Source organism: Cyclopterus lumpus, chromosome 5 (genome assembly GCF_009769545.1).
Source record: "Cyclopterus lumpus isolate fCycLum1 chromosome 5, fCycLum1.pri, whole genome shotgun sequence".
NCBI classification, from domain to species: domain Eukaryota; kingdom Metazoa; phylum Chordata; class Actinopteri; order Perciformes; family Cyclopteridae; genus Cyclopterus; species Cyclopterus lumpus.
Genome location: NC_046970.1, coordinates 8,931,272 through 8,985,195, shown reverse-complemented (window position 1 = coordinate 8,985,195; position 53,924 = coordinate 8,931,272). Strand labels below are relative to the sequence as shown.

Here is a 53,924-nt window from a genome sequence, read left to right as displayed (position 1 = left end):
AATTCAAGAATGTCTTTAAAGACATAAAAACATGGATGACCTAAAAACAAACAAAACTGAAGTTATTTTACTTGGCCATGAACACCTCAGAGATCAATTATCTGGTGATGTGGTTTCTGTAGATGGCATTGTCCTGGCATCCAACACCACTGTAAAGAATCTTGGCGTTATCTTTGACCAAGATTTGTCCTTTAACTCCTACATGAAGCAAATCTCAAGGACTGCATTTTATCATACGTAACATTTCAAAAATCAGGCACATCTTGTCCCAAAAAGATGCAGAAAAGCTGGATCACGCATTTGTTACTTCTAGACTAAATTACTGCAACAAATCAGGCTGTTCTAATAAGTCTCTTAAGTCCCTCCAGTTAATCCAGAATGCTGCAGCTCGTGTACTCACAAAAACTAAGAAAAGAGATCACATTACTCCTGTATTAGCTGCTCTGCACTGGCTCCCTGTAAAATCAAGAATCACATTTAAACACAAACACCTCAAAACCGAACAAGCTGTGTTAACATGTTTATTTTGTGTGTCTGTAATTATTGTAATTCTAATTTCCTTATTTCTGCGATTTTGGTATTCAATAGACCACAATGTGTCCAATTAGCATAATTCCCAGTGAGCTGCTATTGTGACCTCGAGACTTTTAGTCAGCTCAACACATGTGAAGTTTGTCGACAAGCTAGCTCACAATTTAGCATAAAGGAGACAAAAGTTTCCATTAATGAATGAATAATGAGTGAATATTTACGGTGAAGCAGTATTTTCAAGAGAATTACCAAATTACAATTTAATTTCCAGGCAACTTCAAAGCATATTTTTAGATTTGTAACTGTTACCCAAAAAGTGTCCCTAAATAATATACAATATGTGAAAATAGACACTGCCAAAGTACCCACATATATTATTATATAACACTATATGTATACATTTGTGATAAATACAGTTGAAAGTACAACAATAAGTACTTTTTCTTTTATTTAACGTGAGAATGAACTGGACCTTGGACTCGGCAGGCTTTACCGGCGCTTCAAGGATATTTCTCCATTACTGAAAGAGTCAGACAGGATTTTGGAATCTGTAAATCACAAGGGACCAATATTCTTCAAGAAAGGTCTTTTGAATTTTGATAAAAAACATTTATGGACACAAAAGAAAAAGAACTATTCCTGTTGCTATAACTAAAATGTGCTTTATGTTATGTTGTATTTCTATGATATTCTACCTTTATTTTGTTTAAATAGCATAAAGGTATACAGTTTCTGATACTTGGTGCTATGGAAACATGTCATTTAAATGCCAAACAAAGAGCCACTGCCTCATGCCCATCAGGAAGTGGACAGTAATGACTGGACCAGATATCTTTATTAATGTCCAAAACTCTGGTTTATCTCTACTGATCTACAGATTGAACCACCGTGGAATGAAATACAAAAGTTTCCAACATCAGCAGCCGTCCCTCAGACGCAGGCTGTGGGCTGCAGGCAGTGTGAAGAGCCTCTCCTCAGGTTCCACCTGGGCGCTGTGGACCACCCGGCACCTGAACTCGGAGCTCTCCGGTCGTCCTCCTTGGGCCGTGAATTTGAGAAAACTGAACATCGAGTAGAGGACCGTTAATGTTCAGGCTCGAGGGAGTGTTGAAGACGCCCGAGAGAACTGTCTCTCCATCTTTAGTCCAGTCACTGACACGTCCTCGGGACAGAAGTCTCTGATGCACAGGTGCAACGTACACTCTTCATTCAACAGAGGACACAGCGGCTCGCAGTCGATGAACATCACATCCGGAGCAGTTCCTGTTCAACATGGCAGGAAACAAAGTTGTCACATTCGATGTACAGTGCCTTGCAGATGAGTTTTTCTTTTGTTGGATTAAGTGGTGCGTGCATATATATTCTACTCCTTTCTTATGAAGCCCCTCAATAAGATCTAGATCCACCAATTACCCTCAGAAGTCACATATTCGAGTTAAATAAAGTCCAAATGTGTGCACTGATCTAACGGAGCACAATTAAATCCATCATTACAAACCACAACAAACCTGCCAAGAGAGGACCAACCCTCACGGACCAGACAAGGAGGACATTAACCAGAGAGGCCACAAAAGATAGAGTGGCCAAAAAAAAAGACATCCCTTCAAGAAAATAATAAATGAGACAAAACCCAGATTGCCCCTCATGCCTTTTGGCGATCTCTAAAAGTGTTTGTCCTATCTTTTTTCTTTCCACATTCGGTGTGGCTACCTTGGGTGTTGATGTGGTACAGGACGTCTTTGTATCCCGGAGCAGGGAAGCTGGGAGTGGTAAATCCGGCAGGTGTAGACGGCCCTCTCGTCCTCTCTGGCCATGCGCAGATGAATCTCACTCCACACGCTGTAGAGGCGGTTGTGGTCGGAGAAAGGTCCGAAGTGCGTGGCGGTGCGGACCTGCTCCCCGTCACTCCTGGACCACTCCAGGTCGATGTCCCGGGGGTAGAAGTTCTCCACCCGACAGCAGAGAACTAGAAGCCACTCCACCTTGGGGATCTGGGGGATGCTGGAGATCTGCAGGAAAGACGGCTCCACTGGATGTGTGGTGTGTGTGTGTGTGTGTGTGTGTGTGGTGTGTGTGTGTGTGTGTGTGTGTGTGTGTGTGTGTGTGTGTGTGTGTGTGTGTGTGTGTGTATGTGTGTGTTGTGTGTGTATGAGGAGAGACAGAGACAGTCGTGTTAAATCATAAAAGATGCTGAAAATATCTCTTTATTCTTCCTTGCAGAAGATGCAGAAAATAGAACTAGTGTAATGTAAAGATAATGTATCTGGTAAAATGACACAGACTTTTCCGTCAATTTCAAATATAATCTCATTATTTTTGATAAATTATTATCATGTCAGGTCAGTGAGCTTGAACTTTATGCAAGAAGAAAAGCTTCTTTGAATTTGCATAAACACTGATAAGTGTTACGCTGACATTATCTAAACTAAGTAAACTTGTCTCGCTAATATATCTTTGCATTATGTATTGACGTATGATCATAACTGTCCTATGGTGTCCAGACAATCAATCAACACTTTTATAATAACAATACGTCAAGTGACAACGTGAAAACAATGTGACAACGTGCAAGGGTTTTGCTTGTAGAGGCGACGGGGCAAGTGGGGTAAATAAAAGTGTGGTTTTTAGTAGCCCTCAGTAATTTAGAAATTATTATAATACTGGATAAAATGCATGCCATAAACATCCTCATGTTCGTATTCATCATTATTCTACAATTGAAGTTCAGTGACCGGAAAGAATAGTTTTTAATATGGTGTTTAACTGAGCATGGCTCGAGAGGCCCACTAAGTTGGGATAGCCCCACACTCACAATGTGAAGAGTATTTGATGAACTATTTGACAATAACTAGTTGGCAGAAGATAGTAAGATAGTAACTGTGAACAATGTGGATTCTCTTCTGCACCACATTTACAAGCCTTTGAAGAGGAACACCTCGGTTACCACCAGCTGCGAGATATAGTTAGAAACCAAACCTCTGGTAAAAAGAACAATATTTAACATTAAGTTTTTCTCCAGTAAAGAAATGTCTAACTGCTAGCTTGTCAGAGAAAATTCCCTTTTTGTTTCCCATGTGTGGTATGGTACCTGATCAAGAACAGGATTTCAGGATCTCCAACATCATTTTGAAGGAATTACCAAACATCAAACCAGCAGGACAACAATAATTGGACTTTCTCTTCAGAGTAAACATAGCTACCCAAACTCAACAGGTTAACAGCAAGTTGAGGGGAGCAGGAATGTGCTCAGTCAGAATGTCACCTAAGTTAAATGGGGCATCATGTCAAATTTTAAAATTGCGCAATTTAATTTGTGCAAACCAGTGGCACTGGTTGCTCTGAAGCCAAATCATCCAACAGAGGACGCAGTGTTCACTACCACAATACTGAAAAGGACAAAAACATCAAGGTCAGGGAGTCAAATATGACACACTACATCATATTATTGAACAGGTCAACATCAAGTGATCTCTCCTGATTGTTTCGGTGAACATAATAGAGTGATGTGAATACAGGATGCTCTTGGCGCTACAGTTTCCCACCTTTTACCCGGACTGTGGTCTTCCTGCTGAAGCTCTTGCCTCTGCACAGCACCATACACTGGTATTCGGTCCGGTCTTCATCGACGGTCAGACACACAGTCAGGACAGATGTGTGGCGTGCGCCGTCCGACTGGAGACAAGCCCGTTCGCTCACATCCTCACCGACCAACAGAGAAACAGATTCGGACTGCAACGCTGAGTCGGTGCCGCTTCTTAATTTAAACCACTTCACCTTGACCTCCCGCTCTCTGGCTCCTCGGACGGTGCATGTAAGGTCGGTCGGCAACTGAGCATATACAATGCTGGGCTGGCTGATTTCAGAAACACTTGGTGTAGCTGTGAAGAGATAATTTCTTCATAATTATTTATGATGATTCAAACTTGATTTATACAAATATTATGACAAATTCAAGGCCTTCACAGACAACAGATCTTAACCCAACTTTGTTAAGTTTGGAGTTCAGTAAATAAAGAACAAATTAATCTTTGAAGAATGTCGTCAGACCTGTCGTGCTGAACAAATATACAGTGAATATGTTAATCTGCATCTATTACATCTCATCTGCTCACTTCAAACTCTGTTAGTTAGTCTCACTGTAAGTATTACAAAAATAGTTTCAATAAAAAATAATGCACTTTGTTCACTTTACAGACATACCTTGACAAAAATAGGTGTAGAGAAGCAAAGCGCCTCCAACAACAGAGATGACCAGCAGCAGACTGATGACACTGGTGACAGCTATCAGTGTGGCAGCACTGTAAAGGGCTGTGACGGAGCTGCAGGGGGGAACGGATACGAGAGAACCAGATTACATTTGGGAAATACATCCTTCCTTATGGATAATGACTTTAATTCAGAGTTTAAAGAATGACAGACGGAATGGAATCCCACCCTGAACAGTCAGCGTAACAGATCTGTTGTACGGCCAGCTGAAGGTCTGGTGCTCCACCTGGCAGATGATGCGCATCTCTCCCATCCTTCACGGCCGAGGAGTGCAGCGTGATGCCACTGCGGATACTGTAGGTGCCATCTGGATTGCGAGTGGGTCATTTCGGTGCAGACGCGCGCGAGAAGGCTGGCGCCCGCGTGGACGGTATGGGAGCCATTTTGGACGTGCCATGTCACCGCCCAGTTTCTCTGGATAGAAACCTGCAATGTCACACTGTACCATCTTCTCCTCCCCCTTGGTCACCTCAGCCGTTTCCGGGAGCGACACCAAAGGCCGAGCTGAGGGAGAGGTTGAAAAACAAGACCTTAAAGGCTGCATGTTTTTGGTAGCGGTATCACACCTCGATTCCTCACAGCTCTTTATGGAGTCAAACGGAAGTCCTTTCATTCTTAAGAGACCCTTTGTAATCTTTGATGTCTTTTGCCTCAACTTCGTTGAAAATGTTAAACTTTTGCAGGCACATTTGTACACATCGTTTACACTGTGTGACACAAAAGTTTAATGCTAACTTCCTGGGAATTAGCGAGTAAATGACTGAATGATGAACACAATACAGCTCTATTTATAACTGTTTTTTTCCCAAGTTAAAGGTTTTGAAAAGCATAGTTATCCAGCTTTTGTGATATATTTTGTTAACCACCCACTATGCATTGCACTATATTTGTTACACAGCTCTCATGCTACCACTGCTAGCCAAATATGCCATAAGATTTTCCACTTAGAATTTTCTTTTAATCAAAATGACTAGGCTGGGCAGCAAAAAAGAGACAAAAAAGGAACTGTTCTCCCATATCTGTGGTGGTGTTTTATATCCATTCGTTAATAGATGCATTTCTTTGTGTTAAACCTTGTGGGTCGTACTCTGTAAACTGTATGGGATTAAGGGATGCAAATCAGATAAATGAGTCAGTGGTTTGGTGGAGGCCAACACAGAGCTAAAAGAGGAGTGGGCATTTAGAAACACAACTACGATGATGTACAAGCAACGGTTTGCTTGTATGTTTGCCTTCACAACTTTATACAGTGATGATTGTCAATATTGTGCTTCAAATTGTCCTGTATGGGAAATATGAAGCCACAAGCCAACAGCCGGTTAGTTTTAGCTTAGCATAAAGACTGGCAATAGGGGAAACTTTGAAAGCGTTAGAGGAATTGCTGTGTATTGACCGAGCCAGACTAGCCTTGTTGCCAGTCTATGTGCTAGGGCTAAGCTAATGAGCTGATAACTGTAGCTTCATGTTGACATCTGTTGGAAGGCCCGTAATTGAATGTGAATTTATCCTAGACAAAGGCGATTAATGCTTTTCCTTAGGTACGGGTGTAATAAAAGAGTTCTTCTGTTAAGGGGGAAAGGAGCAATGAAGTCTTTGGTTCGAAGCTGCCTGTGTCCACCTGGTTTATTGCAAGAGGGGGGAGGCTGATGACCCCGCTTCTCGGGTAACTCTAGGACTTCGGAGTCCAGGGGGCACAGGTCATACTAGTACTGATAAGACATAAGGTTTGTATGGGCTGTGCGGCTCTCAGTCCCGGTAAAACAACAGAGGGGTTGTGGGTCTGGTATGTGTGGAACTTCAGGGAACTAGTCAGGGTCTCTCTCCTTCGTCCAGAGGGGTCAGTTTCTTATTTTAATTTGACCCAGAGACCAGGGGTTTGCTTTTCTTTGACCTCAGAAAGGAATGCAGTACCATTTGGCCAGGGCACAGGAGGGACAGAGCTGGATGGATAAGTCGGGTCAGGTCAAGGTGTAGGAGGGGGTTTCCTGTCCAGTATGGGTTCTAACGAAGTTCCCCTCTTAATCGACTAAACCATACAGATAACATCGGCTGACCAGTCGATGACCGTCAGCCGATACACATTCCAGGGCAGTAGGAACAAAGAAGTGTCTTTATGTCTACCAATCTCCACTGTAGCAATGATCCACCTCTGAATCAGGATATTTAATTTTTTATATTGGAGCACTCAGGGATTAAGGTGTTCTTACGCTGCAGATCGCAGCTAATTGGTAGTAGAGTCACTATATAGTGTGTGCACTCTAGAATGTAATCTATGTGTGATGTATGTATTTGATATATTTTGTACCAAAATGTAATTTTCTTTTTCTTTAATTGCTTTATCATAAAGTATTGTATTGATTGTGTACTATTGAGAGGTCACTGTGGGTGTATTATTGATTGTCTTAAGTTATATGAGCAGGTGTGTCTGTGAAAATTGATATCAAACAAATTCTAGTCACCAGTTACAGAGCTCTCCCCAAAGGAGCCCGGGGTCACTGCAGCGTGTGATGGGGGAGAAGGCAGCCCAGCTGACCCCCCCCAAAATAAAAGTAAAATAAACTAGTCCAATTCTTTTCCCCTCCCGGTGTTTGCGAGTACGTTTAACACATCAATCTTCTTACTTTCTTCGCAATCAAATTAAATAAGCTAATTTCCCTATATAAACTACTCCTTTCATTTATCGATATGGAAGAAGAAAAATGTTTTATATGATATGCAACTACAATGACTGCCAGGGTTCTTTGACATTAGGAGGAACATTGGCAGTCTTGTGCTATTAAAAGAATATGACTTTTGTCTAACTTTTCTCAGTGATTAATAAGATGTCTATGATATATCATTTGTATTGTCCTGGCTGTTTAGGAAAAATTCTAACCAAACAATGTTTCCGAATCAGTAGCATGCGTTGAGCGGGAGTATGTGACACAGATGAGAAGTGGTAAAAACCGCCAGGGGCAATACCCAGCACTTCCAGCGAAGTGGTCTCCGGTGTAGACCACAGGTGTGATGATTCTGCAGGTGTACAGCCCTCCATCCCCCACGGTCACATTACGAAGCTGCAGAGACGCATCACCATCGAGCAACTGCATTCGTCCACCACAGAGCCATCTCTGTTTCACGTGCGCCCATGCCGTCCTCGAAAAGTGTACACAACGCTCTTCTCCGCATGCTTATCCACCACGTTCCACTCGATGGTGAGAGCGCTCCACTCCGCCAGCTTGGGCAGTTTTGTCGAAAGGCAGCTGAGGGTCACCTCTGCATCCACCAAGACACTGATCCTCCTGGTCGTTTCAGCTGAGGAACCTGAAAAACACAGAAGGGATTATTAAAGTAGGATGGGATCCAGAGCCTCCAGCGCTAAAGCTACTCTACTGCTTCATTTTCAGCCCGGGGGACAGACACAGTCACCACATTTAAGGCTTAAGACTTTTAGTTAGGGCTTCATAGTTAGGGGTGGCTCAGGTTCATAGTTGGGGATGGCTCAGGTTTATAGTTAAGGCTGGCTTAGGTTCATATTAGGGCTGGCTCAGGTTTAGTTAGAGCTGACACAGATTTGCCCTGGTCCGGGCCCAAGGAATGATATAGGCCTAGAATGCCTAGGATACACTGAGCTCCTTACTCCTCTCCTCCTCTCTATCTGTGAATTAATGCGCCATTAATGCACATTACTGAATGATAAATGGACCTGCCGCTTTTCTAGTCTTCCGACCACTCAAAGCGCTACTTTTCATCATTCACCCATTCACAACCTTTCATACACTGATGGGAGGAGCTAAGGTTCCACCTGTCCAACAGGAGTAACTAACATGGAGTAACTAACATTCACACACGGTTCATACACGTTCATACACACAGTAGGTTTAGCTACGGGAGCAATTTGGGGTTAAGTGTCTTGTCCAGGACACATCAACATGGGCTAGCGGAGCCAGGGATCGAACAGCCGATCCTCTGATTGAAGTACGACCCTGCTCACCACTGAGCTACAGTCGCCACCATTACTATAGCCTTGTCATTGTGCTTCCTCTCCTCACAGGTTTACATGGATCGTGGTTATTATCTGGACTCTGGCCCTGCCTGACACCTACTGCTATTATCATTTAATATTATTATTAGCCACATACTGTTACTGTTACCGATATTATTACTGGTTTTATTATCAATTACTATTTTCTATATCCACTGCTCCTGTTATTTGAGTCGTATTTTTTTCCATCATTATTCTGCTTACTTCTCTCATTATACTAATAATTTCTATCATATGACAAAAAAACTGTGTTGCAACTCTGTTATGTTGTTCATTCTGTACAGATCACATCTATTGTACATCTGTCAATACTGTTGCTCTTCCTAAGGTCTCTCTCCCTTTTCCTCTACTGATGTGAGGTCCCGGGACAGAGGATGTTGTATGTGCACAGATTGTAAAGCCGTCTGAGGCAAATTTGTGATTTTGGGCGATACAAAAATTAATTGAACTACCTGGGTGCCTGAGAGCAGAGACAAGTTTGCAAAAAAAAACAATAACAATACATTGTGCAAAAGACAAACACTGAGCTTTCCCTTTACAACTTCACACTGGAAACGAGAAAAAATTCACGACACTTACCTCTACAGTGCAAAACAATAACTATGACTTTAATCATAATTGTTATGTTCCGTAGGTGCTCCATTTGGATTGAGATGTCCTGTCGTCAGTACATAGCAAAGCAACTACGGAAGCAAACTTTGGCGCCCCAGTTTCGTCCGAGCGTGTTCAAAGACTTCAAAGAGATTCCCTGGACTGAGGGTCACCTGGTGCTTGTGCCATGTAGTGTTGGGGCTGGGCACCGTAAACATTCACCTGGTTGCTCAGTGCTTTTTGTCTCAAACGCACCTCCTCCTGGACTCTGACCTGTGGCTGACAACTTGTCCATGCACCCTTCATAAATACTGTTAGTGGGACACATTTACTCCCAGTAGCAGATGTGAAATTATGAGTACTTGTGAGCCAATAATCTGACGAAAAAGTAACTAAGATGAAAGATGTATAGGTGTTGAATACTATGAACGTCACACAGCCAAATGAGAATCAAATGGTCTTCCATTTATGGCCTACACCTACTCACTAGCAAAGCACTTTATGGCTATCCATTGTTTCCGAGAGTTCATAGATGGTTCAATCAGAAAGAGTGTGATTTTGCTCTTGCATTCAGTATATGATAACACAAGAGACAGAATGTCAGGGTCATAGTGATATTTTATGCTCATTTGGACACTATCACTGAGATAAAGATGAATTAGTTCAGTGTCAATGGAAAAAATATATTATAATAATATATATATTAATGCAAGAATAGAAAGATGTCGATAGTTATTTCTTGTATTTCGAATTCGCTTGTTTCACACTCTCGCTCACTGGAGACAGTTTCATTTGCCTCAAGTAAAGCTAAATGTAAGCAGGTAACAATCGTTAACAACTACCGACAGCCACATTATGTAACTACCTAGACTTACAAGTTCACTCTGTGCATCATTTATTTTGAGCTCACCTCATTGGCTGTAATCCTGGCTGTCGTTGACGAGAGACCTTACATGGCAGAGTGAGAAAGTCAGCGCAGCAGCCTCCCCAAGGTCCTAGTGCCCGGGGAGTAATCGTTAAGTATGATGATGGGCTATTGGATTGTGTTTTTGAAGGGGGAGAAAACATACAAACCAGAACGCCACGCACATATGTAGTATGGTAGAGTTATAAATAACGTGTCCACGTGAGAAACAATAGTTTAATTTAATGACATCATAAAAAAACTTTAAAATCTAATAATGCAACTTCAAAAAACAACCAAGCGCTCCCGCACGGTTGTTTTCGGTACGCGTATATATAGGCATTACGGTAAGAACTGACTGAATAAGTTCCAGTGAACGTGAAAGACAGTCAATACGTCTGTAAATACATACATGAATACATTAAACTAAATGAATGAGTGAAAACGTATACATTTTGTGAATGATAACTTAAACAATTACCACATGCAAACTGTATTTCAAGGTAAAATATAATTTTGGTTTGAATACAATATCAGGACATTCTGATGTTGAATTTCAAAATGAAAAGCCCTTCAAAATATCATCCATGAGCTAACTTAAAAATTATAGATTCATTAATTCATATCTGGCTTCATTCTGTTTGTTATATTCTCACACTATTCTGTTGTATTACAATGACACATAATGACTATGATATTGAATATGGCATCACATTGAAACCCCTCATCTAAATGTCCTGGTATTGGTATTAGTTTGTGTCAATAGGCTGTTTCCTTTTTATTATAATCTGAGTTTAGAGGTAAATTAGCTTATGATTGCAATTTTAAAGGTCTGTTTTTTTATCATTCATAAATGTATAATTGTTCACTCATTCATTTAGTTTAATTTATTAATGTATCCGTTTTTAACAGACTTATTTACTATAACGTTCAGCGGACCTTTGCTCGTATGTTGCAGTCAGTTCTTACACGCTCTTACCACAATGCCTAGTATCAGAAACCGCACGGGCAGCCTGAACTGTGTTTCTTGCAGGCTGGCTTGGCTGCAGTGGTCACACATGTAGGTTGGACCAGCCACAGAATCTTTGGATGTTTTTATAGCATACTATACCAGATCCTCCTCAAATGTACATAAATTAACCTTGCACTGCTTTCATTTTTACATTTCCTTCATTATTATTATTAAAAGATGTCTTAAATGTAAATGTAATATGTCCTGCCCTGCTATTTATTTTTATTGTATTGTATATATGTAAACATGTTTGCTGCTGCTTCACTACATTTCCCCCTGGGGATGAATAAAGTAATATCCGATCATATACATGACATTTGAATGGCACTATAATACTATGCTATTTTAGTATATGTGCATGACATGTTTTATGGCATATTACTATGATACTTTGTAATGACATTTCTATGGCAGAGTATATTATGACACTTTTAATGTAGTGTCTTTATGTCTGACAATACTATGACAAGTTATTACATTATTTGGGCATAATATAGCATAGTTTTATGACATTTCAATGGCATGCTTTATATATATATGATAGTTTTATGACATTTTCATAACACAATATAAGATGATCATTTTCAAGCTTTTATCACAGGATACAATGACATTCTTCATCCCATTTTTAGAGCATGCTATAATGTCATACTTTAAGATAGATTTTGCATACTATACAAGGACATTTTTTATTGCCATTTTTGTCATATAACTGATAGTTATTGATGTATTTATGTCATACTAGACAAATACACCGTTACAAAATGTACATAGTCCATAGTCCATATTTGTATTATATCGGCCTTCCATGAGAAGAAAAAACTTGTATTACACTCTTTATTTCAAAATAACTTTGTTATTACAGAATTTCCAAAGAGGCTTGTGCCTAAACACAGCACGGATCATCATCCCAGCATCGATCTCTTCCTCCCTCTCAACCGGACCTCATCCAGCTTTTTAATGACCTCCGAGGACTTCTTAGACGCGGCCGTTTGTAGCTCTTCAGCAGCCTTGCAAACAGAGCTTCTGTGTTCGGGTGGGTGCTGAGGAAGGCCTTCTCGAGCACGTACAAGTCCACCCCCTTATCCTCCGTCAGGGCAGAGATGTAGCTCAGGCCGAAGTCGATGAGGAACAGCTCGGATTCCCCGTCCTCCAGGCTGCGGTCTCCAGCAGCATATTGGAGGTAGTCAGGTCCCCGTGGATGACGTCCTCGTCGTGCATTTTGGCCAGGATCTTGCCCACCCTCTCAGCCAGCCACCCAGCTCCTTGCTACAATCAGACTGCCGAGTGGCAGCGATGTGGTCGCGCACAGTCGAGGAACCCACGATTTCCTCCAAGAAAATACAGTGGTAAGTGTAGTCCACAAGTAGACTAAAGGGGCAGATATGCCTGAGGAGGAAGACAAGTTGAAGGAGAGTTGTATGTTGGGCTATGAAGATACAAAACCTGCATTATCTGGTATCAAATGATGAGGATGACAATATTCTAGAGCAACCAATTTTATGAAGAGAAAAACCAAACCGCGTGTTGGTGTTCCTCTAAATACTTTCCAACTCCTCCCCTGTCTGTGGCTCTCAGGCCCAAGACCACATCATTAAAACAAAATGATATAGTCAATTGATTGGATTAGACTGACAAAGTGTAATCAAACATTTGTAAATCAAAACATATTTGTAAATTGTTCTGTGCGCATTTGTAAATCTTTGTGTTTGCATTTGTAAGTCTCTCTGTGTGCATTTGCAATTATTGAGACTGATCTGACCCCATAAAGTGGGGCTGTCTTAAAACTGTGATACGAAGCTACAGAGGACAGTGGCTGAATCCCAAAACCCTGAACCCTCAGGGACTTCACCTGGTAACGTCACCTGGTAAACGGTGAGTAAGAGAGGCTTCGAGGGCTTACAAATAGTATAAATACGAATGGGACCGCACTTTTCGGCAACATATCACGTTTGTTGACACAGAAAAATGCTTCATAACTGGACACTCCTTTTCTCACCCTGCAGTTATTTGGTCAACCCATCAGCTTCTCATGTAACGGAACCAGATTTTGTTGCTGCACCGGTTTGGCTGAGTTGAAGTTAATTTCGCTTCGCTTCTTTAACTTTTTTCATTTGATAACGATGACCTCAAATCTGATAGATTTAGGTCCAGACCAGCAAAGTGGCTGTTGTTGGAACTTGCCTGCTCCTCCGGCAGCGCAGTATGGAGCGGACCTCCTGAACCGTCCTTCGGTGGGTCAGCTTCTCGTCCAGCACCGGGTGTCTGTAGCGCTTTTAAACCGTTCTTTCACAATAGTCGGCTTCCCCAGGAACTCCACCCTGTACAGCCGAGCTTCTGCTCCTGTTTTAAAAGCTCTGCTTTACTGAGGAACTCTGGGACTGCCATGCTCTTTTCCGCTGCCATGTTTACTTCCGCTCTTCTTCTTCTTCTTCTTCTTCGCTTCTGTCTCCTGTCCGTCTGCTTCCCTCTGCCTCAGTTCAGACTGCCACCTAGTGGCCACCAGTGAAATACACACTAACCAAGTGCTTGGACTCGTCCGTCTCTCCCAGTAACGCTTCCTCAGATGTCTTCGTCGTGGAGGCGGTGTAGATTCACAGGTGATTGTTAATATGAGACTAACACCATTAGTCAAGAACCAGGACAGGAAAAATATAGTTGTGCTTTTGTGATTTGAATTCATCATTATTTATTATTATTATTATTATGAAATAGTCAAAACACAAATGTATACATATACTACATGAATTAACATTACAACAATTAATAAACAATGTTTTAAAAAAAGGGCCAAGTCTTAGTCAAAGATATGCCATTGAAGTGCCATGTCCCCAATTCTTGCCATGTTTCCTCTGAGGCGGACTTCAGACCAGCCTTCAGGACCAGCATCAACACATGCTGGTCCTGATGCTTCCTCCGCAAAAAGAGGAGGAGGATGAGGAAGGCTTAGGCCTAGGCGACAGTGAGGAGGACACGGAAGGATTGCTACGCAGCTTTCTGCTCCTGACTGCCTCCTTCTCTGTCCCTCTCCTCTTCCCTCTCTGTCCCTCTCCTCTTCCCTCTCTGTCCCTCTCCTCATCCCTCTCTGTCCCTCTCCTCATCCCTCTCTGTCCCTCTCCTCGTCCCTCTCTGTCCTTCTCTTCATCCCTCTCTCCTTCTCTTCGTCCCTCTCCTCGCTCCTCTCCTCGTCCCTCTCCTCGTCCCTCTCCTCGTCCCACTCTGTCCCTCTCCTCATCCCTCTCTGTCCCTCTCCTCGTCCCCTTTCTGTCCCTCTCCTCATCCCTCCCTCATCCCTCTCCTCATCCCTCTCTGTCCCTTTCTTTGTCCCTTTCCTCGTCCCTCTCTGTCCCTTTCCTTTGTCCCTTTCCTCATCCCTCTCTGTCCCTCTCCTCATCCCTCTCTGTCCCTCTCCTCATCCCTCTCTGTCCCTCTCTGTCCTTCTCTTCATCCCTCTCTGTCCTTCTCTTTGTCCCTCTCCTCGCTCCTCTCCTCGTCCCTCTCCTCGTCCCTCTCCTCGTCCCACTCTGTCCCTCTCCTCATCCCTCTCTGTCCCTCTCCTCGTCCCTTTCTGTCCCTCTCCTCATCCCTCCCCTCATCCCTCTCCTCATCCCTCTCTGTCCCTTTCTTTGTCCCTTTCCTCGTCCCTCTCTGTCCCTTTCTTTGTCCCTTTCCTCGTCCCTCTCTGTCCCTCTCCTCATCCCTCTCTGTCTGCTCTTTCATGAACTCCAGAAGAGCCTCTCTGTCCGTGGGCCTCTTCCTATGTGGCTGACCGGCTCTGGCTTCTTCTGCAGAAGGGGCAGAAGGCCGGTGCGCTGACTGTGGCACCTGCAGTGGCCGTCAGGTTTGCTGCAACAACCAGGGACTAATTGAGTGCTGCCCCTGGAGGGCAGCATCCATAGTGCTGTTGGCAGTTTTATGCCACCCCAGAAGTGGTAACAAAGTCCCGGAGCAAAACAAAAAACTACATCAAACCACAGTGACACGTTGCCACTTCAATAAGATATTGATTTATTTCAGATGGAAAGTGCACAAGGTTCCAACACTTACCTATACATACACACAATTATTAAAGCAATCTAAATCAATACTTACTCCCATCTAGCCTTGCTGGCGTTTGGCCGGCCTGTAAAAAGGCTCTTGTTGGCCGCCCGCCAATCAATGAGGGCCCGGGTTCCCTTAATTAAGATATTGCACACTACTGTTGAGTTGAGCTCCTCTGCTCCTCCTCTCCTTCCTGGGAGACTGAAGTCGACCTCTGGCGTCAAAACTTCGCCATCAACTTTCTCCTCCTGCAACTTGACACCGCTGCCACGTAGTTCCGACTTCCTGAAGGGACAGCCGTGTTTCTCCTCCAGGAGCATCTATTTCACGCTCCGCTCTGCTGCTCACGGTGAGTCCACGTCTCGTTGTAGCCGTCCACCGCGGGACGAACGTGTGTGCAGAGCTCATAACTAACAGCGCGAGGAGGTTCCATCCGTCTGTCCCGTTGTTCTGCTCAAAGTCCTGCACGGGCAACCAGTGTGAGTCCTGGATAACGGGTCTGTGGTCCACAACAGGAACTATCAGCACCTGTATCAGGATGGACTCTTAAGTAAGTAACTATTTATTCTCTTAAAAGTGTTGAGAAAGACCCAGTGGTGGAATGTAATTAGGTATATTTACTCAATATAGCTACATTACCGTTTTATAAATGATTATTTCCATTGAATGCCACTATATACTTTTCCTCCACAACCGTTTTGAGGGACTACTTCATACTGCACTACTTGCATATGACAACAGTTACTGAATAAAGAATTTCCACGCAGAACAAATATGATCTATGAGATAGCCTGCAGCATGTCAAGTAAAGTTAAATAGCTCACCCATGACATGACACAAACACTACTTGCTTAAACTTAAACAGTAACACCACGATACGCTTAAAACCAACCTTTATGTATATTTATGAGTGTTGTCGAGGTTCTCATCTTGACGTTTTAAAACAAAGTATTTTCTATTTAACATATTGTGGGATAAATGCCCCCTACTGGTTAAAACGGGGCATTGCAACAGTTCACTTCTCTGAGCTGAGCTGGAGGCAGGTTCGTCTAAACTACTGAATAACCATGATGCTATAAGCCTGACAGGAACCTTTACAGTTACACTTGGTGGGAAACGTTTCCTGTATTGGTCCAGAAGAAGAATCAGAATCATAAAACACGGGACGAGATGTTAAAACTGTCCATTGTGCCAATAGATGGTATGCACTCACATGAGCTTTGCCGTGATGTTGACAGAGTGGCATGGGAGGTTTATTTCTTAAACTGGGTTAGGATGTCAATTTTGGGACACATCCTCAGTAGTGTGCCTTCGAATCAGTGGGTGTTTCGGCCTTTAATCACTAAACACCCTCAACAAAGGTGGCCAGCTAAAGGGTGATCAAGCCTTAGCTTGTGTCCCATGCCCAATTAAGATTTCCCACGGGACTATGCAAGGCAGGGGCATCCTCTTCCCCGAGCCAGCCCTACAGCTGACCGCATACCTTGTTTTGAGCATCAAATATGAAATAATTTCAGTCAACACCTAACCAAAACCATAAACGCTGAGTGTGCTTGGACTCGTCCGTCTCTCCCAGTAACGCTTCCTCAGATGTCTGAGTCGTGGAGGCGGTGTAGATTCACAGGTGATGTTAATATGAGACTAAACCGGCTACTGAGCCCACCTCGAGTGGACTTGTCTAATCATGAAATCATGGCGATCAACAAGAGGGTTGTCATGGCGACGAGGCTGCAACAGGCTCTTGCGGGCTCCCTTGTCTTTCCTATGAGCAGCAGGACACAAGACTCCAAGCGGGTGCCAGACCAGGAGGGCTCTGCAGGACCTGGAGATTGTCTGTGTTATTATGACCATCATCATATAAATAACTTTTGCTTATATTTCAGAATTTCAGAGGACGTCCTCCGAGAAAAGGACCCAGAGCTGCACAGCCTGACTGAAATGTGAAGGGAACAGGACAGAAGCTATGGGTAAGTGGTTTTCCATAGTGATGCAGTTTTGTAAGGAATGCTGCCGTAATGCCCATTAATGCATGAAATGCATTTTAGGGCTGACCAGTGTGACCTGTGACACACTACTTGAGCACGGCAGCTGCTGACATTTAAAACCTTTGAATCTACATTTAGACCATCAAGGGTCATTCAAAATCTCCAAACTATTCAAATCAACCAATCAAACATGAAACAGAACGGTCCGGTTTTACACGTGGACTGTATCTGCAGTCGGTACGAGCTGTTCTTAGCTCCATCTTTCCTCATGTGAACACAGGCTACTTCCTTAATCGGTATTGAAATTCAGCAGCTCTCATTTGCATCTCTGTCAATAGATACTGCACATGAAAGACTCAGGTTAATGTGAGGCAGCTGCAGAACAGTTGGATCAGAACGCGTATCATTCATCTGGAACCAACGAGAAAGAATACGTACTGTAAACTATGGCAAAAACCATCCCCAGATGGGATGCACTTTGCTCAAAAGCTGAGCTTTTAGAAAGAAAAAAAACATTTAAACACTGGAAATATACAGACTGCACTAATTTAATTATATATATATAAATGATATAGTTATTTATGATATAGTTAATATATATATATATATTTCATCTCTACCTGAGCAACTCATGTTGCTTGTACTGTGTGAACAAAGGGTTCCTGCTTTGGAAGGTTTCTGGCTGCATCTGTTCTAATCCCACAAGCAACATTAATTCCTAAAATGTATATCCGGATCAGTGTGATGCTACATAGTCACCGTAACACGTTTACACATACACAAGTGCATATTTAGGACCAATGAAAGTATAAAATAATAATTACGGCGCTGGGGCAGAGGGTAAGATTTTGAGATAAAACACAGAAAATAAGAGATTACCGTGGTGAATTTAAAAGAAAGAAACTTGGAGATTCTCTGAGATTAAAGTGGCAAATCTACATGAAACAACTCACAAATTTGAAGAGCATAAAGTCATAAATGGCCCTCGCCATCGCAAAAGCATGGCTCGATCACAGTGGTACGCAAACTTATAAAAACCACAGCCCGCCTTCATAGGACTTTTGTTCTTGGCCCCCTCAGAGTGGAAACCATTGCTCAACCATTTATCACACCATCCACAGCTTCCTCAAGGCACATTGTGAAGACACGACTTATAGTCTTGCAGCTATCTTGAGCATATACATGATCTATGATCTGGAGAGATTAATGGAGCATGAAATTCCTGCAAAAACAGCTCTAAAAAAAACATTATGAAACTTAACGCCTTTTAAAAGGCCACTAAGAAAACATATCTGCTGCCTTGAAGGAAAAAAGAAAATGTACTTTGTATTTCGTTTTTCAATGGATACTTATGGAGCAGCTGTTTTGGGTTTTTTTAAGAGTCAGCATCTAGTGGTCATTAGCGGTACTGCACCATATGACATTCCGATATGGCTGTAGCCTTGGTGGGTTTGACAGTCTCCCAGTGAATTAATCTACATAATCTGATGGAAACCCTATTAAATTGAAAGATTATTCAATTTCATAAATGTATCCTAGAGATTATTTGTGTGTGTACATGTACATGAAAAGTTAAACCTCGCCTGTTCTCGTTCCCCAGGTAGCTCCATCCTCCTGTTGGCCAGTGTGGTGTCCACTCTGGGCGGCCTGGTCTTTGGTTACGAGTTGGGCATCATCTCAGGCGCTCTGCTGCTGCTCAAGGCCGAGTTCGGACTCTCGTGTGTCCAGCAGGAGGCTCTGGTCAGCTCTCTGTTGATAGGAGCTCTGCTGGCCTCCATCGTGGGCGGCTGCTTGATTGACCACCGTGGCCGCAGGAACTCCATCCTCCTCAGCAATGTCTTGATCCTGACCGGCAGCCTGGTCCTCCTCATCGGCTCCTACTCGGCACTAGTGGTGGGCAGGATGACGGTGGGCTTCGCCATGTGTATATCCTCCATGTCCTGCTGCATCTTTGTGTCTGAGATTGTTACCCCGGATCGCAGGGGCTTCCTGGTAACACTGTATGAAGCCGGGATCACCTTGGGCATCCTGGCAGCCTACGCCATGAACTACATCCTGTCGGAATCTAAAAGAGGATGGAAGTGGATGTTCGGATTAGCCATCGTACCAACTATGATTCAGTTGGTCTCTATCTGGTTCCTCCCATCCAGCACGAAGGAATCTTCAAAACCAAGTTATTGTTTTAAAACTAAAAGTGACCTGATGAATATTGTCGAAGCAGATGACTCAAAAGTCGACTCCGACATGGAAAGCCAGAAGGTTCGGTACAACAGCATGTATCTTTTCCAGCGCAAAGACAACATGAGGACTCGGACAGTCATCGGCCTCGGACTGGTACTCTTTCAGCAGTTCACAGGCCAGCCGAATGTCCTCCTGTACGCCTCCACCATCTTCCACTCGGTGGGGTTTCAGAGCAATGCCTCGGCGGTGCTGGCGTCTGTGGGCTTGGGGTTCATCAAAGTGGTCGTTACTCTGACCTCCATGGTGTTTTCGGACCGGGTGGGGCGGAGGCCTCTGCTCATCAGTGGCTGCTCCGTTATGGCGGTGTGTCTGATAACCATCGGACTCCTCAGTGGACGTTCATCGATGAATGCCAAGAGGCCTTGTGATTCTGAGGACTTCAACGTTAACAGAACTGAGCTGCATCATCTAACTGTTAGTAATTGGTCCGTTTTTGACGCACCTTTACACAAGAGCCAAAGGCTCCTCTACAACTACACACAAGATGAAGATGAAGTTGGACAGAAACAACCGAACGATCCTCTGGCACCTACTCCGAGTGTCCATAGCACGGTCGAGAACTGGATCATTCTCGTGTGTATGATGGCTGTTGTCAGTGCATACTCCATTGGATTTGGACCAAGTTTGTATATTCTCTTAAAATGTGTCTTTCTTTGTGCATTTAAAGCTACACGAGGCAATATTGAATATTTTCAATCTGCTATAGTGCATAGATGCCTAATGTACCTTTACCCTCTTTAAAAATAACATTATCCAACATGGAGCCTGTCGAGTGTCTAATTAGAGCTCTGAAGTTAAGCAGTTTCTTTTTGTCTTGAACCAGTGACCTGGCTTCTCCTGAGTGAAATATTTCCAGCTGCGATCAGAGGAAGGGCATTCGCCTTCACCAACTGCTTCAACTGGGCTGCCAACCTGTTGGTCACATTCACCTTCTTGGATTTTATCGGTGAGTTCCCATACACCGTTTTCACGGAAAGTGCAGGTGTAAATACTAAAAGCAATGGCGGTTCCCTCCCATTAACATTAAACGTAAGCAAATGAGTCCGAAAAAGTTACTGGAAACTGGTAATATTTTTTTTTTAAAGCCCCATGGAACTCAGCCAAAGTGATTGATTACACCTGCGCATTTCATGAACAACTCAAAATGTTTGGCGTGTAGCATATTCGGGCCGAATGTAATGATTGGACGTGTGTGACAGTAACATATGTCAGACTTTATTTTTCTGTCTGAGCATGTGATTTATTGATTGCCGTTAGGATGTAATGAGAATTGTAATAAATATAACATTTTTATAAAACTATAACTAACTCTAGCTTTAGCTTTTGACAGTATGAAAGGTTATACAATAACTAATTAATTGATATCCATGAAATGAGTGAAAATGATGGCCAGCAGAGAGTGAACTGTGCTCGTCATCAACAGATGCGATTGGTCTGTCGGGGATGTTTCTCCTCTATGGGATGACCGCTGTGGCCGCTGTGGTTTTCTTCTACTTCATGCTACCAGAGACCAAAGGGAAGACTCTGGAGGAGATAGACAAGGAGCTGTGTTTAAACAAGTAGGATCTATATTTGTCTGATTAAATACTTAATCACGTGCAGTGGCATGAGACACTCATGTGTGTGTCTCTGGCCCTGTCTTACAGGTTTTACCAAGTCGAGGAGTGCTGCTGCATAAACAGCTGGAGAAACCCTTCCCCACGGTACCAGAGAGTGCAATGTCAAGTCAGCGCCTCAGAGTGACTCATTAAAGGATATATCCATACGAGGCTTTCCTCTGTTGCACCTGATAGTTGATATGTGTGGCATCTTTGTGAAACCTGTTAACAAAGTGTATTTTTGTCTGACTTTTGTAAAAACATTTTGGGTGTCTGCATTTACATATATTTTCCGAGTAAATAAAAACAATTTGTTTTTAGAAAGCTGCTGTGCATCATTGCATTTGAGATTTTTGCTTTTTTGGTCAGCAGTAGTCTTTAACATGTTCCTAACTTGATTTTAACATTTACAGTTTTACCTTTATGTCATGTTGCGGGTCAATTCCAATTAAAGGGAAAAGTCAAAGCCAATTAAAAGGGATAGGTTCTGATTTCAATCTCAATTAAAAACAAACAGTAAGTAATCCCTTCCTAATGTGCCTGCAATGTCAAAATGTTTTGTACATAAATGCTGTCTTTATATGCAGATGTGATTGTGTACTGAACGACCAACTTGGAACTGAGTCGTACCAGTCGTTCCCACAGACTGGGTAAGGGAGCCGATCCCAGCTGACACCGGAGAACCCAGAGAGAACCCACGCTGACACGGTGTGAACATGAAAACTCCACACCGAAGGGCCAGCCAGCCCAGGAAAGGAACCCAACCCATCTTGCTGTGACCACCACTGCCCCCTTGTAAATATAGTCAGGCTAATCGCAGTTGAATTGGATGCATTATTATCTTGAATGTAGGCGGCTACATTCAAGATATTAATGCAAGTAATCTCAATGTGAAATGTAATTAACCTTTTACACCCCAGCCTATTTTTTTAGGATTCTGCTCGAAAAACATACCCACACTAAAAAAAGGGTGCATCTCCTCTACCACAAGGGCTATTTGAATAATGCTGGTGTTATAAAAGTAAACACTTGTAATACTCCAGATGTGTAAATATCAGCCTATATGTTACTGGTTAAGATTAAATGAAGATGGCACACAGCACAAATTAAAAAAGTTACAGGTTTGTCTTGTAAAAAACACTTACTATGATTATCTCTTTGGAACGATGCAGCTAGTAGTTTTTTTTTTTCCCTCAGCATCCTAGCACAATATATGAACAGTATCTCTGCAAAGGTCGACTTTGAAAAAGTGAAGCAGAACAGAATTAGAGCCTTGTTAGTAAAGACAGTTTAGGCAAATTTGGCACCATCTGTACCACCATTTGAGTTTTCTCATGTACCAGACTATACATCTCACTTTTATATTGCTAATGGGGTTCAATACAATACAGGCAAATACAGCATAAAACGGGTATTAGTAATTAGTAAGTGATGAAGCGATTTGTGTTGCTGTGTTCTTTTGCTTGCATCTTGGTGGGGGTTGGGTGTAGAGGATTTTTAAAACTATGACTGGAATCTGTATGGACTCCTCTTGCTTTGGTCACTATCTTTTTCTGCTAGGACGTAGCTACGGGTCGCTAGGCCCAGAAAACTGGACGGTGAGCTGATTTAAGGCAAAATACGATACTTGAGTTCTTATTTTTACTATGAGCTGTGTTTGGAGCATTTGAAAACGGCTTACTAATTATTGTAGCTTACGTTCTGCTGTTTAATTTGATGTCAAACATTATATTATTTTATCATTATCTTTCTGGTTTTATCGGAACCCCAGAGTCCCCTAAGTTGTCCCCTTATTTGGGGGCCGTGGGGTGTAAAGGGTTTGGCATGCGGGAAATAGTGAAGGGCTGATCGCTGTGTTAACCTTAAATAAACAATTTATGGTCACAAATAATTTCTGCCATGGTTTCAGATTATTAGTCGTGTGTCAAACCTCAGACTTTTACATCAGTGGTGCATTCTGTACACATGACATCTATTGCTTCTGTACATCCGGGGAGAGGGATCCTCCTTTGTTGTTCTCCTGAAGGTTTCTTCCCTTTTTTCCCTGTCAAAGGTTATTTTTGGGGAGTTTTTCCTGATCCGATGTGAGGTCCTGGGACAGGGATGTCGTATGTGTACAGATTGTAAAGCCCTCTGAGGCAAATTTGTAATGTGTGATTTTGGGCTATACAAAATAGACTGAATTTAATTGAAATAAAGACTTCCACAAAGGATACACTGGTGTTTCCTCCTTCCTCATGGTGGAATGAAGTGATTGGAAGATCCCCCATGATGATTTACGGGCGAGGAAGCACAAGTTAACATATTGGAATGTACCCTTAGTGTCACATTCAGAAGGGATCAGTTCAGAGCCAGTAAGGGCAGGAGGAATTCAACGAACCATAATAACCAGTATGCTACATTTGGCACTAGAAACAATGCATTTAAAATAATGGGGGGTGGGCAACGACTCGTCCTTTCATTGATGGCAAAGCAATGTGTGTGAACATGACACACAAATCAATCAGATGTTCCTGATAAATAAAACACGTTTATTTACACAAATATTTCTCAAATACTAGTCTTCTACATAAGGACATAAAAATATATACAGTGATGTAGGGACTCAAACTGCTCTGCTCTAGGGTCAATGTATACATGTTTGGATTTATTTGCATTTTGCAGGTCTGGAAAAGAAATTAAGAAAAAAAGAAGAAAAAAAAAAAGATGCATATGTACAGAGCAGGGTCTAAAACTTACACTTTCAAACTCTGGCACTAAAACACGGCGGAGAACTCGACCCTTCATAACCTTTAAGTGCTATTCCACAAGTGACCTCCAGTAACACCATTAATGTGTCGGTGAAAGCCAGTCCAGTGTCTTACTCATCACAAAGCTCACCCATGTCTCTACATATTACAGAACAGAACTTTCCAACAACCCCGACAGCAATTCAGTCCCCTGCACATGATTCTTCTATCACGTTTCATCGTATATACTAGAACCCACCTTGTCAACCTGCATTACAGTACGAGTAACTCCCACTAAACAAAACTAGGTTTGGTCAGTCTCGTCTTCCAACCGACTGAGTAAACTTTGGTTATGTCTTGAAGTCATTCAAGAAAAGCCACTTGAAGTCATTCAAGGAACTGGAGAGCAGCACGTTTGAGAAACCATTTTCTTTGAGAACCTGAATGAACCTTACCTGGCTCCTTAAAGAGATCTGAGTACAACACTTGAGTTGATCGAAACCACTCTGTGGTGATGAACCTGTATCCAGCAGTCCGGGACATTTCGACACCAAACAAAACTCATGACGGAGCGTCGCATATCAAAAAGAAGACTGGTGATATGGTTTGGTAAGAAAAAGGCAAGACAGAACTATTTGGGCAGAGAAAGTGTTAAAGTGTCATCATGTTCACATACACCTGGAGCACTGAACAGCACCAAACACTTCCAAAAGGCTGTGATCTGGAGGGTTCAGACTCGTGTGAGGAGGCTGATTAAGTGTCATCGGGTCTGGTTTTTGACGATGCTGCAGGAGTAAACTATACAGGAGAGCTCCTTTTCGTCATCAGAGCCAACATCTTTCTCTCGCCTTCTGCTGATTTACTTTGACCACTGCCTTCGCAATCCAAATGAAAATAAAACCCACCGTGATGAGACACACGCACACGCACACACACGGCTAGTGGAGAACAATGAAAGGAAAACCTGTATATCTCAAATTACACAGAACATTCATTTCAGATGTCAGGTTAACAAGTTCATTCGAGGAGGAAAAGGAACGGAGGGATAATCGTTCTTTTCTTAAGACGGCGGCGTCCTTCGGCCCGGGATGTTGGTGGGGGCGAGGTCACGCCGAAGTTAAGTTGGATGAAGTGAGGGCTGGCAGAGTGGCACCCTGTCTTCTAGCACCTGCCCAGAGGGGGAGAGGGGAAGGGGTGCAGGGGGATTTGGATTTGGGTGGGGCGTCACTGTGGGGCGGCAGGCACCGGGGTGCTCAGGACGTTGGTGGCAGCAGAAAGGACCGGAGCGCCAGTGAGAGGGCCCAGGGCAGCGGAGACTGGCAAGGCAGTGATACCTGAGAGAGGGGAGCCAGAGGAACGGTTACAAACACCAAGAATATACCAACACAGACACTGGGACTCCAACCGACCCAATTCATGTCACGTCAATACATTTAATAAATTCTGAACTTCAACTACCCTTTACCCTGAATGTACAACAACAATCATCATATCTCACCAACACAAGAAAGCACCCCTGTCACTGTTGCGTGTGTGGCTTCACTCGGCATTGGTGCACCTGGCGTGTTTCGACGGTCATTAGAAGTCAGCATAAAGTATTTTTGAAAATTTTCTGTCCAATTAGCGGCTCAATATGAAGTCGTCTGCCTGCTACCTAATAAATCCCATTTAATAAGTGAAGACAACATTTCCAGTAGACTACATGCAGATGACAGACACCTGTCACCAGACTCTATGGCCTAACTGGCCGGGAGCAACGCAATTACACACAGCTGACCGTTTGTCTGACGCCTTTTCTTCTATTTATTTCTGTCGCCTGATTTGATAGTGTCACAATGGACAAAGAACGGCTGATTGAAATTAGGAGTTCTCCATCAAATACCTCCTAATAAAACTACGATGGCAGCTGGCTGGAGGGAGGTCGGCTTCCTACTTGTTAACGTCTCAAGTGTGATCTGGACTTGCCGTTAGGACACAATGTTACTCTCTGGGGGCAAAATAAAATAGTAAAGAACCGGTTGTCTTTAACCATTTGTATATTGTACATTTGGTGCCTGTCCTAAAGAGCATATAATTTGATACTATCATAATTATCTTTATTATATATTTCGCAACATGACATAAGGTAATGTATTTCCATAGACCAATATCCTCCAGCTACAGAATCATTTTATATTATATTACACCAATACTCCATGTACACTGTAAGGATAGGGAGCATATCTTTTACATCAACCTACAGGTGCACTTTAATACGCGTTTACATTTCATCTTGTGCTGCTTTAGACAATGACCACATGTCAAAATAAAATGAACTTACGTTAGATGATCAATTAGATTTTTTGGGAGAGAAATGTATCAACAGATAGCTAAAACAGTTGATAGTCATTAATAGAATGGATGGCAACAAATATACAGCGGCACGCTTTCAAATAGAAAGCATTTGTTTATGGCATTGCATTAAATTTACCCTAAATTTAAGACACCCTTCTTGCGGGAGTCTCCGTGACCCATCATCCTCATATTCCATGATCGTGCAAAACTGAATGAAAATGACAAACTCTGAAACTAACTGACGGAAACAGCGCTGTGGTTTATTTGGCTGCTCCGACGCTCTCAACTACTTTTGGGACAGACGTCGGTACAACCTCGTCTACTGTCCAGTGGGTTTTGATCAACGGACATGTGAGAATGATATTCTGAGGTGCGCTAGGACCTTTCACAGTTTTGAAATGTGATGTTTTCACATCTCCAATGATGAATGAAGACATGAAGCACTGTAATTTGACGCTATTTAACCAGGAAGCAGCTTTGCAAAATGTCAGATGTTTAAAAACATCATTAACTGTAACGATGGCTTTTGTTTCTCACTTAGATGATCTGATAAAACTGTGGCCATATCTCAAACCTGTTGGATTACATTCCCTGTGTCCTTAAAAATTCTGCAGTTGGTAGAGGAAAGTACTAACATAAGGAATTATGAGGACATGGGATCAAACCTTAAGTACGACAGCAGAGACACAATAGCGTGATGTTGATGAAACATAAATGTTTTCTCTAGTGTGATCACTTTCTGGCGTGTGCGTGTAGCCTCACCAGTGATCATGCCGGCTGAGCCGACAGCTGTGTTCCCACCGGGCAGGTTGGCTCCGGCCACGCGAGACTGATCTTTCACGATGGGGACTGCGGGAACAACAACAAAAAATAAAGAAAGCATAGCTTATTTTCTCATTGACATCATAGACTGTGAATTCATCTCATAGGCATCAAACACTGGCCGGGCTTACAGAAGTAAGGGTGATCCATGGCCTCACGGGCGGTGAGCCGCGCCTGGTGGTCATAGCGCAGCAGCTTGTCCAGGAAATCCAACGCCTCGGGGCTGACCAGGTGCTGGTTCTCGCTGTGGACAAACCGCTCCCACCGCTTACGAGAATGCCTGGAGGCCAAAGACAGATTAACACACTTCATTCTGACATCAATTTACACTGAAGAAGGTGGACACAGACACATTGCCGTAATGAAGCGATAATTTATAGATCAACTCCAGATATTCCAACTGAAATTATTTGGACCCATTTTAGCAGGGGTGGGAATCGCCAGAGGCCCCATGGTGCAATTTGATCACAATATGATATTATTGCAATTTCAAGTGGTTTTGCGATAGCAAACATTGCAATATATTACCTTTATTCAGCTAAAAAATATGCAGTTTGTCAACATCTGTTTTTTTGAACAAGATACAAGATAAGTTTTCACTCGATTCATCTCACTTCAGTCCACTTCTAGTAGGCCTATAGCGAATGAAGCAAAATATTTATCATCAATTTATTTGAAGTCATCTATAGTGGTTATATGCACAACAAAAATATTGAAATGCAAAAAAAAGAAATTAAGTGATTGCTAAACAGATGGAAACATTCATTTGAATTATGGTTTTTAAGTTGTTTTGAGCTTGTCATTATTCCCTCTAGTATTTGATTTTGCTATGAAAACAATCTTCAAACAACTGGAGTTGGACAAGTTTCTCTACATTTTACAAGAGTACATTTTGTTATTTAACACATCATGATAACGTTATAAATGCCCAATACTGATTTTTACTAAATGGAGCTTAAAACGCACCACAATTGTATTGCAATGGAACCTTCTGATTTTTTCTCAGTACTTTATAACAGCTGTCACTGTCACTACTGTTACTAGCTCTCCTCCTGCCGATATAAGCACAGGTTTGTTACTCACGTTTCATTATCAGACCAGCGACTAGAAAGCATCAATGCTGATCTTCAAATCGCATATTTTTATTGAATGTAAGCCAATTGAAGGCATGTCAGGTGAGTGGCAATACATTTTTTTTTAGATTGATAGTTGCTATTTGTGCATTGATACAATAATGCCACACAAGATACTACGCTGTATCGATTTTATTCCCCACCCCTAGTTTTAGGCTCACGGTTGATAGGGTGCTAGGAAGTTACAAAACAAAAGCCTGCATATCTCTCACCTCCCCAGAATGTCATTGAAGCGAGGTTCCAGCTCAATATTGTACTTGTCAATGTAGTCGTAGAGGTCTTCAGTTCCCAGAACCTTGGCTATTCTCACCAACTACAGGAACACAAACGAGGAACAAACTGTTTGTACGAGATACTTTCACCCTTTCAGACAAATCTACGTTGAACACAGACAAATCAGTTACAGAAAAGACTGCGCAGTTCCCACTGTCACAAGATCTCAATAATTGCAAATGCACACAGAAATGCATTTGTGGTTTTCCTTTTACGTTTATATAAATCATAATTTATTTATGTGTGCATTGGAAAGGTATTTGTGGATCGTTCTACGTGCATTTGTGAGTCTAATTTATTTGTAAATCCTTCTGTGTGCATTTGTAAATCTTTGTGTTTGCATTTGTAAGTCTCTCTGTGTCCATAAGAGAATGCCACAACCTTAACTGTAGCCTTGTGATGTTGCCTTCACAGTGAGGTAGCGACAAAGTCAGTACCCAGTGTTTACCTGGTCATAGTTGTCATGGCCATGAAAGAAGGGCTCCTTCCTGAAGATCATGCTGGCCAACATACAGCCTAAGCCTCCACATGTCCAGACTGTAGTCGTACATCTGCCAACACATGGAACAGGTCTCAGAGCACAGGCAGGAAGAAAGCAGAGACACCAACATTTCAATGAGTTGTTACGTCATTGAAATCCAACCACACATTGTTTAAATGCGCAATGATGGATCATGAAGAATAGAAAAATGCATGAACCACAATGTTCCCTTTTGGCAATCTGAAAAAAAATGTTGAGCCCGCAACTGCAGCAAGATCTATTAAATTCAGTGTTGGTATGCTGCCAGTTTGACCAAGGCTGCCAGATGATCATAAAAAAACATATTATGAAATCTTAAAACAATTTATTGAAAAGAAAATAGGTGCCCCAGTAATCCAGTTTACAACTTTAAATGGTTGTAATGCCGAGTTCAGATAGTTCCTACCACAACATTCCCATCCATTTAGTAAAATCCAATCCACTGCAATAATTAACTGTATAACTGCATCACCACCATTGTTAACGGCCGCAAAAAGAAACACACTGACTTAGTGGTCTGTGTCTGTCTGTCTGTGTTCCCATCGCAGGACTACCCACAGAAGAGCCTTAGGAGTACTTTGCCAGGTGTTTACATGCCTGTCTGTGGATAGATTGTCAGTGCAATAGTGTCGCAACTGTTTAACATGTAGTCACAAAAAACTTTATAGATGTGGAATTGAGATTAAAATGAAGGCCAAGTTTGAAGATGGGTGTGGTAAACGCAAGGTTGCCACAAGTAAAGGGGGTAGGAATTCGAGAAGGGGCCAATTTCTCCTCTATTCTAGGCCCCTGGTCTAATTGAGCTTTGCAGGCTGGTGTGATCCTATCAAAAATATGGTCTCTGAATAGAATTATATTTCTCAATGGAGAGTTATGGATAACCTTTTTCGGTGCATTCAAAAACACCAATAAATGAAGGTCAACAGTAGGTTTGAGATGAACCATCTCCAAACCCACACTGACCTCTGACCACCAGTGTCTCAGAATACGTGTAAAAGATAAATCAAGATAAATGCAAAGTGGGGGCCTACCAGAAAGTCTGCCATCAGCCATCTGATACTTACAACATGTCAACTCCACCCAAAGCATACTAGCCCAGAGCCGTACCTGATAGTCACCAGGAGCTCGGGTCCTTTGAAGTAGCGGGAGGCGACTCTGACGTTGTACTCCTGTCCTGGGTGGTAGAACTCGGCCAGACCCCAGTCAATTAGACGCAACTGCAGACGTAGAAATTAAGCACTTAGCAGCTACAAAACAGGCAACACATTAGTGTTCAACACAATAAAAGAAATAGTTGTACTTCTTTGTCAGACATTATTGAATGAATGAGTCTAACTAGAAAATGGTGAAAAGAACAGAAGTAGAGATGTAACACTCAAACAGCAGCAATAATCATTGCTTTTGGCTACATTCCGGTCACATTTTTTGTTACATTGTATACAAGCTTGTATACAAGGAGATACCCTACACCTATAACATGACGCTGGCCTTCGAGAACTTCCCGTGATTTGTTGAAAAGTACAAACCATTCAAAACGAATCTCTCTAAACAAAGCAGGTTCCATTTGATCCGAACCTTTATCACCCCTTTTTGTAAGACCAGGGTTTGGCTGTGAGAGAGAGAGAGAGGGTGAACAATCGTACGTCAAAGTTATGAATGATGCTTCGAGCTGCCCTAGTTAAATTCCACTGATTCACTACTTCGACCGACCTAGTCATTTTGGTATGATCAAACGGAAAGGTCCGGACGAGGTAGGTGTGAAAGTGCCCTTAAATCACTAACCTTGCGGTGTTCATGATCAATCATTACGTTATGTGGCTTCACATCTCTATGCATGATCCCCATGCTGTGGCAGTAGTCCAGGGCCTACAAACAATGGCAAAGGAACTTTGTGATCCATTGGTCACACTGTTGGTAGTTTCCCAGTAATTCCAAAATGGCAAGAAGATTGTTTATTAGTCAACACACAGTGATGATGGCCTAAACAGAGGCTTGGTACTATAGACGTTCCCAAGTATGTACAAAACAGCAGAGAAAAGTAAAGTCAGACGATCTTGTTTAAGGACTGCATGCTTTACCGCCCTCAGGACATTTACATTACGAGCAGAAAGGCAGATGAACCGAGGAAGACTCACCTTGAGGATCTCGTACATGTAGAACCGGATGTCGTAGTCTGTCAGGGTCTGGTACAGTTGCTGGAGACAAAAGCAATGTCATTGGGCCAGTAAAAGAGGCCATACAGGTCGATCAAACTGTCATACATGAGTCAAAACACAGAGCTGTGGAAATGTGCCAGCGATTGAGGATAGAACCAGAAGAATGTTGACTTTCTGGCACCGAAGACATAGCACTGGACTTTCTTGTTCCTCCATCACATACACACACACGTGCACAGGAAAACAACGAGTATGCCAAGAAAGGAGGTTTCCATGATCCTGCACAACAATGTTTTATAGAGTAAAGATGTTACCTACCTTGAAGTCTGTGTTGTTAACATGCTCGAAGACCAAGGCAGGTGTCCGGGACTGAAGAAAATGTGTTAAAAAAATAATTAAATGCATCTATTTGACTGAAGCACTGTAACAAGCTATGGCACTGATACAAACTCTGTGCAAACTAACCGCACAGTCACACTGTAAGCAACACAATGGCCAAGTTTCCAAATTGCCATTTATTTTCTGCACATATATAAGCATGGAAACTCCACCTGCATGTGGACAGTCAACAGACCACAGCTGTGGCTTGCCACCAATATTTCAGAAACTAGTTTCTCTTATTGGGTCGTATGAACAGCCTCACCAGCTTCACCATTAATGACTATCAATAGTCATTCAGAGCTTCCATATTTCTAGATTCATTCTAGTTTTCCAAAGTAGAGATTGAAGAGCAGTTGATGCAAGCTGTTTTCATTCAATGCAAGGCATGTAGCACTGTTGCTTGCGAATTGTGTTTGAAATATACACATGTAGTCTGCTTACCATACACACGAATGGGCACTTGTTGCTTACAGTGTGAACTAGAGCTGCAGCTAACCAACCAACTTTCACCATTTATCTACACATTGTTTTATATTCTATAAACCAGCCTTTAAAGTCAAAAGTTGCCAGAGCCCATGTGATGTCTTTAAACTGCTTTGTTTGTATGAGCATTAAAATAAATGTATTTAGCTTACAATGATGCCAATAGGGAAACAAGTGTGTGTACTTTATGAATGCCTAGTGATGTATCAAGTATCTGCAGTCAGCAATCTTCGTTCAACTAGTTAGTCAATTTGTTTGAGCAATTGTTTAAAATAATGACAAAGGATGCATCCTAAAGCAGGGCTCTCCCCAGGATCTTTACTTGCAATGGGGGAAGAAGGTAAAACGTGGGTCACAACTAACTATTTACTTTTCATTATTTGCAAGTCTGTCTTTACATTTCATTGTTTACTTTATAAATGGAAGATAGCAAATAGTAGCCCAAATCCACATATTTGAGAAGCTAAATATTTGGCCTTTTCCAATGAATTATAAAAAAACATTGATTTATCCCCCGTCTCGAGAGCTCAACTTAGAGCACAAGCGATTGAGGAAGACAGCAGGAATACAGGTGTTATGGAGTTCTTTCTCCTTTTCATTACATGTCATTTAGCTGACGCTTTTTATCCAAAGCGACTTACAATCATGTTACATTCATACACTGTACACAGCTACAGGGAACAATTCAGGGTTAAGTGTCTTGCTCAAGGACACATCGACTAGGGCGGGGATTGAACCCGCCAACCCCTTAATTGAAAGATGAACCTGCTAACCACTGACCCACAGTCGCCCCTTTTCCACGTTTCCTTTTCATTGGTGTACTGATGTTTTGAAATTTCAGTCAACGGTCAATATAAAGAACAACAGGATGACTGTTGTCCCCTCAAGTGTGAAAATTGAAGCCCTGGCACAAGATCGAAGCAGGCGGTGTAATATCACATACATGTATCCAACTTTCAGCTACAGCTGGTTAAGTACTTACAGACACATACTTCCCAAGTGAAAACGATAAGCTTGCACAGGTGCTGGGCTCCCACGCTATTGGTACAGTAATCAGTAATCAGAAACCCAACATAGGTTTGTGTTTCAAAAATATAAATCATGTCATTAAGAATATAAACTTATGATTTAAATATGGCCTCTTCAGTACTCAGGACCAAAGTGTCAAGTGTTCACTATCCTATACTTACCACAGGGTCTTTCACTATATCGATGAGGGAGATTACGTTAGGGCCTCCGCGTAAGTTCTCCAAAATCTTGATCTCACGCTTAATTTTCTTTTTCTTCACAGGCTAGAAGGAAGAGGATGAGGCAGAGTTAAGCAGATGGGATTACACCATTCAATTAGAACCAATGACTTGATCCAAGTCTCTGTATAGATTTACCTTGAGTATCTTCACCACCACCTTCTCATTATTGGTAATATTTATTGCCTCAAAGACTTCGCTGTACTTGCCACGCCCCAGTTTACGCACCAATTGAAAATCATCTTGATTTCTGTTAAGGACAACAAAAAACAACCAAACATCAGCTGGGTTGAGGTGGTGTCAAGCAGCATGCTGCAAATGTTGTGTAAGGAACACCAAGGTATTTACCCCCACTCAACCACGTGGGACTCGTAGTCCCAGTACTCCCTGGGCCGGTGAGTGTTGACCTCTGTGTACACTCGGGCCCGGCTCGGCACGGGTCCTGACATGTCCGACAGCTTGGCAGAGATGGTTGGGAGATCTTACTGCAGCAGAAGACAGTCGAAGTCCAGGGTGGGTGGGAGGAGGAAGAAGAAGAGGGACGGTAGGGGGTGATCCCAAAGGGGCAAGGGGTTTGGGGAGGGCTTTGCCTGAGGACAGAGGAGGGGGGGGGGGGGGGGGGGGGGGAACACCAGGGACTCGGTGGAATAGCTGAAAAAAATAGGGGAGGAATTTAAGGATTAGAGAAATGTAATTCCTGATTAATATCGATACATCAGAGGTGTCAGCAGTGTCTCCATCCGTTCAATGACAGAAAATCCACACAACAGTGGATGTTTGGCATTGTGCCTTAGAAGATTCATCATCAGTCATCAGAATTACTTTACTGTGGTGCAACTGTCCGTTATCCTTACGGAACCATCCCTCCACACCATGGCTCGGCACATATGTGAACCGAGGATTTATTACATAGTTTAACCATAACTATTTGAAATCTAGTTGTACTGCTGAACATAGACATACATACATACTATTTGTAAAAGAATATAAATGCCTTCTAGTCGCCGATCCCTGATGTTACATTGTGAACAACAAGCCTATGTTGAATCAACAGGAGAGCTAGTAACAATGGCAGCACCGGAGATAACAGCTCACGTACAGATGTTCCATTGTGTTACTTGATGAAAGTGAATTCTATATTCACTAAAAATGAATATTGACCGCAGATAAATTACATGTCATGTTTTCAAATGTCATCTTGTGAAAGTTTTTTGGTCAGAAACTTGAATACATCTGTTGTTTCAAGCAGATGACAATACATCAATATAAAATAGATATAAGAAAGGGAATTATGACCTGTTCCTTCCTAAGGGAGCGTGTGTTCATATAGCATTTTTTCTGAGCACCAGCAACTTCCTAAAAGGTATTGCCAATGAGGAGGCCGTCAAGAGAAAAAGTGGTGCCCAGTGTGTTTTCTCTGAGCGATCTGCCATTGTTGTGCCGCCGCTCTGAGCACTTTCAATTGCCAATCTCTTTTCAGAAAAGCACTGGTGGAAAATAGAGGAAACGTTTGTTTTGGTCTCGTTTGTCTGTAGCTTTATATGTCGGAAAGACATGACCAAAGCAAAGACTGATACTGATTTGTGCCGGAAGGACACAGAGTGTTGCTGGTGAGTTTTGCGCTTTTATTGCCGTATGCGTAAATCTTCCGACAAATCGTCCTCCTCGCTCCAAAGTTATGGCTGTCAGAAGATGACAAGCTCTTCCATACAAAGTATGAGGGAAAGCATCCTCCGGTCGGTGCCAATGTTGAACAAACAATGCTGAACAAATATAGTAGCCCATACAGACAATACCAAGCAAAGGGGTGACGCTAGTCCATCACTCAATCGTGGTTGTATGTTGTCAAGATATTGTTGTCATAGTAACATAAACATTGAGGGGTGACTGTGGCTCAGTCTTGAGTAGGGTCGTCCTTCAATCAGAGGATTGGCGATTCAATCCCCGGCTCCGCTAGCCCATGTCGATGTGTCCTTGGGCAAAACAATTAACCCCAAAATTGCTCCCATACGGTGTGAGAATGTTAGTTACAGCTAATGTGCAGGTAGAACCGTAGCTCCTCCTATCAGTGTATGAATGGGTGAATGATGTCATGTAGTCTTAAAGCGCTTTGAGTGGTCGGAAGACCAGAAAAGCACTATACATTTTACATTTATTGTTTAAACCACTGACTGAAAAGTATTGACACAGTCTGTTCAATTAACTAGGGCAGAACGCTGTGTAATTATTGATCTCATTCAAACAGCCAAATCCATTATTTGAACGACACCACTGACGGACCATCAGGACAACTGAACACTTTAATCTCTTTCCGACCTAGGTCAAGTAAGTAACGTTGAAAGGAAAACGTTCTGTACATGTTAGAAAAACTAAGGAACGCATGTGCAGTATCTGGTCTGGTTGAAATTGTTTTCCTAATGACATACACAAACCATACAATATATACCCAGAATTCTTACCAACCAAATAAATGTCCTTGTCCTAAATGTATGTAGGTATGAGGCAAGCTTCTTTCTTGTACAAACTGCAACGATGCTTTAAGGCAAATATGTTATATTGGGCTGTTTAAATTATAATTTGGACCATTCTTTCCACCTGTAAAATTGAACGCTACATGCGCATTTGTGTCGTTCTATACGTTACGCTGCATACTGCAGACCCGACCTCTTTTACTTCCGGTGAGAAAAGCAAGAACACACTTGATCCTTGGAGTGTCCAATAAAGTTACGTTAATATCAATATATTGTGTCTCGTGTAATACTAAATAATAGCCTATAAACTTTAAAGACACCGCCATGCAACACGATAACTCTGGATCGACTCCAGCATTCATTTGAGTTACATTTACGAGCGTTCGACCAATCAGGACTCATTTCAAATCAATTCGCAACTTTCACAAAAGCTCCCACTGCCGTCTTCCATTTAAAGGATCAATGATAGGTTATGGACTTATCATTGCTTAACTGGTCGACTTATCGACCAGTTAAGCTAACGTCACATTAAACGTTATCGTTACAGTTATTCTTAGAATGTATGCGACATTAGTAGCTAGTTAATGTTAACGTTGTCTCGACATCCGCATGCAAACTGATGTTTGGAGACTGTATTTCATTAAGCAGATAAACCGGCTGTATTATCCGATGACTTACCGGAAAGCAAGTGCGTGTTCGTTAGCTAGACCCCCCGACACGAATAGAGCAGAAGGTGTTAGTAACTTATCGGCTCGAGGCGGGCCCAAGTTGCTAGCCCGCTAACCTTAGTATGGCTAACGTGAAAGCTCGCTAGTTTCCGCAGAGCGGGAGTCTGCTTTATCAACAGAAGAGTGGATATTTACCCCCTAGGTCAATACCACGACCGAAATGCTTCCCCGTTAGCTGAGTTTCTTCAAGCCAACGGTCCTCACCTCCCTCTGTCGCCGGTGTGTGCCTGTGCCAGTGTGTGATTTCTGCTGTATCAGACACAATATGGCAGACCACCGCCACCTACGTCCTCGAGTACTGCGATGGTGGCCGTGGAGGTACAAACCACTTCACAGTTGCCGACCACGTAAAAAGCGTGTTAACTGTCATTTTTGTTTCGGCTGTACTCCATCGCACTCCATCGTTTTTTAGGGGTCAAGCTGTGGAATATGTTTGACTGGCCAGTCAATCATAAAGATTTAATTCTTATGATTATGCGTTTCACTCCCATGGATAAGTCTGGATCCATGGTGTGGGGGCTAGAAGGATCCAAAACTCATAGCAATTAAAGATGGCCTATTGACTGCAGTGGGCTATAGAAAAGTGTACTAATATTACATAGAAGCCAAACCATGTCATTATTACTTCCAGATCTGTCAAATGATGCTATGGAGCCCTTATCAAGGTTGCACCCAGCTCTCTTTCTAAATCTAATCAAGTTGGTGGCAATCTGCAAAGATATCACCAAATCCTACACACACCATTGGGCGTATATATAATTTATCAGCAATGTATTGGTTGTATTTAGATTTTGGTCCTGCACGGTGGCTAGCACTGTCTCCTCACAGAAAGAGGGGCCCAAGTTTGATCCCCAATCCTCGGTGTTCCTTCTGTGTTGAGTTTGCACGTTCTCCCCGTGGCAGCCTCCCACAGTCCAAAGACATGCAGCTCAGGTTAATTGTAGACTCTAAACTGCCCGTATGTTTGAATGGTTGTCTGTCTCTATATGTGTGCACTGCGATAAACTGCGACCTGTCCAGGGTGAACCCTACCTTAGTCCAATGTCATCTGGGATCGGCTCCAGCGACCCTAAATAGGATAAGCAATTTGGATAATGGAATGGAAAAAATAAAAGTATTTAGATGTTCTGGCTGCAGCAACTTACAAATATAGCAGGCTTGGATTGGTTTACTGATTGTAGTCCTTTTTTAAGGTTAAGGATGGCATGACACATTTTACTGTGTAGAATTGTCTAAAGACTGCCTCGACTAAAGAAGTAAATGGGGCCTTGGTAGGAGGGCCATGGCCCAGATAAGCAGTAAGAGACACCTGTAGGCTATACTGTATGTCACTCTTAGTTCGTCAGGTTGTTGCCCGTAGGTCAGTAAACACAGTGAGTATCTATCGGTATTTCATTACATTTGCATGAAATATATTCTTGCAAAAATCTTGAAAAGGCCTTAAGAAGTTGGACAAAATGAGATATACCTTGTGACTGCCTGGCAAACAGGTAAGAACATGGTTGTTCATACATCTTTATATTGTCTTTATATTGTATATAAATATTGTCAATTCCGTTTCTGAAAGGTTACAATAGTTTAACAAATAAAAATATCTAACATTGATTTACTATATTTCCTTGCAATTTCCAAAAGAGGGCGCCACAACATTCAAAAACCTCATAAACTACTTCAGCCTGCTCATTTTTCAACAACCCCCTATCAAGACTTTATTTTTTTAAATAACAAACAATTCAGATTCTCAGTATAACACTGTGACAATGTGGGTGTAATGCTGGAGCCCTGTATCAAAATATAGTTGCATGCCTGGAATTATTATATAATGAGGAGTAACTTTTAGGGGATATCATACGTATGAGGATGCGTTGCATAATCATATATAGTGCGTATTCTTAAATAAAGTTGATTCAAATAAAAAAAGTTGTCCAATCCAAATCTCTGCCCTCGAGCCACCTATAGGATAACAGGTTAATCCGGCCATTTTTATGAATGCAGTATTAGCCAGAACCATGACACATTTCGATCTCACTTTGATGCCAGCAACCACAAAGCCCTTATCGGATGAGTGACATGTTTAAATTGGCGTGAGAGTCCTTTTGGCATCGCTCAATGAGAAACAAAGTCATATGTCTCTGTGGTGTTGTGTCCGCACACTCCTCCTCCGCATACACAGCAGGCAGGTCCAGGAGGTTGTTGAGGGCAGCAGGGTTCTGTCAGCAAGACGATTCATTGTGCTCTTTGGGGGCCTTGATTGAGGATATCCTCTAAACAATTGCCATTGGTGTCAAAACTGGTTCAAACTTTTTAGACACATATTCTTCCTCCCATCCATTTCCCAGTTACAAGAGGCTCCGAGATCCACAGGCTGGCTTACTTATATAGAGGAGAGCTTTTTCCATGCAGTGTCACTTCATAAATGTTGCTTTGTGTGTGTGCTTCTGGATCGAGGCGACAGTTATCTCCAATGAATCTCTCTGCCAAACAAAGGCTACCTGCGATTACTCTGCTACAAACTCAAGGGTCAAAGGGAAGTGCACAGTGCATCTTAATTATATGTCGGAAAAATACGGGATGGAAGCGTATTTGCCCTTTAGAGGAATCAGCTTTATTTTTGTGGATTTAAAAAAAAAATCAGGATAATGTATTTTTTAAGTATTTCACGAAGCCAAGATAACAGGAAGAAAACACCATGTGTCTGCTAAGAAAGCTTTTGGTGCTGCGATGGACGTCAGGCTGCTGCGGAAGTCTGCCTCTTTCCTCCTTCAGAGCAGTCTGTGCAGACATATTGTAGTATTATTTTGACAGGGAGAGAAATCAGGGCTCAGATTAGTCACCTTTCACCTCAGCATGATGGACCACCGCCCTAAGACTGAGGTAGAGAGCAGGAGCAGGAGCCAAGCGGAGAGCAATCAGAGCCCTGCCCCGGTGGACTGATATTGTCTGTACTAATGTTTCAGGTCATTCCACCGCTTCCTCATGCTGCATGTTGGGAGGGAAACAATAGTCCCGAGGGTGTCCGCTGCTGTGTCGGCCCACACGGAACACTCACCCACACACTCATCTGCTCTTGCTAGACCGATATGTCAGTGATATTGGTTCTGCCGGACATCAGCAGACAGGGTCACCCAACTCTGATTTACAATAATGGAGGTTCCTTTTATGTATTGAAATGTTCAATATTTTCCATATCGAAAAGGTTTGCTCTTGTTTAATTTCCATTCCATGTCATTTAGCTGACGCTTTTATCCAAAGCGACTTATAATAAGTGCATTAAACCATCAGTCCAAACTCAGAACAACAAGAATCAAGCAAGTACAATTTCTTCAATAAAGTTAAACTACAAAGTGCTATCAGTAAGAGACATTTAAGTGGTACCAAAGTGCTACTACGGCGCTACCTTCCCTATTCAAGGTATAGTCGAAAAAGATGTGTTTTTAGTTTGCGACGGAAGATGTAGAGACTTTCTGCTGTCCTGATGTCAATGGGGATCTCATTCCACCAATGAGGAGCCAGGACAGGAAACAGTCGTGACTTTGTTGAGTGTTTAGCTCGAAGTGAAGGAGCTACAAGCCGATTGGCAGAAGCCGAGCGAAGTGAACGAGCTGGGGTGAACGGTTTGACCATGTCCTGGATGTAGACCGGACCCGATCTGTTCGCAGCATGGTACCAATGTTTTGAAGCGGATGCGGGCGGCTACCGGTAACCAGTGAAGGTCGCGGAGGAGCGGAGTAGTGTGGGTAAATTTCGGGAGGTTGAAGACCAGTCGAGCAGCTGCATTCTGGATGAGCTGTAGAGGTCGAATGGCATTAGCAGGTAGACCTGCCAGGAAGGAGTTACAGTAATCTAGACGCGAGATGATCAGAGCCTGGACCAGAACCTGTGCCGCCTTCTGAGTGAGAAGAGGTCGTATTCTCCTGATGTTGTACAGCATGTACCTACAGGAGCGTGTTGTTGCGGTAATGTTGGCAGTCAGGGAGAGTTGACTGTCGAGTGTCACACCGAGGTTCCTGGCAGTCGGAGTCGGAGCCAACACTGAGTTGTTGAAGGTAATAGTTAATTTTCAGGTGGTGTGTGGACATCCACTGAGCGATGTCAGTCAGACAGGCAGAGATTCGTGCTACCTGTGTTTCAGATTGGGGAAACGATCCATGTACCATTATATGACAAAGTTACCTCAAACTGGCTTTACTGGCTAGCTTTTATTTTTTAGCTTTCAACCGCATCTCCCAGCCTTCATCAGCAAATAGAGCTGGCTCAGGGGCCGCCACATCACCTAGATGTCATGAATTGACCTTTGAGTTGAGATGGCTATTGTTTGTTTTCACAGCTGTCAACGGGCCGAATGAAATGATTGGAACCAAAGGTTGCATTAATCTTAATTCCTCATGTTTTTTCGAGGAACCACTGATGCAGAAGAGGACATTTTAATTTCTGTGAAGTGTGTGAGGCCTTTCTGCTCTTTGTGATGATAACTCTGGATGTCCCTTGACACGCCAAACACATTGTCTGAGTTTTGTCTGTATTGGTTGTCAGTATATTTATAATTGATTAGCAGTTCTGTGCACAGGCTGCAAATAAAAAGGGATCGTTGGTTTGGACATTAGGGCTCTGTGGTGTGATGTTGTTCCAGTACGTTGACATTTAAAGCTCTTTAATGTATAGCCTTTTTACAAGCAAACCCGTTGAAAGTAATTCCCATTGTAAGTGTACCATAACCTAAAATTAATATGTATTAATATTGGCCTACAAATAGTATCAGTCGAACTCTATGTACAAGTGCACACACATTACTGTGTCTGGCCAATGCCTGTTTGGCTGCTGCAGAGGACTGAGGTTGCTCATTGCCCTCCCACTCCACCCATCACTGGAAAACAATCGTAAAAAATCGGAAGCGGCCTATCAAAGGCCGCTGTCCCATGAAAAGGGCCCTCAGTGCGTGTCCGATGGCGATTACTCCGAAACTGCACAGTTGAACAAGAGGCACTGTCAAACAGTTGAGCTCCAGCACCATGAGGGTCTGTTTAGTGATACTTGTGATGGAGGGGAACTGTATCGCAATCTTCCTATTTGCCCCATTGGTGTCCTCGGCTAATGCTCACCAGATGGGGCTGAAGATCGGTAAAGCGCCGCTGACGACTTTGACGTATTAATTTACGTTTAGATGGAACTTTATACCAGCCTGTACGGGAATATCACTACTTTTAATAAGTAACCACACCAGTCAAAGGTGGTTGCTCCGTACTTGCCTATACCTTTAGCGTATATAAAGGAGTCCAATAAGATAAAAAAAGATATGACATTTTTCCCCTCTGTACTTTTATTTTCTGTCTATCCCACTCTAGTTAGCTTATTTGGACTGCAGTGTAAGCTGGCATTGACCCAGAGCCCAGGGCCCCACAGGGAGGGCCTCGGCAGGGTCGAGCGCTCGGGCCTTTTTCCTTTCTGGTCCTCTATGACATCTTCCTGCCTGTGGGGGCCTCTGGGAGCCATTGAGCGGGGCTCCGCCGGGCCCACGGAACTGCAGGATAAGCTCACACAGCAGCTTCTAATTAGGCCTCAGCACTGACAGGTGGCGAGAAACTGGAGGGGTTGGGAAGCTTTATGCAAGTGTGCAGCTAGTGCAATAACTTTCTTCCAGAGGGGGTACCCCTAAACATCAGCTCAGGGATGATTTAAAGGATTCAGTTTAGTCATAACTGTGTTGTCAAACCTGCGATAAATCTCCCGGCTGGCTGTGACTTGGCTGATGCACCGCCCACTGTGATAATAAGTAACTTCTGAGTGCTTTTGTTAGGAATGGTTATGGAAGAAATACAGAGGCCCCGGATATGGATATGCTATTCTCAACATAAATGCAAACAGAGACGTTACACATGCACAGATGAAAGCACAGCTTTGTATGTAAGGACTGTATGTATACATCAGCTGTGCATGTTGCAGTGGTAGAAATACAAAATCTAGAAATCCTAAATCAACCATTACGTGATTCCTGTTTTTGCATGTTTGGCACTCTAACCCTAAATTGTACACACTTAAAGGAGACATGTCATGCTCATTTTCAGTTTCATATTTGAATTGTGGGTTTCCACTGGAACATCTTTACTTTAATGTTTAAAAAGACACCTTTTAAACCATTGCTTTCATACATTTTATGAGAAATACTGCAGTTTTACGTTGCAAGGTAATGCAGTGCCGATTTCTCAAATAAATCTGCCGGTTTTTCATCCTTTAAAACACATTTAAAGTCCTCTGAACACTTTTTCCATTGATTTTGGTACATCCAAAAAAAAGAAGAAAAAAGGCGGGTTTCTATCTGTGTCTGGCTGTACACTGATTGTATAACATTAATTCATCAGCAGCTGTGTTTGTCTGGACACAGGGTGCTCGGTGATATTATCTGTGACGGATCAACCCCACATGTGGATCCCAACGCCAGAGATTTACTACCAGAGCAGAATAATGCCAAAGATCAGCCCTCAGATTTCTGTATTTTCCTGGATACCGGTTCCAAATATCCAGGACTTTAAATAAAGTGTTATTCATGGGAACAAAAAATGAGTTGCATTCAGGAAAACTACATTCCGTGTTTGACAAATACAAGAATGCACACATTTGTTACAACTTACGCGCAAAACTTTTTCTCAGCTCCAACACCAAAGTCTGAACTCTGCTTCTTCCTGTCCGTGGTTGATCTTGTTGGCTCGGCTCCAGTAATATGTTACACCCCCCTGATGGTCCCCATGAGTAATCATCAGTCACCACAATAGATCCAACACCACTAATTTGTGTCCTTCCTGTTTTGCTGTTACCTTTTCCCAGAGTGGACTCTGATTCATGCCTTCCTAACTGGCACTGTGCACCTACCACCCTGACTGGTCACACGCTGCTGGGATACAGACCCGCTGAGGAAGAGATTGATTACTTCCTCCACTGAGATTCCTTGGCAATGCTCAGGCGGAGGGGGCAAACCTACGTTGGAATTCCCCGTATAGGTTTCCTCCTCTAAACGGTTCGGATGCCATTAAGGGTTAAGTGGTTTGTTCTTTACTGTCCTACATTTACATGAACTTTGTGCATTTAAGGACCTTTAAAGAAGCTCCTGAATACACAAATCACATTCCATGGCATAAACACTTACCCACCATTAGGTTGTTTTGGTTTTTATCGATCCAGGTTTTGATATAGCCAGGTGAGATTTCTGCTCCCACCCAAATACAGAAGCTATCATAGTCCACAGAACAAGCTGTCAAACCTTTTCTTTTGGACTATTTCTTCATTAGAAAGTAATTCAGCTGAAAAAATGTGTTCCGTGCAGTGTCAGGAGAAATGTGGAGATTATCTCTGAAGAGAGATGCTGCTGCTGTATTGTATTGGACCGGAGGCAGGAATCTCAAGAGTCAGATAACTCAAAAGCTGGATAAATTATCGAAATTAATATTTAGATATTTGCAATATTACACCACGACTGTGGTGACGTTCCTGGAAAGAAAAATGCCTTTCTCCTTTCTACGTACACAAACAAAATGTAACCATTCATACAATTCTGAAAACTTGAAGCTCACGTTTCAACAAAAAAGACTAGAAGCCCATAGTTTTCACTCAAATGGCAATTCTAAAGCCATTGTAAAGGCAAACAAGAGGGCCACGTCTATGTAAAAATAAATTTAATTTCAAAGTAGATTACAACATGCAATGGGAAAAAAAAGCAAACTAGTGTCCCACAAATGTTGCACGCAACTTCACAACACTTCCTTCGGTGAACGGAGTGGTCTGCCCTCTGCAAGTCTGTTTGTGAGCCGAGCGTCCAGAAATCCTCTTAGCTTCATCTCAAGAACGATGCAAACTTTCATGGGAGTTAATCTCATCAGTATTTGATACCCAATACAGTAGCCCGTATAAGAGGATAGGCACCAAGAGCATCTCCATGTCTCTGCAGGACCATCTGTCAAGTAGTCCTGCTAAGGCGTTGGTCATTTCATGTGTCTAAAGAGTTCGACCTATAGCTAAAAGACTGAGCTGCTTTCAGACACTAGGAACAGTCATGGAGGTTTCCCCGAAGTCTGCTCCAAAGAGTCGATCCAATCCTCCCCGCAGACAGTTTCACCGCCGACTGATTTGTCTCGTGCCGCTTCCGAGCATTTTCATACAGTCTCGTCTGTCTTTCACCTGTGGATACAGAGGGAGATTACTGTCAACTTCTCTAAGTTCAGATGTTTTAATGTACTTTCCTAAGAACACATTCATATGTTCAGTGCAAACACATAGCTGTCGAAAGTGGATTTATCACAGTAGTATCTCCATGCACTGAAATATATGGCACCAATAAATACACTGAATCTCAACACAAAGATTTTAACGCCAAGATGGAATCTTGTCCATGTTTTACTGAGACGCATGCAGTTTATTCCAGCCTGAATCCCTCTCCAAAGTTGAACACACTCATTCCACAAAAAAAATCTGAAAAATTCCAACCAAGCGGAGATGTAAATTTACTCAAACTCAGCATTGAAGTGTTTTTTCCAATGACATAGCTCTCATCCCTAAAATCATATATCTAAATAAAATAGCATGCACATTCATTCATTCTGGAGTGACAACACAAGATGTCCCACCAGAATTAATGGGGGATCCCACTCTTGAAAACAATATTAATTTATATTTCAGACAGTTTTCCTTTTTAATTGGTTAACTTGTTCCAATATCACTGAGCAGCTCCTCTTTCTTTATGAATGCACAACTTTTGTGGTCTCTCACTGTTAACCATCAATTATGATCTTTTCAGAAATATCATGGTTTTATTGGACGTAAGGCATAGAAAGTATGTATAATCTCACCAAAAACTTTGCAAATGACATTGACACTTGGATCCCTTTTTTGAAAGGAACAACAAGAAATAGTGGGCTGACAAGTTATACAAGTTGAAAGCAAACTTCTATGTGTTTACACACACACACACACACACACACACACATATATATATATATATATATATATATATATATATATATATATATATATATATATATATATATATATATATATATATAAAAAAATATGTACATATTATATATGAATGAGAGGGAGAGAGGCACACATAGTAAAAGTAGATACTGTGTGAGAGCTTTTCTGTGAATTACTGAATTAATATCGTACCCCTTTCCGCTGGTTGCTGAGGCAGAACGTGCAGATATTCCGGGGCTTTTTGCCTCCTGCGCCCCCCTTCCCCTCCTTGTAGACCGCGCTCAGGCACGGCTGCCCGTCCTGCCTCCCTTCCCCGACCACCAGCACGTTGGCCAGGTGCGAGATGTAGCTGGACGCCAGGCGCAGCGTCTCGATCTTGGAGAGCTTCCGGTCCACGGGTTCCGTGGGGATGAGTGTCCGCAGCGACGTGAAGGCCGTGTTGACGTTCTGGGTCCGGTGCCTCTCCCGGGCGTTTGCGGCGTTCCGATGCGGCACCACGCCGCCCGACTCCCGCCCGTAGCCCTCCCCAGGAATCCCGCAGCAGCCGTAGCTCTGGTCGGTGCTGCCGTCGCTCTCGCTGCGGTTCCCCTCCTCGTCGTCCGACATCAAGGTCAGGTCAGCGGGGTAAGAGAAGGAATGCGTCGAGACTGGCCTCAGCATAGTGAAAGCCATCATGTGGAGGCAAGTGTTTCCCGGGAGGGGGGCGAGGGGGGGGCGATCCCTTATGTTCAAGTAAGAAAACAGCTGCATGCAGGCGAGAGCGGCGCGTGAAGAGTCGCTGTAAGTAAGTCCCCCAGTTTGTTGTGACACTTCCCCGTAGGGTGGACGGAGCAGTGTGGTGGTGAACGTGTCCGGCAGGCTCTTATAGCGGCTACAGTAGCCCCTCAGCTGGAGGAGAATGTGGGTGGGGCACATGCTCCCAGATTGCCTCCCAAATGTTTTGGTCCTAAAAGTCGCAGGCATTAGTTTGAGACACGCCTTCGCCCCAATGAGCCTTGGGTTTATAGGAGTAGGCCTAGAGACGTTTCTTTGGGGGGGAAACTGTCACTTCAGGGAATGGATGAATTTGGAGTGATAGTTAAAGGGTTGAAGACAGAAACGATGCTGTGACTAACTAAGAACATGAACTAAAGTAGCCCTCATTGCTTCAATAGAATCGTGGACTTTGCTTCAGTAGATTGTAATTTGTACTCCTGACACTGCCTTGTGTCACGGGAAGGTCATGCTGTTACCGTGAAGCTGCTGCAGTTAGGTTAGTTAGCAGTGGCGGCTGGCCAATAGAGGGCAACGGCCCCACCCACCTTGAGCCACAAAAAAACAAATGGAAAAAATAGGTATACAAAAATTATTATAATAATATTAATAATATTTATAAATTATACAAATTGTCAATGTTTGTGTTTTGGAGATATGGAATATACCCAGTAATATTTGTAAAATAAGATATCTGCGCAAAATATATGCTTTTCCTGCAAGTCCTCTGCGCCTCTCTCCGCCGGTCTGCATGTATCAGCTGCGCTGGGGCCGAATCGTTTTGGCCCAGAAGAGACGGGTCTAAGAAGCAGTTTAACCTATTACTGATTAAAGATATAAATGAGTGTTATACAATTTAGCCAATCCGCGTCCTAAAATTGGTTCAGCTTTGGGCCAAAGTCATCTGGCCCGAAAGTTGCGCGTTCTCGTCATGAGCTTTTTTTAACGAGATGTTGACGGCCAGCGCGAGCGCGAGCACGTCTCTTCCAAGAAAACCCGACTTGGTAAAATCAACGGGGACAGATCCAGCATGGACAGTGACGGGAGTAAGGGACATGAAGCACTTGTCTGAAGAATTAAGAAAACACGAGAACACCAGGACACACATGGATAACTCCGTCAAGCAGCCATATTGGACAAAGTGAACGTCACTACCAGCTGGACGACGGACACAGGATTGCGGTGAAGAAACACAATGAGGAGGTGGATAAAAACAGGCACACTTTATCCCTAACAAGGTTCATAGGGGCATCTTAATATATACATTTACATTAGATGGTATTTATATATCATATTATACTGAATATTAGTATATGATATATATACAGTATATATATATATATATATATATATATATATATATATATATATATATATATATATATATATATATATATATACTGAATTGTATGAATAAGATGTCCTTATTATGTCAGTGTTGGAATAAATATTAAACACTAAATTAACCATTAAATGGATTAAATATTTAACTACAAAGTAGAAATGTGTGTTTGGTACTTTTTTGCTGAAATTGATTGGATGGCCACTGTTAGTTAGGTTTAGGCTTGAAACAAAACACCTAAGTAAAACGCAAACAACTTCACTAACTTCATTCTATTTAATATTTCAAAATATGAGTTATGTCTGTGACGTCACTAACACTTTGGGGCATCTCTTGGCCATCTTGTTTAAAGACCCGCCCCTCGAATGAGAGACAATATATTTCCCCGAACATCTTTGCGAAAGTGTAACCGAGGCAGAAGCAAAGTTTTGACCAAGGGGTCTACTCGGGTCTGCTTGGGTCTGCTCGGGTCTACTCGGGTCTGCTCGGGTCCCTAGGGTCCGCTAGGGTTCAATATGGCGACGTACATTTTGTCATCAGAGTTTCAGCACCATGATCTGGGTAATTAAAGCCGTCCATGTATGCGTCCAATTTTTTGGGTGTATAACTGAATACACCCAACAAATTGGACACGTACATGGATGGCTGCCGGCACTATGGACGTGTACTATTCTAGTTATTTCGCAGCAGATCACTACGCTACACGTAGCTTGCGCAGCCACAACAAATTGGCCTTATTAGTTACTAGTTGACTAGGTTGTAGAAAATGAAGCCCTGGTTCAGCCCTGAAAACCAGAATTATGGTCTTCTACAAATGGCAAGTACGTATCTCGCCTCAAGGCAAAAGCCAACTTTTTTTAACAAGTTGCTAAAAAGTCAGACCAATCTCCCTTCAGCAAATAGAAAGTATACAAAACACGCTCCCTTTCTTGACACGGTGCCTCTCTGCTGATAACGCTCGTACAGCCCCTATAAACTGCGTCAGATTTAGTGAGGCACTCCTAATAAACTGGCATATGGCATTAGGCTTTTGTGACTTTTTGCACCTTGCAGACATTTCATGCGGGTCAGAATGTCCCCTCAAATTCCTCACTGAAATTCCTTTCAAAATCTGCTTGAGTTTTACCAGAGTCTCTCCACCTTTTCTGCTTTGTTTTTCAGGCAACAGTTGGACAGAGGTCAAGCTGCGAATGTGAATTTGAACGTGACATGCTTTTGTGGTCTGTTTCGCAACATTTCAAAGGTAATTTAGCAAATGATGAGGTTGAGAAGTTGAACGTTTATTTCAGGCACAGCATTGTCATGAAAAGCACATGTACATGTTTACCCCAGCAGTACAAGTGTTCCTTCCAGATAATTTCTAGAAACACAGTCGGCCCCCGGTGCTGGCTCCTTGTCCTCAGAGGGCCAGAGTGATCGGTGGCTCTACAGTTGCCCTGTTTCAGTTTGGCTAATGGGTTAACTGCTGTGGGTAAATAAACACTCAGCAGATGCTTGAGGTGATCAAGCCTGAACTTTCTCTGTGGAAAACCGAGCAAATGGCTTCCAGATTGACCGGTGCTGGTGCAGGGGCCGGGAGGAGGGGCGACCGCTGGTAAAGGGGAGAAAGTGTCATCGACGGGTCTGTTTTTACAAACACGACCCCTCGACACATCAAACCCGGTCCCCCCCCGGCACCTACAGGCTCAGCTGCACCAACAACGGCGACCCGAGTAGAACCTGGTTCCACTCATAAAGCAGGGACACCATGGTGTTTTACCACGCGCAGGCCAGCAAGCAACACGACCCCACTGCACTCTCTCTACCCCCAACAACACCATGCTTCACAGTTTGGAACCGTAAATACTTTAACCCCCCCTCCCCAAGCATCAACTCAAAGGAATGCCATTAAAGGCCTGGTGAGGTGATTAAAGTCCTAATGAAGTGTGTGTCAGGGAAGATGTGAGAACTTCTCACTATAGTATGATGGTCTCACTAAGTGCTTTTTGGAAGCTGATGACAACATCGTGGGACAAAGTTGCAAATAATATAGAACGCTGTTAGACATAGTCTTTGTAATATAAGGTATATTCTGAAAAAGGTCTTCTCAAATAGCAATTAGACTACTATGGGGCGCTCAACACGTGCCAATAAAGGCTCCTCAAGTCGGAGTAGTGACATTATTTTATCATTATAGAAAAATAGACTCACTGTTTGTCCTTTCTTAACTCAAGTTTCAAAGATAAAAAAAAACATCTTCCCATTACAGAAGCAATGTAGACCTCATATTTTATAAGACATTGAAAGACTAAGTGTAAGACTAAGTGTAAGTAACTAAGTGTGTTTCTTCAATCGGTGCTCATCCCATCATGCCTGTGTCTTTGATTAGAAGTTGCCGGGCTACTCGAGAGGGACAAGTCAAACTAGCTAGCCTGGTATTATGGACAAATAAGAGACAGGCGTTCGATTTTAGCTTTGATCAAATTTTGAGCGGATTGTCTCGGCGGTTTGAGGAGCCTTTTAATCCTTATATTTCCATGTTGTTTCTCTATCTTCATTGTCATTGTTAAAGCAACAGTCAATAACAATTTAGGACAGGTCTATGCCGTCCGAGGAATCCTAAATTATGTAATAGAAAAAGATAGGATTATCTTTTCTGAATGCAGTTTGGAAACATGTTTCTGAAACAGCAAGAATCCATAATGTCATAATTTGATGTAATGATGTGATGATGATGTAATGAGGCCCAAGGACATTTGCTTCAGGAATCAACGATTGCTATTTTCATGTCAGCAAATTGTTCAGACAGTTTTGGATGACTTTGAACTTCATTATTTTGTATATATTAACAATGGCATACATTATTATGTATAATGTGAAAGGTGACTCATGTAGTGACTGTCTGAATTATATTGATGCTACAGTAGTGTTACTATGGTAAGGATGGCCTCTGAGCAAGGTTTAACCACGGTTTTGCACTCGGCAACTCACGTAACCACAGCCTTAGAAAGGGAGGAGTGAGCTGACAGGTGTTCAGTAGCTTGCAACCTGCAACCTCAGCACTAGATGCCACCAAATCCTACACACTGGTCCTTCGGGAAAAAAAAAACATCTTTTGGCATTGTTACATTTATTTGTAGATGTTACACTTTGTCAGCCATCATATCACTGACTGGCTGATATCTTACTTTTAATAAAAGACCAATACAAGTAGAATTTCCTTTTAGCATAGACTACATCTAAAATAAAAAAAACAGATCCCTAAAAAGATGCAGATGCCAGAGAGTATACTCCCCTCCGCAATATCCTCACTGCCCAGTACGGAGTGACGAGACGATGAGCTTTTAGCTTGTCAATGTTTACCGTCTGCTGGGAAAGTCAGATAACTTGACTCTTCGGAAACAGCTGCACTGAGAAGAAAAGAGCCTCCTCCTAACGGCCAGCTGCAGCCTGCTGCAAGGGCCGTTTATGAGTTATCTGTGTGTGTGATGGTGGAAGAAGCATGCTTTGAATAATTTAGACTAGAATTTAATGTACAACAACATCTACTGCATATTTAACTACTGTTGACTACTGTATATTTGGAATATCTCCAAAGCGACAGGGTTTTTTGTCCTGCGTTGTTGTAACGTTGCACCGGCCGTCTTCAACCAAGCGAGGCACCAACAGCAGTTAACACTAGCTTGTTTTAACTAGCTTGGTTAGCAAGGTGCCACTGTTATTCACGTTAACTGTGATGTTGATTTTGAAGCTAATGTTGACTAGTGAAAAACAGGCATGTTACTTACTGGAAAACAACAACAGGCCAACAGTTTATATTTTCAACTTTCAATCTTTATTTTCACAGTTTTGAATCATATTTTTTCAGGTTCAGTTCTTTTTTTCAGTTTCAGATCTCTTTTTTTCAGTTTCAGACTTTTGCCTGGGATCTGGCGTGGCATCAACTACAGGGGTGTGGTATCATGAGTAACAACATAACAGAGAAGGCTGAGGACCTGCCTCAACTACGTTGCCTTCAGGAAGCTTAGGTACCACGAGAATTATGACTCAATACTTTATATACGCCAGATTCACGGGATTGGCAGTAAACAAAATTGACGCTAGTGACTAAGTTATGTTTACTAATCTGTGGTGGAGTGGCCGAGCGAGGACACTGAGTGAGGACAAGAGTGAATGACAATGTTGGTGGTAGGTGCCGATGGCTATTCAAAACACTCACGTCAATAAATCCTTTACAAAACGCTGTTGTCCGTCATATATTTGTATTATATATCTTTATTAATCTGATGTTGTTGCCTATCTATGCATTCATACAAATATACTCAAACACAACGTAGAGATGACGGTCAGCTGTGGGAACTGTGATCCGCACAGATAAACTTGTGATACAACACAGTGGTGTTTCACAATGTAATGTTTTATATTAAAGACGACAGACTTTCATCTCTATCATCATAACCATATTCTACCCTGTGCAGCACACATTCATCCATATTAAACATGACTGTTAACTCTCATGTTGGACCTTCAGTGAATCACTACACAGGATCGTGTGTCTTTTGAAACATTACTGTGCAGTGGCTTGCTGGAGCATTCATTTAGGATTTCGACAGCATTATCAAGAAAAGTTATCCATCTTCATGACAAAAATATTACTTGTCAGTGGACACACGTGGTTCCCATTAAGATTCGAACTGCTGATCATGTCCGGCGTCTAACCCTTTTCTGAGTCTCCTGTACTGCTGCTGAGCTATAGAAGAAACGGAATTGCATTGACCTCACTTTTTAGAACTGCAGGTTGCCTTTTGCTGTGACGGACAGACACTGAAAGCAGCAATATAAATGCCCTTCTGTCATGATCTGATGTCAAAGAGGGACAAAACAAACATTTATTTATACAAAAATACTTCCTAGTTACAGTTGTGTCACCAAAGCCGAACAGCCCTGTAAAACATAATACTGGCATTTAGTGAAATCAACTTTTTGTCATAAACTTAAGTTAATACATAATTTTCTTACCTTAAAAGTTATATTGAGAGAATGGAAATAGTGTAAATCTTCCATTGAATGAAGCTCTGAAGTGTTCTGAAGTACTGAGAATCAAAAATCCAGAAATCATGACCCGGTTCTTAAAGATAATCTACAGACCTTGCTGTGAGCATTTTCATGTACATGAAGGCAACTCTACAGCCAATAGCTTTGACACAAAGCAACTCGGATTAAAACAATCTAGATTTATAAAAAGCACTTCCAGGTAAAAATATATATTTTGGATTTTGGGGTGAACTGTCTCTTTTAAACTGTGACATTACGCCACTATATCTTTACATAGATAATAGTTGCTGTATTAATGCTCTAAATATATCGCACAGGTAACCTTTAGAGTTCATTCCAGTTTATTACAATTTTATTTTAAGTCAATTGTTTATCCATCCACCCTGTGCATATGTGCAGTGCAGCATCTCTGGCTGTACTAAAGGCAGTACAGGTTATAGAAAAGGTCTCTGTACAGGCATGATTTAAAAAAACTGTCAACCTCATTGTGATCACAAGCCCCAGAAAAAAAGGTGTGTTCCCTATTGAACTGATAACAGACACACTTTATTTCATATTTTTGAGAATCAATTCAGTAAGACTATTAAGACAGAAGGAAACCTTTCAGACCATCGCCGAGCATGTCGGTTTTGTTGGTCATGACCAAACGGCAACCCCCAATCTGCCCAGTGGAACCGACGTGGAAATGTCTTAAACAGGCATTCTCTCTACTGACCAGCAGGGAGTGAAAGTTGCTAAAATAAGACTGATTTGAATGGAAGTCTATGAGAAAATAAACCATACCTTTACAGGGGGAACCTAGAACTTCTTGTAGGTATTCAGACTCTCAGTTAACCCAGATAATGAATTCATCAGTCCAGTTGTCTCCTGGGGTAAATTAGTTGCTGCTTCTCATGCAGAGCAAAGCTACTGAAACCCCCCGAACAGTAGCACCAGTGTCATCTTTCATTCAACCCTCAATGTGACCTCAAGATAAGACTCAGCCCTCATCTGCCCATCCTTCCTCCTCCCCCAAGGCTTTACCCCCATGAAAACGATGCTGATCGTCTTTCACAGCTACTGACAGTATGAGCAACCGAGACAGGTGGTACGGCGTTTCATTCAAAGTTCAACAAATGGCCTGAAGCCACATCCGCCGCTCGTCTCACCTCTCGCTTTAAAGACTTGACAAATCCTTCATTTGAAGATGCCAAGTTGTCTTTTCATATTAGATGACATCACCGTTAGGGATCGGTCCCCGGCTCCAAATGGGAAAAAGTTTTATAGGTAAATGTCTTTTTACTTTGAGCCACTAAAGGTAACACTGGAGCTATAATAAACACCCTGAGGCTACTTTATGGGACCGATATCTAAAAGCTAAAAGA

At 42.5% G+C, this 53,924-nt stretch overlaps 4 protein-coding genes and 1 non-coding gene across 5 annotated transcripts; 1 reads left to right on the top strand and 4 right to left on the bottom strand.

Annotated features, from left to right (window-relative positions):
- Positions 1–11,906: 11,906 nt before the first annotated feature.
- Positions 11,907–13,734, bottom strand: tp53rk (TP53 regulating kinase). The gene is given in 7 exon segments (XM_034533932.1): positions 11,907–12,320; positions 12,323–12,490; positions 12,493–12,584; positions 12,587–12,717; positions 13,513–13,606; positions 13,609–13,674; positions 13,677–13,734. Coding segments are annotated over 7 exon segments (696 nt in total). The 3' UTR covers positions 11,907–12,233.
- A 1,913-nt stretch (positions 13,735–15,647) lies between these two features.
- Positions 15,648–21,877, top strand: slc2a10 (solute carrier family 2 member 10). The gene is made up of 7 exons (XM_034533013.1): positions 15,648–15,919; positions 17,253–17,336; positions 18,955–20,217; positions 20,419–20,541; positions 21,019–21,154; positions 21,242–21,298; positions 21,781–21,877. Exons 2-7 carry the CDS (start codon positions 17,333–17,335, stop codon positions 21,845–21,847), a joined length of 1,650 nt encoding a protein of 549 aa, XP_034388904.1. The 5' UTR covers positions 15,648–15,919; positions 17,253–17,332; the 3' UTR covers positions 21,848–21,877.
- A 1,826-nt stretch (positions 21,878–23,703) lies between these two features.
- On the bottom strand, positions 23,704–33,815 carry LOC117730608 (casein kinase II subunit alpha-like). Its single transcript, XM_034532421.1, is given in 13 exon segments — positions 23,704–25,256; positions 27,019–27,105; positions 27,210–27,358; positions 28,424–28,524; positions 28,933–29,007; positions 29,009–29,056; positions 30,123–30,221; positions 30,787–30,870; positions 31,140–31,199; positions 31,479–31,529; positions 33,215–33,316; positions 33,410–33,521; positions 33,620–33,815. Coding segments are annotated over 13 exon segments (1,179 nt in total). The 5' UTR covers positions 33,721–33,815; the 3' UTR covers positions 23,704–25,146.
- Positions 31,290–31,428, bottom strand: LOC117731535. Its single transcript, XR_004609544.1, has one exon. It is a non-coding gene; the product is annotated as a small nucleolar RNA SNORA57 (small nucleolar RNA).
- Positions 33,816–44,536: 10,721 nt separating the features above from the next.
- On the bottom strand, positions 44,537–46,106 carry LOC117731246 (transcription factor 15-like). Its single transcript, XM_034533468.1, has 2 exons — positions 45,624–46,106; positions 44,537–44,636 (listed from the first exon to the last, which is right to left on the bottom strand). Exons 1-2 carry the CDS (start codon positions 46,104–46,106, stop codon positions 44,571–44,573), a joined length of 549 nt encoding a protein of 182 aa, XP_034389359.1. The 3' UTR covers positions 44,537–44,570.
- Between the last annotated feature and the right edge of the window lie 7,818 nt (positions 46,107–53,924).

Bases quoted from the DNA above. Each gene is read 5' to 3' on its own strand.
- slc2a10 (XM_034533013.1), top strand. The intron at 20,218-20,418 runs GTTTGTATATTC...GTCTTGAACCAG, and splicing joins CTCCATTGGATTTGGACCAA to TGACCTGGCTTCTCCTGAGT. The intron at 21,155-21,241 runs GTAGGATCTATA...CCTGTCTTACAG, and splicing joins AAGGAGCTGTGTTTAAACAA to GTTTTACCAAGTCGAGGAGT.
- LOC117731246 (XM_034533468.1), bottom strand. From the start codon at position 46,106: ATGATGGCTTTCACTATGCTGAGGCCAGTCTCGACGCATTCCTTCTCT. The intron at 44,637-45,623 runs GTACGATATTAA...CTGTATCCACAG, and splicing joins TCAGCAACCAGCGGAAAGGG to GTGAAAGACAGACGAGACTG.